At 35.4% G+C, this 72,089-nt stretch overlaps 2 protein-coding genes across 2 annotated transcripts; one reads left to right on the forward strand and one right to left on the reverse strand.

Moving 5' to 3' along the window:
- Positions 1 to 9,344: 9,344 nt before the first annotated feature.
- Positions 9,345 to 14,266, forward strand: LOC149575302 (uncharacterized). Its single transcript, XM_089816020.1, has 3 exons — positions 9,345 to 11,451; positions 11,767 to 13,413; positions 14,187 to 14,266. Exons 1-3 carry the CDS (start codon positions 9,345 to 9,347, stop codon positions 14,264 to 14,266), a joined length of 3,834 nt encoding a protein of 1,277 aa, XP_089672146.1.
- Positions 14,267 to 14,410: 144 nt separating this feature from the next.
- On the reverse strand, positions 14,411 to 60,561 carry LOC149575303 (Rhodanese/Cell cycle control phosphatase superfamily protein). Its single transcript, XM_089815079.1, has 5 exons — positions 60,109 to 60,561; positions 58,621 to 58,872; positions 58,429 to 58,527; positions 15,246 to 15,551; positions 14,411 to 15,021 (listed from the first exon to the last, which is right to left on the reverse strand). The coding sequence occupies exons 1-5, from the start codon at positions 60,433 to 60,435 to the stop codon at positions 14,686 to 14,688; spliced, it is 1,320 nt and encodes a 439-aa protein (XP_089671205.1). The 5' UTR covers positions 60,436 to 60,561; the 3' UTR covers positions 14,411 to 14,685.
- Positions 60,562 to 72,089: the final 11,528 nt, after the last annotated feature.

Consider the following 72,089-nt stretch of genomic DNA (forward strand, 5'->3'; position numbering starts at 1 on the left):
ACAATTTATGCCTTAAATCCATTACTTTCACTATTATATTAATTGAAATTGTAAATTGCAGCCCCTAAAGTAGGTTATTCAGACAAAACAATTAGATAATAATCAATATAATTAACTCCCGAATTAAATATATTGACACAATCAACTGACTACCTCAAGTTCACAAATTAATTAATAAAAAAAAAATGATAATAACTCATTGGTCAAATGAGTTAACTAACTAGTCATTTCCACCCATTTGGTAAATTCATTCTCACCTCTCCCATCACATCCACCAATCATGCATAAAGTCAGGGCTTAAAAGGAAAAATCGTTGCTCAATTACCTCTCAAAAATTCTCTACACTTAGCTTAATCCTCCATTTTCACCATCCCAAATCTAACAAATAGATGCTACAACACAAAGCAATAAACATCATAAATCATTCGAACACATCCACTCGATAACAGTTTGCATTGAATTTGCATTTGTAATTTCTTTCATTTTCATTTTATTTTGATGCACGTTTTTGTTGAGTTCAATTAGAGAGTAGAAATTGTGATTTCATTTGTAAGTCTAAATTATGTTGTTTCATGTTAGATTGGGCTCCATCCCTTGCTGACACTGTTACACATCTGACATAATTAACATGGTCTAACCCTATACTAGATATGTGTCAAATAAAAATTCAATAAAACCAAATTAAAACTAGTTGTCGCAAGCTTTTGTGCTTGCAACAATGAGTCGATAAGTGTTTACTTTAAGTAAAATAAAACTTAATTTTAAATAAATAATATTTATTTATTTAATTTATTATATACTATAAAAAAATATTCCCATAAAAATTTATGATGAAAAACTAATAAGAAAAAAATATGGAAAAAAATAACACATAAATGAAGCAAAAAATATAAATTGAAATAATTATAAAAACTAAAAACGAAACTAAGGGAAGTCCCCATGCTTCACTCTGTGAGCATCACCTAGATCTTATGACTGCTAATAGTTCTATTTATTATCATGAGAGATGGATTCAATCACTACTCATTAAACATGAGTCAATGAGCTTGACTCAAATACTACATAGTTAAACCCTGATAACAATATCACAATTTAACTTGCTTTTCCAAGTCTAGTAGCTTAAATATATGAATAAAAAAAAAATCAAAAATCAAAAACTAAACTTTTATATATATATATATATATATATAATCATTTAAAAACAATCTTTGTAAAAAGAAACTATTATAAAAAATTAATATGAGAAATATGAAAATATATATTAATAATAGCAACTCCTACAAATATCATATTGGCTAAACTAAAAATCAATATTTAAACGAAAAACTATACTAATTTTAAAAAAAAATTAAAACAATTTTAAAACTAAAACTTCAATCGTACAAATATCCTATTCGCTAAACTCAAAATCAATATTTAAAGTGAAAAAAAAAAAATTAATTTAAAAAATAAATTAAAAACTCAAAACTTTTAAAAATAATTATAAACACTAAAAACTTAACTAATTTAAAGTCTATTGGCTTAAATATATGAATAAAATATTTATTTTTAAAAATTTAGAAAAGAAGATAGATAGATAGAAAAAAAAAAAAATAGAAACTCCTCCACAAATATTGTATTCGCTAAACTAAAAATTAATATTTAAAGTAAAAAAACAAAACTAATTAAAATAAGTTAAAAACTAAAACTTAAATCGATTTTAAAAATCAAAATTATATAAAAAGAAAGAAAAACATGAGTTAAAAATAGAGATAACAACTAATTAATTTTCTAAATAAATTTTTAAAATGAGAATTAATACTATGGATAAATTAATTTATAAATTAATTATAAGAGTTAAAAATGGAGATAAATAAATAAATAAGAAAAAAAACAAGAGTTAGCAGTGTAGATAATAGCTAATTAAATTAAATAAATAGGGAAAAAAACAAGAGTTAAAGTTGGAGTGAGATAAAATTGGTCGGCAAATAATTTAACGGCAAGGCCCTGACAATTTTTTGTTCAAAAGCTGACAAGACCAAAAATATAATTTTATGGAAACAAAGTTCCCACATATAACCTATCGGCTGAAATATGCTACAAGATTCTAATTATTTGAGGCTTTTAGTTAGCCGATAGGCTTTATCCTTGAGGTTGCTTGCAACCGGATATTGTCTCACATCTTAAAACAACTATCTGAATACCATCTACCGACTCAAAACAACAGTCAAAAAACCATTTGCCGATTATATCAGCATTAACTCTTCTTACCAATAACATGCCATTAATCAAATTAAACAATTTGCTATTGTCCCAGCTAATTATTTACTGCGGTCAACATGCATACTTCCAGAGCCGTCCCAATCTCAATTTCGATTGTTCCTCCCACCTGACTCGATGCCACCTGCTGCCTCGTGAGAAATGGGATATGGGCGTGATGTTATATCGAACCGCCTATTTGTTTGTTGATGAAATGTTTGCCAAGGATTTGGTGCCAGGCGTCCTCCATTCTTACTGGCGTAATGAACCAAGAGCCGGCAGATCGGAAGGCATCCCTTATTGTGTGGGCTGTTACATGGCAATTTACCTTCTTTTGACAATGTCAAGTCTTTTAACCACTTTCGCGAATAGTTGGGCCCAAAAAAATTGATGTATTTCTGTAGTGGCTTACATTTAAGTCATTTGCCATTCTTATTTACAATAATGGACTGTACAAATATCATGGCATGAATAGTTAACTCAATTGAATGAATTGAGCATGCATTGCATAAATAAACATATAATGATATATTCTTTAAGATCTTGTTGTGGACGTAATGAAAGACATCAGTCGATGGGGATGATGTCCACATGAATTAGTTTCGCATTTTAATTTCAGTCTAATTTAGACAAGGACCAATATGAAGACATGAGACTGTACATGGGTATTATATAGCCAGAATGCCCTGTACCCATTGGATTAGAGATGATGGTCAGGGTAAAACCAATTGCCGAAAATCTATAAAATAATTATTGTCCCTATTTTATGTCCCAAATTTATTTGAGATGATGAATCCATTAATTTAGTAACTATGATGCATGTTGGGTTCAACTATAACTCTGTTATCTGAGGTGTACATTTACACTACAGATGTCATGACAATGGTAGTCTGCATTCAAATATCATGGGATGTATGACATGTTCACAGTGGAAGTCTGCAAAGCTGCAGAATAAAAAACCCTCTCTTACTGTGGTATAGACGCAGCATTTTGTTGATCACACTATCTAGATCAGAAGTTATTCATTGTATTTCCAAGTCATCTACATCCCAAGGTTCAATTAATTCTATTTTAACTTATTTTTCCTGTAACTTCTACTTTCAGATAAATATTTTCTCCTGGCTTCACACTTTATTTGTTTCAGGCTTTACGTATGTCTTACGGATGTTTGTTCTGTGCAATATGTATCAAACTCGTGGGGAGGAGATACGTGTGAGCAAGTGGCAATTTCTGAAGTAAGTCGAGGGAGATTTCAAGGGTTGAGCAAAGCAAAAAGGTATGTTGCCCCTATATGCATCTTTTTTTTAACTTAGTCAAGCACACATGTTTATCAATTCCAGGTTGGTACTTGAATTGTTAGGGCGAGTCGTTAGTTTTTAGGGATTGCTATTTTTGGCTCAATGTACTAGAAGTTGTGATATATATGTAACTTATATGGGAATGGATTTTGATGACCCTGCTGAAATGCATGATTAATTTTCTGGTTGATCATAGTACTGAATAAAACTGATGTTAACGAAATTATAGTTTGCATTGTGTATGATTTTCTGATTAAATGAATCTGCATCATGATGACTTTGTCAAGTAGGCCAAAATTACTTATTTCCCGAATCCCATCTAAATAGGAAATAGAAATAAAAATCTTTTAGATTTTGTTTTATATCTGAAGTGTTAGCATTTTTGGAATTTTGGTTTATTTATAGTTTAATGGATTGCTCTGCTTGGTTTACAGAGTTCTCTATATGGATTTAAATATTATTAATTCTTCAATTTAATATTTTTTTTAATTCCTTTTTCAATATTGTTAAATTTATAATTATAATAATAAAAATTGTATTTACTAAAAAAGTTAACTATATTTATGATCATTCATAAACAAATATTTAAACTTTTTTTTCTTTATAAGTTTAATTTTGTAAGTAGAAGAAATTTTTTTCCTTTATAACTTTAATTTTGTAAGTATAAGAAAGATTAGGGTCTATATGATGGTTAGTATCATGATAGAGTTACGATTTTGATTGGGGTTACATTTTGGGTTAGGAGTAGGAGGATGATTAATTTTACGAGTACAGTTGTGTTGAAGTTTCCATAGTTGTTCTCATGGTTAGAGTTCAAGTTATTTGAGAGTTTTGGAATATGATATTGTTTAGAATTTTCAGATTTAGGCTTCATATTGTGATTATAATTATGGTTATGGTTAGGTTTGTGATTAATATTAATATTTAGGGTTAACGTTTGTAAAGGATTAACATTTTTTGTGACTTATTTATTCAAATCATTTCACCTAATTATGTTATTTTATCAACTTACATGTGTTATCTACTTATTCAAATGATATTACCCACTTATGTGTACATTTGTTTTTATTTGCAAAGTTTGAGCTTCAATTTACATTCACTTTTATTGACAAACACAAATGAAAATAATATCTAAACAAATATAACAATATCATTATGTTAATTTCTATATTTTTTTATGCTTCTTGAATTACACAAACTCTAACTTTTAAACTATCCAATTCTGAATACTTCTTCTTATATATTATCATCATTTACATTTTACGTATAAGTGTTTGTTGGTTAGGTGCACCAAAAATAGCATTCGAATTTTTATTTTAGTAATTATACATTTCAATCCAACATTTTTTTTTTATTGGCATTCATGCATTTAAACTTATCTTTCTTTATAAAAAATAAAAAATCATGCAATTTAGTTATAACATATGGATCAAATTATTGACCATTTAATAATTTAATCAAGTTGCTATTGATTATCTTTTTCAGCTATACCATTTGTTTCGGTTTTCACGATCATGGAAAATCCTCTCCAACCTCACCATGTAATAGACATATCGAGCAGCACATCAAATGTCAATAGTCCACAATCATCTACGGGATCTAATGCATCTATCAATTGGAATGGATATCCCCAAACTGAAATACAAAATCTTGCAAATTGTGCTTCTATAAATTGTGCTGAACTATATGCACAAATGAAAGTGGAAAGCATGCATACATGTGATGTTCAAGATTATGAGATCATTAGAGTTGAGGAAGTTTTGCCAAGAAATCTATCGACAACAAGTCAACTTTTATAGTTATAGCACTCATCTGAGGGAGATTTATGCCGACGAGTATTACCAACAAGGGAATGCACCCATTATTCGTCATGCATTTCAGCGCTATCTTAATTGTCCATAGAAAAAACTTCACTTGTGTTGTCATCTATTTGTGTTTATTAGTGTTCCTCTAACATAACTCTTTTAAAATGAGGGTTTTGAAATTTATTCTATTACTGGTTTTTACGTTTCCACCTTATGTTCCTCCTTTATTACATCATATGTTGATTGAAGTTTAAGTTGGACAAACTTGGATATACTTTGAATACAACTATACCTTTCATATATCTCCAACCGTTATTCACTCTTCTTCTTCCTTTACCTTTTCATATTTTAGATTTATCAAAGAGAACCCAACTTGTTCAATTACATTAAGTAAGCTATAATGTCTAATAGACAACTCATATATATTTAACTACAATGGTTTTTTTCCATGGTACAATGTTGTACACCAAATTATGTTTACCATATCTTTCTCCATCTTTCTACAATCTTTACTATTATTTTATGTTTGTCGTCATTATTTTTTGCAAAAACATCAAATTTTACCCTAACTCTGAAAGGATATTATTCGTCGTTGCATTCAACACATAGATGACACCTCCCTTAATACAATGATGTATATATATCTAAGTTTCTCCAACTATGCTTCCTTTTAGTATGAAGTCATACTAATGTTACCTTCTTCTTCTTTTTTGTCTTATCTTTGTAGTAAGAGACCACTATAGGTACAATATACTTTCCCTCCTACACTTCACCATAGATGTGCTTATAACCATGTCAAATAGATGTACAACTACTCTTTTTATACTTTGACACTTCGGACCTCTACAAAGTGATACCATTGTGTATTACTTAGATCCACCCCTAATAATGTAATGTGGGCTATTAAGATATTGACAAACACATTATTGTAAATTTACCTTCTTATTATTTTGCTACGATGCTTGTAATTCTAAACAAGATAATGATATCCCTGTCTCAATTTATAGGGAAAATACTGTCACTCCAAGTTATGTCTCAAACACTAACGGAAGATGCAATCAGACTTATCAACAATGACAACCTACAAAATGCAACCACATCTCCAAATATTTGGCATTGCAACGTTTGGACAAGGAACTCAAGCAAAAAATAGGTACAAGTTAGAACTTTCTGATGGACTTCATCTACAAAAAGCAACCTTGCCAAGGAAGTTTAATGACTTGATAACTTCAGATAAGATCCAAAGAGGTTCTATAATACATGTTACGCACTATTCAATTCCAACCATTTCTTAGTCAAAGTAAGTGAACTTCTACTATGATTATTTTTAATGAAACTCTACCAATTTTATGATGCAATTATGGAACTTTATTAATATTATTTCTTTACCTACTTTTTTAGGTGGATTGTAATCTCCAACTTAGAGGTTCTATGCACAGAACATGATATCATTGGTGTTCCCACCTTCTTATTTAAGGAACCAGAGAAAAAAGTAAAACAGTCTTATGTTAGTCCATTGAAGATGGGGACAAATGTTGAACACTTTGGCACATCAACACACGACTCCTACTAAATTGATGTTTGGCCTTGATGCATCTCTACAAAAAAAACGTCACACTTTAACAAGCACTCCATTAAAAAGTCTAAACCCATATCAAACATTGTGGACTATTAAAGGTCGTGTGACTATGAAAAAGGAAAAATACCACTTCAAATCAAAGAATGGTAATGGTCATATGTTCAGTTTTGACATTATTGATACTGAAAAGACTGAAGTGCGGATAACTTGCTTCAATGTTGTTGCAGACCTACACTTCGAGAATGTCCAAGTTGGGAGTGTTTACAAATTGTCTGGTGGTACCATCAAATCTGCAAACAAATTCTACAATAAGTTGAACAGTGATTTTGAAATTACTTTAAATGAAGATTCCCAACTTTCTTTATGTGAAGATGACATCTTAATTCCAACACTTTGATACACTTTTACACCCATTTCACAGATTCTAACTACAAATATTAATTCTACACTTGATCTTATTGGAATTGTCATTTATGTGGATCCTGCCTCTACAATAAAAAGTCGTGATGGAACTGAGATTGTCAAAAGGAGTCTCAAGATGATTGACATTTCTGCATCCACTATCAATGTAACTTTGTGGGGAAATGCAGCAATGAAAGAAGGTGCCCAACTACAAGAAATGTATCATCTCCAAAAGTCAACTATTCTTGTTGTAAAAAATGGTCGTGTGGCAGAATACAATGGTAAGGTTGTAAGCACACTTGCCACTTCACAATTACTTATAAACCCCAATATTGAAGAAGCCAACCAACTACAGTCTTGGTTTTTCAACCATGGCCATAACTGTATTACACCAACGCCCACTCTCCTAGATCCACCTCAAATTTTAGAACGAAAAACTATTACTATGATTGAAGAGAAATGTCCAAGTTCCTCAAAACCTCTCCAATGCATTATCAAAGCAACCCTTGTTTTTGTCGTAAGTAAGAAATTTTGTTATTCAGCTTGTCCCCTTCTCATATTAGGGAAGCAGTGTAAGAAAAGGGTTGAACAAATTAGTGACAGCAAGTGGTCCTACCCAAAGTGTCTCACAACATTTTCAGAATGTGATTATAGATATGTACTTCAAATCAAAATCGAAGACCATATTGGATCATTGTGGGCAACTACTTTCGATGAAACTGCAACTAAACTCATTGGTATGCCTGCAAAAGAGCTCTATATGCTACAATTCAATGAAGATGAACCTAAGTTTGCAGAGTTTTTTATACGTATTGCTCAATACAATTAGTTCTTATTCACAGTTACAAGCAAAATGGAAACATATAATGGCGATTTGCATCTCAAATCAACAATTATAGAAGTTGCTAAGTTAGATTTCTTAAATGAAGCCAACTTACTCTTCAATGAAATTATTCCTTCCATGTCAGCATCCACTGAATAGATCATGCATTACACATGAAGACACATAAGTAACATTTTTAAAAAAAGTTCTACCCGTACATGCAAATGACTCTTTTGCAAAAGTATATTGTATTTGCATTACAATATTTTGTCGCTCTTTACTATACATTATCTATGCTTACCATCTTCTCTCTTTTTTATTGACTACTATCCCCATTCTATCTACACGTTGATAGGGTTTGAATTCCCCTTCAATACTTTCATTTTCCTCTTCTTGTAAATTGAAGATATAGTTGTTGTTTGTTGCTCATATCTATAATGTTATGGTTTTTCACTGACAACTTTTTGTTTCCATAAAAAAATTTTATGTGAAATCTTATACATGTTCTCTATGCTTGATTTATGGTTGCACACTAATATTATTATCTAATATATATTATGATTTATAATACCAAATACATTACAAAACAATAATCAACACTTTAGTCTTCGAAATTATAGGAATGACAAAAATAATCAAACAAACTACTACTAATACTTTTCACTCTACTTAAATTTTTCATGCATACAACTTGCTAGGAAGGATTGACTCTTCTTTTAATATTGTTTTTTATTTATATTTCCTTGCTTTTTATTTGGATAGTGGTAATAGAATTACATTGTTCTTATTATTATACAATTCAGGAAATGGCTCCTACTGCTCCTGATTCGGAAGAACAACCTATCCATACTCATAGTGTTGCTATGCATTCACAAAAGAGAAGTCGCTTGTATTATGCACGACATAGAGAAGAAATTAGAGCACGTTGTTGCATTCAACGCTACCAACTTTTACAATCAACATCAACCCAATCATTCCCCCACTACTGCCAAAGTTCACCAACTTCAATTACTCCACAACCTTTTATTAATATAGCACCAAATCTTGTTGAGCATAATGCCCATTGTCAACAAACAACAACCCACATGGATTTCCACTTATCATCTACATATATAGATGCATTACATAGATTTAGAACTAGGATAGATGCCCTCTCAAAACTGCAAACATGTACAATATGTAAGGAGTGCTACCCTGGTATGAATGTATGTACATCGAATGGACTTGTAACTTGTAAGAGATGTTTTTCTGAGAGGGGTATACATCGCTTCTCAGAAGCCAACAACATGGACCCCTTTGAGCAGCCAATTGTGTTGAAGGTTCTCACCCAAGTAGAAGAGATGCTTATTGCACGTGTTACTCCCATCTTGCAAGTAACACATGCTCATGGTGGGCAATACAAATATAGTGGCCACACAATTAGTTTCCCCCAGGATATACAAACAATTACAAAATATTTACCACGTACAATTGACCAACTAGATGCGTTAGTTGTTCGAAGATTTAATTCAATTGGCAAGCATTATGATTGCTATGTTAGTAGAAGTCATGTTCACAATGCACTCTTGTATAAGATCAAATTTGACCCTTATTACAAAGATGTACAAATTGACAATTTGGCATTATCATTGCTCCCTAATTTCAACACAGATATTTCACCAATGCTACGTACGATTGATGATTCTCGTGAACCTTTATATTCTACAGATGCACTAGTAGAAAATGTACAATGTGATATGGAAGGTGACTCCCAAAATTCAACATCATTTATGATGAGCCTACCAAACAAACGTCATCAACTCCAAATCATTAAAGATTCTTTACAAATAGAACAAGATACAGATGACATGGCAGTTTGGCCACCCATAAATTCAACCCCTATTAATGAGTACAATACAGAGGGGTTGTTTGACATGGCCTTTCCCATGCTTTTCCCAAATGGTACTGCACTACCCATGCAACCTCAAGCTAGAGAAGTGGAAATGCATGAATATGCAGTGCATCTTATCCATTACCATGATAATAGGTTTGGCCAACATCCACGCTTTACATACTTCCTATTGAATCTTATGATGCGTCATCGTAGTCAGTCTACTGCATCTATTTTTATTAAACGTAAAGTTGAAGACAATACACCAACCACAATTGAAGACCTTCACTCTCACTTGACTAATCTGCCTAACAATCAATTGGCAGAAGAACTAATGCACTTTGGTTCTACCTTACGAGGGACAAGAGCATTTTGGAATGCACGTCGCACAGAGTTGACAAGTTTAATTACCCAAATAGGCTCCCCAACATTTTTCTTTACGTTGAGTTCAGCAGACACTAAATGGCTTGATTTGCATAGTGTTATTTCCCCAAATATTCCATCTTCATTGCTTACCAACAAACAACGCATTGATAATGTGATTAATAACCCTCATACAACATCATTATATCTACACCAACGCTTCACAATTTTTCATGAAGAGATAATCGAGAAGCTCATGGACGCAACTAATTATTGGTATCGCTCAGAATGGCAGGGTAGAGGGTCTGCGCATGTACACAGTGTCATTTGGGTAAAAAATGCTCCAAATATGGACACACTTGATTGGGAAGATCCTGATGCAGTAGAACAAGTCAAAAACTTTTTCGAAAAATATGTCACTACTATTAACCCTCGCTCAAAATATGAAATAGACAACATGCAAAATAGAGCTCCAACAGATGATCCATGCCTTCTAACTACAACTCAATTAACTTCTGTTGATCAATTCATTGATTACGAAGAACTAGTTAATCGTGTTCAAAGGCACACTCGATGTACTGAGAGAACGTGTTTACGTAAGAAAGGTAAAGACATGCAATGTAGATATAAAGCTCCATGGAAAGAATGTGAACAATCATCATTATACCTTAATGAATCAGGACACGTATGCTTTGAACCAGCTAGAAATGATGAGAGGTTGAACATTCATAGCCCAGAAATGTTATCAATATGGAGAGGGAATATAGATTGTCAACCTATTACATCCCGAGCATTAGTTCTAAGATACATTGCAAAGTATGCATCAAAAGCCGAAAAAAAATCTGAAAACTGTGTTCAGATGTTGGGCAGAATTTGTTTAGATTCAAATCTTAGCGACAATGCTGGCAAAGCATATCAGAAGTTTGTGGTTGAAATTGTTGCTGAAAGAGATATTAGTGCACAAGAAACATGTCACATGCTTCAAAAATTACCTCTTGTAAATTGCAATCGCAAATTTATGACTTTGAATGTGGGGAGAAAAGTGTTGCACCGCCTAAAACAAACAAATGATGGTAGCAAAATAGAATCTAGCTACATACAAGCCTACATGGAACGTTCAATTGACCTTGAACAACTTACACTAATTGAATCAGCCAGATCATATTCATATGCACCTTCTCGAAAAGGAACCAAATGGAGAATAAGAAAGGAAAAAGCAATAGTGCAAGTTTTTCCTTAATTTTTTTCAATTCCAAAAGAAGACTTTGAACATTTTGAAACATTTTATTGGAGTGAATTGCTTTTGTACAAACACTTTCGTGAGATACACCTAGATATAGGTTTGGACAAAGATGACATTATTGGAAATTGGAATCTATTACACATAGAAACGTATAAAGTTTGGCATGTCGATTGTACTGGTCCGGTTGAAGATGTCATGAAAGAGGATAATGAATCAGATTGCGATGTAGATATACATGCTTCATTACAAATGAATGAGTGGGAATTTTTGTCCCAATTGGGCCTTGCCAATAGTTCTACCTTAAATGACCTGGACATGTTGGGAAAACGTGACTTTGACAACAACCATCCATGGGAAAACCATAATGTTCCCAACTCATCCACCTCTACCACTACCAACAATTACGATTTATCACGTCAACAACAACTTGCACTTTCAATCATTATAGACCACTCCACATCAAATCTCTCCATGCAACCTTTATACATGGTCATACAAGGAACTGCTGGAACTGGAAAATCATACCTTATTAGTTGCATAAGAAGTGCACTACACAATTCAATGTTCAATGCAATAAACCCACTCCTTGTTCTTGCACCAACAGGTATTGCAGCCTTCAATATCCATGCATCAACCATACATGCAACCCTCAAAATTCCAATTCGAGAAATGAAATCACTGCAAGGACAAGCATTGACAAAATACCAAGAAGAGATGAAAAACATTCGTTACATTTTAATAGATGAGATGAGCTTCATAGGCCCCAAACTACTACTAAAAATTGATTCCAGACTACGTGAAGTTGTACCCCAAAAACAACACCTTTGCTTCGGTGGCATGTCCATGATTCTTGTAGGAGACCTAGCCCAACTTCCACCTGTTATGGACAAACCAATCTATGCATCTCACACTAATGCAAAACACTTGTGGCACAATTTTAATACAATTGTAACATTGAAAACGATATTTAGACAGCAAGGTGATGATCCACTTCAAATACGATTTCATCAAGCACTACAAAATATGCGCAATGCAGAACCAAATTTACGTGATTGGGAGTTGTTAATGACTCGCACAAATAAAAACCTCACTCCAACTGAACGAATTGACTTTGACCAAGCAACACATTTGTTTGCTACCAATGAACAAGTTTTGCTCCACAACAAAAAGATGTTAAAAGAACTAAATGTCCCTATTGCACTTTGCACTGCAATAAATGCACATCATAGGCTTGAGGAATTTGCAAATGATGACCAACTACCTAGAGAAGTTTTACTATGTAAATTTCAACGTGTTATGCTTACAAGCAATCTTTGGATCGATGTTGGTCTTGTTAATGGATCTCTTGGAGAGGTCAAGGATATAGTGTATCCAATAGGCTCTAAACCCCCTCTGTTGCCTTCTTATGTTACTGTAGAGTTCAATAGCTATACTGGTCCACCTTGGGATCCTAGAAACCCAAAAATTATTCCAATACAACCAATTTCTCGAGGCAATCGTACCCAAATACCGCTCACCACAGCTTGGTCTATAACTATACATAAATCACAAGGTCTTAACTTAGGTATGGCTACAATTGACATAGGTAAAACTGAAAGACAAGGCCTCACCTTCATAGCAATCTCTAGAGTCAAATCCATCCATGGCCTTCGTGTAGAGCCTTCCTTCTCTTTTGAGCGCTTTTGTAAGATGCAAAAAAACCCATACAATATCATTAGAAAGAAAGAAGAAGCGCGTTTGCACACAATGTCGCATAGAAATCACTTCTATGAAGCAACTTCTACATTGAATGGTAATGTTTGGCATTCTAAATCTTTTTGTTTTAATTTTATTAGTTTCTTTTTCTAACTTCCTAAGAAATCCATAACACTTTGTACAGGTTGACATTTGTTGGATTCTAACAAGGAGTTCACACATATCAAATACTCAAGAAAATTTCAAGTTTGTCAACTTACTTTTGAATGATTTCAATTTTTTAATAATTCTGAATTTTTGATAATTTACTCATATGTACTTTTCTTATTTATTAATTCCATTTTCCTTTTATGTACAAGTCTTTCCCGCCTCGTCAAAAATAGGACTCCATTTTCTTCATATTTAGAATTGAGAAGATATTTCAACAAATGTACATTACAATTGTATATTCTATGTGAACCCTTTAAAGATGTTACTCATGTATATATGCCTGTGTTGTATATAAATTTACTCATATGTACTTTTCTTGTTTATTAATTCCATTTTCCTTTTATGTACAGGTCTTTCTTGCCCCGTCACAAATAGGACTCCAGTTTCTTCTATATTTAGAATTGAAAAGATATTTCAACAAATGTACATTACAATTTTATATTCTATGTGAACCCTCTAAAGATGTTACTCATGTATATATGCCTTTGTTCTATATAAAATGTATATACTTTGCCTTCAGTTTGAAATCTCTTCTTAATTAGAAATTTGTTCAATTTTTCTTTTCTACTAAAACCTATCGGCGTACCCCTTGCACCTCTTTTGGTGCAAGTGCTAGTTATTGAATTTGTGATCTTAAAAAAGTCTGAACTGTTACATCAGTATCATGTGGAGACAAAATAGACGAAATCATGTTTTGCATGCATGCTTCTAATAAACAGAACTGGCGTGGAGAGGCATGATGTTCAAAAATATGGACCATTTAACACGATGATATAGCTACACTCGAAGAAAACGTATAACCATTTTCTTAGAAAACTTGCTGGCATGCTAAATGACCTAATACTTGAATATTTTAGAATAATTTAATAAAAACAACAAAGAAATTGTAGAGGAGCTCTTACTCTCTTTTTAAATGGAAAATTAAATAGTCTATAGCCCGCATAAATCCAGGCTGAGTTAAACCTCGTAAAATTTCATTTTTAGCATGTCAAATAGCGTAAGGTTGGAATAAATTCAAATTGAATACGTAACCATCCAACGCATGTTTTCTGCATCCCATGATGAAAGAGCTTGCAGATAACCGAAAGCATTTTGAAAGCCAACTCCAATCACGCTTCCTCGCTGAACTTAAAGCAACTTTGAAAAGGAAATAGGCATCCTATTTGTTGTTACTAGGAGGCACAACCCTATCAAGTCCTCCAATAACACCCCACATCTCAAATTGTTTTTGCCTAGCTCTTGCCCTTGCCTTTTCTTCTTCTGATTTTGTATTGTAGCAATGCGGACAAGAAACTCCATACTCCCACTCAGCTGACTGCATATCCATATCACTTACTGGTTCCTTGCAGGCATAGCAAAGTTTATATGTTCCTTGCTTCAGCCCATGTTCAACTGAAACTCGTTTGTCAAAGACAAAGCATTCACCCTCCCAAAGGCTCTCAGATGATGGGACTTCTTCCAAATACTTGAGAATTCCTCCCTCCAGATGGTACACCTTAGGATGACAGAAAATGAAAAACTCAATAGAAATAAACAGCTGAAGGCTGCATAATTATTCATCGATTAAATATCTTCATTTTTAACGTAAACTCATAAAAATAACACGAGGAGAATGATAAACATGACAGTACAGAAGAAAATTACCGATGCAATCAAATGCAATTGGCTTAAAGAAGAAAATAAAACAATGCAAAGTAAGAAACAAATTAGATAGTTAACCTCTTCAAATCCTTTACTCATAACAAAACTTGTAGCTTTCTCACATCTGATACCCCCTGTACAGTACATTGCGAGTCGTTGTGGGCTTTTTCCAGATAACAATTGTCGACTTGCCTGTTCATCTAAATCACAGTTATCTGGAATTAAGATGTCTTCAGATTGTGAAATACCACTATCAGACTGATGCATGAAAAGACGTTTCTCAATCCAGGATGGAAATTCCCTGAATGCAGAGGTATGAGGATTAACTGCCCCTTTAAACTTCCCTATTCGAATCTCATAAGAATTCCTTACATCAACTACCATCTGCACATCAGAAAACAGTGTATCAAACCACCAATGAACACAACGTATAGTATAATAATAACAAATCTATTCCTAACCAAGTCCAATGATGATTATGATCATCGATTATCTTTGATTTGAACCACATCATCCGTAAGACAGAACCTGGTAGAGGTTTCAGGTTCGGAATATATTTTGCACTTCGATAAGCTTCAGCTGGTGAATATAAGGGTGAATGGTTCATTTAAAGATAGAATTGTAACATGAAATAATCATTCTCTAATGGTTCATTACATATAAGCATGAGTCAGTCAAACAAATGCAAAGACATGAACCAGTTCGACCTCTTCTGTTTACTCCTTCAATATGTATTCAAATGTTACACATCAAGCATAAATAGAAACTTGCATCTTTAATCTTATTCAATCGAGTATATTTGCAGTGTAAAGTGTTTTAATCATAGTAACAATAGTCACCCAATTATTTGGGAAGGAATGGTAGTGCAAATGCCATAAGCCTCAAGATTAATCCTTTGCCAGGACACAGCTTGGTGTATCCAAGCTAGCTGGCTTTGGTAGAATGACTAGAAATAAGGATCAGTTACTTTTTGGTGCTTCTAAATTTCTAACACTTGGAAGTGTCCACGAATAATATGACAGCCGTGGTTATGAGTGATATCGTGTACTGTAGATGATTCAGTCAAACATCTCAGGAAAAATTGAGTAGGAACAGCAAGGTTACTTGAGAGCAAAGTAAATCCTGGAACATCTACAAATCCTAGACTCTAGAGTGGGTTATCATCATCATCTAATTATGTACATCATTGAAATAAGAAAGGTGAATATTTAAGGTGGATTAGCCTGGCCATAAATTTCAACCTCCAATCGAGATGAAGACTGTGGTTAACGTGAGTATTTTTTCTCAATGGATGAAAGACAAGGATCTGATTTTATTGTATCCTAATTAAAGCTAATGGTACATGTGGGTTGTTAGGACCTCTATACCTATTATTGGTTCTGTTGGTAGATGTGTCGATGTCCCTTCCATATCTATCTTAGCCTTCAGCAAATAGCTTTTAAACTATCAAACTTTACAATTTGTTGAATTGTCTCTTTGATAAGTAGATTTGACAAACTAGATTTCTACTCTATTCATTTTTGTTCTCATTTAAGGAATCTTTTGTAGTGAGATTGTCCCTTGGGATCTCAGTTTTCAGCTTTCCTTAAGCTTTCAGGAATCCCACCTCAAATCATCACTAAATATTTTGATGGAGAATTGTCTGCAAATTTATAGCTAAGAAGCTCCCACTTGACAATGAACCTAAATTTTCTTGTTATGTCTTCTCAAAAGACCACATGCTTGGTTATAAAACATGATAAAATTTAAATTGATGATGTTAATGCTGGATATTGTAGAGCAAAAGAATGCTGCTATTCTGGGAGAGCTCTTCTAAACAGGGGAATAGAAAACAAAAAGCACCTGCAAACAATTCAAGCCTTTATATTATAGAAAATCAGACATCCCCTGAATATTCTAGTAAATAAATCCGAATGAAGAATTTCTATATCAATTCTTGGTATATAAATTTCAGAACTAAGATATAGTCATGGGTTTTGAGAAAGCTGCAATGGGCAAGATTTTGCCATTAAATCATTCAACCCAGACGAGTTATAACTTATTTGTAGACACAGTGATGCATCTTGGACTGTTGACCAGTGGACCAACCTTCCCATCCACCCACTCAGTCGCCAGTGTTGAGGAGAAGTGTCTAGAGAACACTGAAGAGCATGTTATCTCACAACACCCATGAGATATTTTGGTCCACCAGCTCAGAATTGTAACTCAGGGGAAGGATAGCCATATTGACTGCAAGATTGTCACCAGTAGTTTCTGTAGTTTCCCAGGAGACCAATTCCAAGAGATGTTTTACATGAGAGTTGATCATTTCATAGGTGGAATGGACAAGGATAATACCTGGCAATATTTCTTGGTCACAGATGACTTTGATAGTCTTACTGTTCTTTACCAGTTACGTAAATAAGGTTTTATGGGTGTTCTCACACCCCAGGCTTCTAAGCATGGCATTCAAAACTGTTAAACTTTCTCAAGCTTTCTTAGTAAGTGATGTATAATTCATGACATAATCCAAAGATCTCTGGAGAAAAATCATGCTCCAGGAGTGGTTTGGCTTCAGTGCTTTAACAAAATTTTAATTATGTTGAGTTTTTTGTTTTCATTCTTTTATGTTTTAATTTTATTACTGTTGTTAATTATTACACTTTATTTCCCTGCCAAAAATTGATTGTCCTCAAGAAAACTTGAGTTTTATCTTGTCAATTGGATTCTCCGCTAATATGAAGGCCAAACCTAATTGAATGGCAGTTAAAGTACGTTCATCTCACAGGCTGGCAGGATAAAAGAAGAAATCTGTATTTGGATGTGGAGAAGGCAAGTTGATTGTAAAGTTTCTTGGGGGCTAGAAAAGGGGCCTAACCCTGCCTTGCTATTTAATAAGCCACTGAGACCAAAATGGGCACCTGACCCTGCCTTGTTGCTCATAAGCCACTTAGAGCAAAAAAGAGGGCCTAACCCTACCTTTCTGGTCCAATGAGCCAGGAAGGGGCCTAACATTGCCTTGCTGCTCATGAGCGACTAGAGACAGAAAGAGCGCTTGACCTTGCATTTTTGCTCCCAGGAAACAAGAAGAAGGTCTAACTCCACCTTGTTGCTCATAAGCCACTTGAAGCGACAAAAAGGGTCTAAAGCAGCCTTTGGGCCCAACCTTGCCTTGTTGTTCATAAGCCACTTGAGCAACAAAGAGGACCCAACCCCACCATTCTGCTTCCATTAGCTAGGAAGCCCCAACCCCACCTTTCTGCTCCCATGAGCTAGGAAGCCCCAACCCCACCTTTCTGCTCCCATGAGCGGGAAGGGGGCAAACCCCACCTTACTGCTCATAAATGCTGATTAATTCGCTCCAATATGCTTCAAAACAAACTTGAAATACTCTTAATATTTATCTACTCTAGGGCTGCTCTAGTATGCTTCAAGGATTGCTTATGAAGTGCCTTTAAACTTTCTCATGATCCTCTTTTCCATCTGCTCTTCTGCTATAAATAGGAATGATATTCGTTAGTTGCTTCAACAACCATTTGGCCCTCACGCCAACAGGAACAATGCTCCAAGTGCAATTGTAATCTCGCCTCTTTGGGATTGCCCTAAATCTTGCTCAAAGTTCAATAATCTATATATATATATATGGTTGCTGTGTCTAATGATAAACTGATTGTGACACTGATTGATTGATTGATTCCTGGATTGATGTTTGAAAGATTAATATACACTAATTGAATCGATGGAAGAATTGACTACTGATCTGTTTGGTTGACTCCCCGATGATGTTTGAAGGATGATTGAATGATTTCCTTTGAATTGATGACTTGATATATTAGTGCACGGGGGTTGAATGAATGTGGAATGCACAAAGTGATGAGTGATGATGGAGTGGTGTTTATAATTGGTGACCAATGATAGATTATTGATCTTGGAATGCTTCGAAAGATTTCTCCTTTAAAGTATATTGGTGGAGGGGTCACCACTTTTCATTGTTGCCTTTTAGAATAATATCTTATTCCCAAAAAATTAATCTCCTTTGGATATCCACCTTAAATGAAACCTTCTCCCCTTTATTTCATACAATGTGATTCATGTTCCCTTTGCCCTGATCACCACCTTTCACAATTACCACCCTCGAAAGAGTCATAATCTTTCATCATTTCTACCCTTTGAGGAGCACAACCTCTCATAAACACTACCCTTGGAAAGAGCCACACCCCTTCATAATTAGCACCTTTTTCAAGTCATAATCCTTCATAATTACCACCCTCTGAAAAAGAGAATACCTTTCATCCTTCTTGTTCATTGAGTTAGAACCTTATTTCATCGCTTTCCTCTTCCATTCATCCTTCCTCAATACCTATGCTCCCTTTTCTCTCACTTCCTCCATATGAATCACAACCTTTCATCATTTCTATCCTTTGACAATCACAGCCTTATTCCATACATCCTTTCTACACTCTCTCTTACTTCCTTCATATCCCCTTCTCAAACAAAGTTCTCTTCTCCCTTTTATATCTCATGTTTGAGAGCCACAAATTTTCATTTCATGCTTTTGACCATCCATTAAAGTTTAAACTTAACAAATGTTTAAATATGTGTTAATGCAATTAAACTTATGATCAGACTGTATAACTGATGTATATGACAAATCTGATGAACAGAATACTGACTTCTATTTAATTGTTTTGCAAATTATCACAGGTCCTTGAAGCAATATTACAATACTGTAAATTGAATATGATTACCAAAGTTATAATGGATATTTCTGCTATTGCCCATCAGGAGAGAAGAGAACATTTATTGATTTTGATGTGTATTCTCTCATGATCAGTCAATATAAGTATATCCCCCAAGAGTCATAATAAGGATGGCCGTGACTATTGTGATAAGTCAGGTTTGACAAGGCATGAACACTTTATTTAATTAATCCAAGAGACCTGATCAGGATCAGGTATGATTAGTAACTAAGTAGTTGTGCCCTAAGATTATCAGGCAAGTATTATGCATTTATAGTAATCCTTTTCATAACCTCCGATCAGCATATTGGATCATACACACGATCCATAGAGGTTTGTACAAGATCGTCAGGGATATGCAACCTGATCTGAGAGAAACATAATCGGATATGCAGACTTGTTTGATCAGATTTATTCAAGGAGGATCTGCATAATCACAGAGTAGATTATATTCATGTGCATGTGTGTGAATGTGTATCAGTTCACATGGTGTACTGGTATACATGCACACATATGCATATATTATCTCTGTCGATCTGACCGACGCTATCTTTTCTTAACACTCCCTCTTAGCTAGGGAAGATAACAAGTATGAATAGGTATTGATATTACCTAGCACGTGATATCAAGAGTATGCAAAATATTGAGTCAGCATGATATTTGTATATCCAAGTTATGGTATGCGCACTAACACCATGTTGCATGATGTCTACCATAACATGTCATGGCATGCCCACCATGATTATCTAATTAAGACCATATTGATCCACAACAGATATCAAGTCAGCATGATATCGATCACCGAGAGATATTAACTATGAAGACATTTCCATGAATATGAAGTCAGCATGATATTTGTCATGATAGTAAACATCGTAAAGTTGTCACTTTACAATGTTGAATGCAAGTGTTCATTATCAGAAAAATCATTACCTTTCAGTAATATACACATGAAGGTGATAAAGGCATAGAGTTGCACATATGACAAAAGAGTTTACACATTGAACATCTTTTATATATATATATATATATATATATATATATATATTAGTACAAATAAAACAATTTTGAGACAATCTCAATAAATTACATTTCAACCATACCAAGTTTCTTTCTAAAGTGTTCCACTTTAACTCTAGAGAGAGGTTTAGTGAGAATGTATGTTGTTTGATCGCTTGTACTAATATACTCCAACTAGATTGCATTCCTTTTAACTATATCCCTCACATAATGATAAGGAATCTCTATATGCTTGGACCAGTCATGGAATACAAGATTCACAGAAAGCTTGATAAAGCTTTGAGTAGATAGTGGTAGGCTTTAGGGGTTCACCAAATACTCCCACAATCAACTTTCTAAGCCATACTACTTCTCTAGCCCCCATAGAGGCTGCAATGTATTATGCTTCTCTAGAACTCTGTGCTACTAAAGACTTTTTCTTGCTAATCCAAGAAATCATGGCTGACCCCAAACTGAAACAACATCCAAATGTGCTCTTTCGATTAGTCATACTACCAGCCCAATCTGAGTCTCAGTATCCATGTAGGTCTAGATTAACTTTCTTCTATTTGGGTCCATATCTAATCATACCTTGTAGGTATCGCAATATGTGTTTAGCAACAACAAGGTGTATTTCGTGTGGTTCACACATAAACTGACTTAAGGCATTAACTACATAGAAAATGTCAGGTCATGTATTAACCAAATACATCAAAGATCCAATAACCTGTCTATAGAGGGTAGGATCTATAGATCTGGATTTCTTTGTTGCCTCTTTTAACTTATGCAAGTTTGTTCCCATGGGTGTGCACATAAGCCTACAATTTAGCATTCCAAATCTTTTTAGAATATCAATAGCATATTTTCCTTGGTTTAGAAGAATACCATCAAATTTTTGCCAGACCTCCAATCCTAGAAAGTAGTGTAAAATACCCAAGTCCTTCATATCAAATTTTGAAGCCAAATCTTTCTTGCATTGAAAAATGAGGCGATCTTCTCCTGTAGTTAGTAGGTCATCAACATATAGGATCAAAATTAGCATATCACCTTTAATAATTTTAAAGTAGAGATTTGGATCTGCATTATTCTTTGAGAAAACTAGTCCCATAAGGTAGCTGTCAATTCTCTCATACTAGGCTCAGGGAGCTTGTTTGAGTCCATCTAAGGCTTTCTTTAGTTTGAATGCATGGGATGTTGCATTGTGAATAACAAAACCTTCAATTTGTTCTAGATAATCTGGTGTATATTCTAGCGCTTAGCTACAACAATGGCTATAACTACTCTAACGGAAGTATATCTAGCAATAGGTGTGAACATCTCCTCATAGTCAATTCCTTTTGTGAAAATCCTCTTACAACAAGATGTGCCTTATGTTTTTCCATATGGCCGTCTGCAGCATGTTTAATTTTGAATAGTCACTTAGAGGAGACAATAGATTTCCCTTCATGTCTAGGTACTATATCCTATACATTATTTTTCAGAATGGATTGATATTCTTTTTTCATGGCATCTTTCCATAATCGGTGTTTAAGGGCTTTTGTTACACTGGCACGTTCTGAGTTTATAACCTTGTTCATTAGAGCCACATAGTTTGATAAAATGTTAGGCCTCTTACTCTCTCTAAAAGTACCTTTGGGTGCCGCAAAGTTTTCAGCTTCCTCAACAATCTTCCTAGGCTATAGTGGAACCTCCCTAGCCCATACTGGAACCTTCCTTTTGTTAATATTTTGGTTTTCCTTTTGATGCTCCCTTTGAATCTCAAGATCAGGTTGCTCCCTTTGAGGCTCAGAGGTAGGTTCTTCCTCCATGTTTTTAAGTGAATATTGAGTTTCTAACTCATTTGAGCTTTTCAACCTTTTGAAGGCAATGTCTTCCTCAAAGACAACATCTCTGCTCAACTCTACTTGGCCTTGTTCAAGTAGATATATTATGTAGACTTTAGAAGTTTCACTATAACCTACAAAGATCCCTTTTCTCCTGGAAGGTTCTAATTTTGTCCTTTCCGCTTTAGGTGTATGTATGTATATTGGGCACCCAAATATCCTTAGATGACTTATATCAGGTTTTATTCCAGTGAAAAGCCTCTTCTGGTGTTTTATTATCAAGATGTGAATGAGGACATCTATTTTGTGTGTAGATGGTTGTTCTTGAAGCTTCTACCCAAAATGAAGTATCAAGGTTTTGGTCATACATCATTGACTTTGTAGCCTCCACAATAGTTCTTTTTTTCCTCCCAACCACCCCATTTTGTTGAGGATTATAGGGTACAACAAAATCACTCTTAATCCCGGCATTAATACAAAATTCTTTATAAATTTCTGAAGTGAATTCTTTCCCATTGTCAATTCTCAGGGTTTTAGTTTTCTTTCCAGATGAGTTCTCTGTTAGGGCTTTCAATTCTTTGAATTTCTTAAGAATCTCTTCTGACTCTTTACATCTCAGGATGTAGATTCAAGTCTTTCTGGAGAAATCATCCACAAAAATTACATAATATAGGGAACCTCCAATGGAGGGGGTAGAGGGGGTAGGCATAGGTCCACATAAATCTAGTTCCAATACATTTTTGGTTCTGCTCAAACTATTTTGAAATGATTCCTTAGAGATTTCCCTAAAGCACACCCCTTACATGTCCCATATGGATTGGGTTTAGTTTGGGAAGTCTCGTCACTAATTTTTCCATAAATGTTACGGCTCGAAAGTGTATATGCCCTAATCTTCTATGCTAAATTTCATCAGTCATAGGTTTCATGAATAAGTGTTTGTTTTGACTTAGTGCAGAGTTTGTATAGGTATCCATGTCTTATACCTATGGTTTTAGCTTTTCTTAAATGTAGCATTCATTGGCCATGCCAAGACTTTCCATCATGAAAGAGACTCTAGATCCATTGTCTTCTAGGGCATATATTGATACTACATTTCTTTTAATTCCTGGTACAAATGGTACATCTTGTAGTTGAATAGTGATGCCTAAATCTAATCTAATGTTATAGGTTCCCACTACTTTTACAAGATGTGCGTAGTCATCTTCAATAGTTACCTCTTCCTCAATTTCTTCAACCATAGTATCTAGATGTTCTCAGAATATAGTGATATGTCTAGATGACCATCGATCACCCAAGCATTGAATTTATTGGCACATGATTTGATAGTTTTGAATAGAATAGGAACTTCTCATAATCCTCAATTGTATTTGTTTTTCTAACTTTAGCATAGGATGCTTGTTTCTTAAGTCTGTCGGGGCATTTGGTGGCATAGTGACCATATTCATCACATTTGAAACACTGAACTTGCGAAGCATCTTCTCTTGTCTGAATGAACCTTTTCTATTATCATTTTTCTTCCCTTTGAAGTTCTTCTTCTTTACTTTCTTATGATGGTTGGTATTCAGAAAATCAATGTTTTCATTTATGGATTTTTCTTTGATTCCTTTTGGTAATTGTCTAACTTCTTCTTGTAGGTAGTTGGATCTTAGGTGGTCTAACTTCAGAAGCTTTGACCTTGCACTTATGCCTTGTTTGAATGATTACCATGAGTTGGGTAGGCTGCTTAGAGTTGTTACGATAATTCTTTGCTTTCTATTTCATACCCAATGTTTGATAGTTGACGTCTTAATTCTATTATTCTCATGAAGAAGGCATTCACAAATTCGCCTTTGTTCATACTTATTTGATTCAATTGTGTTTTGAGTGCAAGGGCTCTGCCTGTATTGTTTATCTCAAATGAACTATTTAGAGATTTAAATATAAGGTATACAGTTGCTTGTTTCGCTAGAATAGGTACTATGTGGTCCTTTACAGAATCCACTATCATTGTCATAGCTTTCTTATTATTTTCAATCCATTGGGATTTTTCTATTTCATCCTCAGGTTTTGTCCTTTTGTCTTTTATCTATGAGTCTAATTTACACTCTTCTAATATCATCATGATCCTTAGCATCCATGCTATTAAGTTATTGGCCCCTTCAAGGCGATCCTCAAATCTTATTGGATTTGTCATTTTGAGGGACGGAAGAGTGATTGTATTCATCAAGGGTGGTCTGATTTCTCAAGTTTACCTTTGATCTTACTAATCTACCTCTGATACCATGTTAATGCAATTAAACTTATGATCGGACTGTATAACTGATATGTATATGACAAATCTGACGGACACAACACTGACTTCTATTTAATTGTTTTGCAAATTATAGCAGGTCCTTGAAGCAATATTACAATACTGCGAATCGAATATGATTACCAAAGTTGTGATGGATATTTCTACTACTGCCCATCAGGAGGGAAGAGAAAATTATTGATTTCAATGTGTATTCTCTCATGGTCGGTCAACATAAGTATATCCACCAAGAGGCATAAAACGGATGGTCATGACTGTTGGTGATAAGTCGCGTTTGAAAAGGCATGAACATTCAACTTAATTAATCCGAGAGACCTGATCAGGATAGGGTATGATTAGTAACTAAGTGTGCCCTAAGATTATTGGGCAAGTGTTATGCATTTCGAGTAATCCTTTTCATAACCTCCAATCAGTACATTGGATCATACACACGATCCATAGAGGTTTATACAAGATTGTCACAGATATGCAACCTTATCAAAGAGAAACATAATCAGATATTCACACTTGTTTGATCAGATTTATCCAAGGAGGATCTGTATAATGACAGAGTAGATTATGTTCATGTGTATGTGTGTGAATGTGTATCAATTCACATAGTGAACTGGTATACATGCACACACATATACACATATTATCTCTATTGATCTGACTGACGCTATCTTGTCTTAATGATATGTTTTTTTAATTTTTGGCCTGTTGTAATTTAATGTTATTCTTAATAAAATTACTAAGTCTTATTTCAGAAAGGCAAATTTAAAAAGACCAGCGAAGGAGGTATGATATTGATAAAGTCACTGCAAAACAATTGTTTGGAGATTTTACATTGGTATGTTGGTGAAGTTGAAATGTCTTTGTTTAAGGTGACATCCATTCATAATCTAAGAAGCCGGATTCGTCCCTGGTTGCCCAGGATTCAGGGCCGGGTCTGCACGGGTCCAGATTCTCCCCCGGGTTCACTGCGGATCTAGGCAAGGTCCTTAGTTTGGACTGTGGGTTTGTCTAGGTCCTTGCTGGAGCAAACTCGGACGAACCCACAGCAAACCCAGGGCTAAAACAAATTTAAAGAGTGTTTTTTTAATTTTTTTCTTATGTAACTGTAAAAAGAACTTAATAAAAAACATTTCACTCATCCAATCTCTTATGTTGAGGAGGAGGATGATGATATAGCAGCATATGAACCAGTTTGGGTTCCAATGATGAGGATCTAGATATAGTTGCAGTTGGGGATGAAGCCATCAATCCCTCATTTTATGATGATCCATTTGACCCTTGAAGGACATTTGATACTATGATTATTTATAAACTACTAAACACTATGATTATTTATAAACTACTAAACACTTGTCATCTATCATCATGTTCCAAACTTTATTATTTGATGAACTAGTCTTTGTTTTGCAATTTAGTAGTTCAATGTATTATTTGATGAACTAGTCTATGATTTGCAATTTTGTAATTCAATGTATAATTTTCTTTACAATCATGAAGATAGATTAATGGGCGAGTATTTAATGTTTATCGTTGACATTTGGCATTGATCAATGATCAAGCAACAATTGTTCATATTGTGAAATGACTTTGTTTTGCAACTATGCATGTTTCTCTTGTGTGTGTGTTTGTGTACTCACAAACCCACCCACGAACCCAAATGGGAAAAAAAATTGCCCAAACCCACGAACCCGAACCTAGAGCTCAAATCTGTCCTGAAACCCAAATCGACAACTTAGTTCATAATTATTTGTGTAGTCATTGACAATAATAGATCATAATTCTGATTGCACAAACATGTTTTTTGAGAGAAGGCTCTTTCTTTAAGAAATAAGTGATTCTTCAAACTCTTCTACAATTGGGAGTCAAATTTGGAGAAATAAGTAGAATTTTGGGAATAATGGAAAAATCATTTGTTCTAGCCAAAGTCTAAGGGGCCACGATTTTCATACCTGGCAAGTTAAAGTGGAATTAATTTTAATAGAAAAAGATATGTGGGATATTGTTAATTAAACTACAATGTTTTGTGGCATTTCAAGGATAGTGGTGGGGGCAAATAAGGGTGCGGATGGTGAAAATATTTTAATATATAATGATCAAATAAATAGTCCTGCATAATGTAAGATAAATAATCAAAATCCAAGTTATTGTTCTAATTATGACTAGATAAATCTTCCAAATGAGGACTAAGGATAACTCAAAAAATAAGAATTAAATAATTTAACGTCTATAGTATTAGTAAATCCACTTAACATTGTATTGGAATTTTGGAATAATTATTAATAGACTTTAGATGCCTTTTAGAATATATATATATATATATATCATACTGATCATGTAGAGAAGATTGAAAGAAACAATTAATAGGAAGATTGGATTCAAGTAATCCGGTACCATTTGGTTTAAACTTAGAATTTTATTATCTTCAGTGCAGAAATTCAAAGATTTTATTTATTAATTTTATCACTAACTAAACTAATGTGTTCATTAAGTGTTATTTCGGATCAGCAGGTTAATAAGAGGAAATCATTTCTTTAGAAGTGGATCCTACCTAAGATACTAGATCCGGTCGAATTTTTTAATTCTCATTTTGATCAAAGAAGTTTGATTGATCAATTTTATATTATGTATCTTCTTGTACTCAAAATAAAAGATTGAAATAGTCAGCTGGGGTATGCCCTTTCTAATTACATAATAATATAGGACTATGGTCCCGGGCAAGACTGGAGGTTTTCTTCTCCATTCTTTCCTACCAGTGCCTGTTTGAACGGAGTTACTTTATTGGATTTTTATTATTATTAATATAATCAAGGCCTCGGCCGTTTACTAATCAAAATAAAAAGAGGACAATGGTGGGGGAATGGCAAGGGATGTGTTTCCAACTTTCCGGAATGTTTTCTAGAGGGCCAGTTTTAGGGAACAGCAGGGACGACGGTATAAAAGTTCATATATATATCGAATTTTCAAATATATTAATATATTGTAAAGGAGGGAAAGAGAGAAAGATATGTCAATAACCACTAATAACAATATCAATATGTAAATAAATAATGAGAACAATAGTATAACAGCATTGTAAATTTCCATATAGTATTGTAACACTAGTCTTAAAAATAAAAAAAAATCCATGGTCTATTCATATCCAAAAGTCTCAAACATGTATCCAAAAGTCTTAAGCATCAAAGTCTAAGAAACTAAGCCCAAAATATTAAAATCCAAGGGCTCAAAAACAATCTGAATCACTATTCCCCCTTCGGAGTAGATCCTCAAATGGTAGCCACTATGGTCAGTGCCAAATAATTAACATTTTCAAAGAAAATAAAGTACAACCATATAAAGAAACTTCGGAGTAGATCCTCAAATGGTAGCCACTATGGTTAGTACCAAATAATTACAATTTTCAAAAAAAATAAAGTACAATCATATAAAGAAATAAAATAATGCATCTTTGTATTTTTTATTTTCCAAACTCAAAAATGAAAGTTTTCAAGCATAGTATTAAGACTCGGACTTGGCATGACTTGGAAAATTCAGTAGATGTCACTGTGTATTAGTGTATTACATTGGCTATATTCGATTCTCATATATTTGAATTTATAATTGTTGTTTTGTTTCTCATAGATTTGAAATTTGAATATATCGTTTTGATTCTCATACAGAGGTATAGAAGCAAACAAAATTAAAGAAAAAAGATTATTTTTTGCTTTTTTATGCCAATAAACATCCCTTGTCATTTCAAGACAGCTAGTCGTCCCTTGGGCATCCCCTAGTGGTTTTGGGGATGGCTAGCCATCCCCAAAATGAAGAGGAACATTTCTTAGCATTTTGAGCAGTTGAACAGCTATTGGGGATGCAAGGGGACATCCCCTCAGCATCCCCCTAACCCAGAAACAGCAAGGACAGAGGGACACCGGGTTTTAGGGCAAGGAACATGTACTTGTGTATCCTTGTTAAACTATTAAGAAACCACAAGATGAAGATGAAGTAGTTAAATGGGTAGCAAACAATTGTAAAGCCACAACATTGACTAATTTTGGATTGCCTAAAGCCTATTTCCATATACTGATTTGACAAAACTATAAAGCAAATATGGGAGAATCTAAATTATTTATTTGGGTCACAGGATGCAAGTGCCAGGAAATCCATTATGCAAAAGCTTTTTGGTTTAACGATGAAAGAAGGTGATAGTATTGTGAGCAGTAACATTTAAAGCAGTATGCCTTCAAGTTTTTATCATATGTTTTACATTAAACCAAAACTAATCCCAAGTTGGAAACAATAACTTCCTCTTTGATTGATGAAGAAAGTACAGTTGGTACAAAACAATCAATAATTGAGGAAACTGCTTGTCTTGTTACAAAGTCAACTATTTCAACAACGAAAGAAATGATATGCTATTAGCATATTACTGTCAAAAAAGTGGACATGTTCAAATAAATTGTATTCAATGGGCCAAAGATCTTACTGATGGGAAGCTGAAGAAAAATTAGCTCTTGCTACGACTGAAAGTGAAACACAATATTGTACTTTTGTAGTGCATAAGGAAGACTCATCCCACCATGATAATAAGAAAGAATGTGCTTTAGAATGTAAAGATGACATCAGAGGTTCGAGGAAATGGAAGCAAGTGAGCACCTATCATCCTAAGATAGCTTCTCACTCGTGGATGATTCATTGTGGATTTAAGTTACTAGATTCTTGTATTTTGGATTGATCCCAATACTGATTCCATTGCTCTGGGGTCCTTCCTAGGCTGCTGGATTCCAAGCAGGATTTGGCAGAACTAAAGGGGACCCCCTGAAGTGGGTCTTCGTTAAAACCACAAATAAAACCCTAATTTTGACATTTAAAGCGAGCCTTTGTCCATTTTATGCTATTTCATTCTTCTATCAAGTATTTTTCACCACTTTTTCCTTTTTTTATAGTTCTAGCATTTTTCTTCAAAGGTAAATGCTATGGAGGACTGAGATACGCATCAAAGGCCTAGGAATCATTGGATATAAATATGATATATAATGTATTTTATGTATAGTTTTATTGGCAATCATGGATTTTCATTTAATCATTTAGATTTTATGAGTATCACTCTTCTAACTTGTTATTAATATTATATGTTTGGAGATTTTAAACCAATGATGAATGAACATGTATAAATATATGATGTATATATAAAATTATAATACGTGACTGTGAGTGTGTGTGTGTGGAACCTAAGCCCAAGCAAAACAAAATTTTGTCATATCCCCATACCCAAATCTGAATCTAAACCAGAATCAGTAACTTAGATTGTGGGAGAAGCACCTTTTCTATTTGTGTGCCTTCAAAGAGCAATGTGGGGGAGGGTGGGGCTAAGATTTTTTTGGTGGGTGCACTTGATGAATCTACAATGGTTGAGGTTTTGTATAGCAGAGGTGGGAATGTTTCCACAACATCGGAGGAGAGTTGTTCTCTCATATGCAGCACCAATAATAGATTTTGACATTGTCCAGGACATGTGGACTTCTGAAAAGAAGTTGTTCTCTCACTGTGTAGGAGGATAGGGACACTTTATGTGCTCTCATGTTGTGCAAAGGTTTACAGATTCTGTTACATCCCAATGTTTTGCTTGATTTAAATGTCATTGCAGCCGTTGGGACTTCAAATGAAATTGAGTTGGTTGATTACATTGTTGTTTATTTTTTACTTCGTGTGAAAATGAAGTGTTAGTTGTTCGTTACGGTTTCATGAGAAATTGAAGAGTGGGTTAATCGTTATGTTTCATGAGTAATTGAAATTATGGTTTTCGTTCTAATGTTATATGAATGGCAAGTGGTTTAGCTAATAAGATTATTTAATTTTGATTAAACAACTTGGATATATGTTATTGCCTTGATAAACTTATTTTGCAAGAACACGACAAAGGGGGAAAGCATTGCCAGAAAATGAAAGGGCATGTGGGCACCTCCTACCATTGTGCTAATAGGTATGGAACCTAAACCACCTTGGTCAAGGGAAAATTGGACTAGACAAACAATGGTATACCATGTGATCATCATGCGTAAGTTGGTCTACACATTTAATAAGATAATAAAATAATTGATCTAAAACAAATGGCTACCTTTATATTTGTTGGGATAATCTCAGAGCTTCCTATTATAACAATCATGTCTTAATACAAGGACACCATGATACCTACATGTACACGTACATGTATATACATATATACACATACATATACGCAAATTCAATACTGACGTACACAGACATATACACTTACTTAAATATGATGTATACACAAGGTATGTATAATTAGAATTTTATGTATGTGTCTGTGTCTGTGTCTGTGTATGTATGTGTATGATTAAAATTTACGTGTGTGTGTGTGTGTCTGTGTCTGTGTATGTGTATGTGTACATGCATATATAGGTATAGAAAGATACAAGATGATGTTCTTATATAAACACATTGAGAACAAAATTAATAATTCCACCTTTTGGCAATGCTTTAATATTATTGTTATTTTGAGTCATCGGCCTTTATTTTTTTCCAGCAGCCTATTTTGAAATTGTTAAATTAGCCATTTGTATTATCGATGGCTCCAAGAGGTAACTCTCATTTCCGCTACCTTCCTCATCTTGTTTGTAACTCCAATCAGGAATGCATATCTTGGAACCGAGCATGCATTTGAAGGAGGAAAAAGCCATTCTTTATTTATGCGATTTACATTATTATTTAGCAGAACACATTCACTCCCTATCTTGGCAATTGTTTTTACCATCCACGCTTTACATTCATAGTGCTACATATCTGAGATTTCATTTATGCTAGCCATCGTTCTTACCTGCAATTTCATTTCATAAGCCGTTGAATTATATCTAAAAACAAGCATTCGTACTAGCCATTGTTATTATCTGCAATTACATTCCATGAGCCGTTGATTTATTTCTGAGATAACATTCATATTAGCTAATTATTTCTCGTCTGTGATCTGCACATTTAGTGTTGTTGATTCACCTACGAGTTGAATCCATTGTGAGCCAAGGAGTTGTGCTGAGCATACTAGTTCTTAGCAGCGTTAAGGGTGACCAGACCTTCGTTTGCAAGCCAGGTCATGCTTCCTTCCTGCCCATCTTTTTCCATTTCTTTTTAAGAGAATGGGTTCTGAGTTAGGTATGTAGCATGAGTAAATACTAATATGAGAAGAGCCCAAATGACTAGAATCCATGTTGATGAATTGCTCATTTTTTGTTCAGCCATTGCCATGAACTGCTCTTATGAATACAGTTTGAACTGTCTGCTGTATATTTACATGTTTCATATCAGAACTTAAATAGCTTGGAAGATTACATTACTGTGCAATCCCTATACATTGGCATTGCTCGTATGTCTTTGGGATAGGGAAGGTCACCATCATAGATGTTATTATCAAAGAACCCTCTGTTACAAATCTGCTATACGCCCAGGCTGTGTTGGGAAATCATGTGTCTATAATAAACTGAGTTAATCAAGAATGAAGGGACAGCCACACCAAGAGTCATCAAGGATGACCAGCAATGTTGAGATGAAGGGTGTGGTTTTATGATTGAAGATTATGTGAAATAACGTCCAAGACAAAAAGAATAATCAGCACTAAACAAATCAGTATTGAACATAAGCAAGTAATTTAGACTGAGTCAGCTCATGGTGATCAATGGGTATAATCTTCTTGTCAAGTCAAGCAGTGAATGATCGGACACATCGTGTCCATGTAAACCCCTGGCCAAAGTAGGTTTAGTGGCATGCTTGTCTCCTTGAACACTAGAGGTTGGGGTTGCTAGCAGTTGGAAAGATGGGCTAATGGGACTCCATAGCCAGGCCGATTGTATAGCCGACACTCTAACACTAGGATGCTTAATAGCTAAGTAGCCGAATCACTCACTCCAAGGCATCGATTCCAGGTACGAATCGATTCGGAATCCAAAACTGGGTCGAATCGCCTGTGGGCACACACAGGGTACTTTCTTCATGATCGTTTCGTTTCCCTTCATTTTGCTTGATGACGTGGGGATTCCACATCGACTCCGGTAAACCTAATTTGACTTTGACCATCGAAGTAAAGTGTAAACCTAATTTTCCGTATAACTTTATGCGGCGGCGAGTTTTCCTTTATCGTTTTTTGTTTGCGTTTGGGATTTTTTTTTTTTTTGTGTGTTAGCAATGGTGTTGTGTGTGCTTGCAGCAGCGGCGTTTGTATCTGCAACTACCTACGTTTGTAGACAACCTCCTTCAACCTCCTACGTTTGCTGACAACCTCCTTCAACCTCCTGTAACTACCTATGTTTGCAGACGTTTAAAGTTCCTCCTACCTGCGTTTGTGGTTACCTTCGAACCTCCTCTTGCCTGCGGTTGCAACTAGCGGCAACTTTGAAGTTGCAGGTTTTTAGATTTTTCCATTTCCTGCGAATGTTTTTTAAATTTTTTTGGTTATTTTTAACAAGTTATAGTTATACACTATAGTCTAGAGTTAGTATACAGATTTTATTTAAAAGGTTTTATAATAAAATATTACTATAGTTTAACTTTATTAATTTTACTTAGATTTTATAATTTTATTTTATTTATTAAGGTTGTATTACAAAAATAAAATCTAATTAATATTAAGATTATATTATAAGATATTAATATAGTCCATGTAATATTAAGGTTAAATGATGAAATATTATTATATTAATATAATTATGTAAACTTACATTTGAATGTTCATATTTATTTGTTATATATTCAAATTATTTAGATTTTATTTATGTTTTAAATTTTTCAATGTAAAGTTTAAACTTTAAAGTTTAAAGTTTATTTATTTAGCTATTCTAATTACTATTAGTAGATTTAAAATAGTAAATACTAAATACAATTATTAGCTATTTTTTATTTCAATTTATTATTTTACTAGTGATATTATAATTTATTTGTTTTAATTTTTAGAAGCTATTTTTGTATGAATTGCATGTGTTAGCAGCTATAACAATTCATCATGGCAGACACGACTCCTCTCTTTACTATTGACCCAGCTTCACCATTATGGAGGCATGTGCAAATATTAGAGCATAGGGACATGTATTTGGATATGTCCCGGTTGTGAAGTAAAGTATACAAGTTCCTACAGCCGAGTGAAAAGCCATTTGTGTGCAATTCCTGGAAAGGGAATCAAATCTTGTCCAGGAAAAGATCATGTGCCTATACCAATTTCTAAAGTAGCAGCATACATTAAGGAACAAGAGGACGCAGATGCAAGGGTTCAAAGTAGGTCGAGACATCCATTGCTTAAAGGAAGGGGCTCACGAAAGTTACATGCTTCATCATCTCACAGTCATACACCTAGTGCTGCTCCTGATATTGTGGTAGAAAGCCATCCATTTATGAGGAGAAATGAAGATGAGGCTATAAATCCGAAGAGAGCAAGAGGACCATTGGAGATGGCATTTAATAATGATTATAGAGATATTGCTGATGAAGCGATTGCTAGGTGCCTCTATGCAAACGGTTTATCATTCAATGTTGTCAGATCACCCTATTGGCAAGACATGATAAGAAAAATAAATGAAGCTCCAAAGGGGTACACAGGCCCAGGTTATGAGAAGGTTCGTACCACTTTATTGGCAAAGGAGGTCAAGCACATAAAAACTTCATTGGCTTCTATTAAAGCCTCATGGAAAGAAACAGGGGTGTCCATTATTTCTGATGGGTGGAAGGATGCAAAAAATAGACCCTTAATTAATGTGATTGCAATGTCCCCTAAAGGGGCAATGTTTCTAAAAGCTGTTGATTGTGAGGGTGAAGTAAAGGATGCACAATTCAGTGCTAACATTCTCATAGAATGCATTAATGAAGTAGGCCCTCAAAATGTTGTCCAAGTTGTAACAGACAATGCAAAGAACTGTAGAGCAGCTGGTATGTTAGTTGAGAAACAATTCCCACATATATTTTGGACACCTTGTGCCGTGAATTCACTCAAACTCATGCTACAGAAGTTGGGTACTAAAATAGTGTGGATCAAACAAGTTTATGATGAAGCTCAAGATATCCAAATGTTCATAACGAACCACCACTTCTCCCAAGCCATTTTTAGATCATTCTCACGGCTGGAGCTATTGAAGGTAATCCAAAATTCAAATACTACAATTTTATATTTTACGTTAGTTATAACTTATTATCTTATTTATTTCAGCAAAACTATATATGTACATATTCTTTGTTTTTAATTACTTGTTTTTTAAATTTTCAAATAGGTTGCTGAGACTAGATTTGCATCAAATACAATTTGTCTTGAGACGGCTTGTGAAGGTTCGTGAGGCACTTTCTAGTATGGTGATCAGCCACCAATGGAACACATGGAGGCAATCCAATAATGAGAGGGCAATTGATATCAAGAGAAGGATTTTGGATGAAACTTCGTGGAGTCGTGCAGAATACCTTCTTAGTTTCACAGAGCCCATCCTAGGTATGATACGCTTTACTGACATGGATAAGCCATGCTTGGGGGAGGTTTATGATGGAATAGACTGAATGATTGAGAATATGAGATCTATCATAAATGCAAAAGAGCAAGACCCTGAAGAAACCTTCTTCAAGGAGGTGCAATTAATATGTGTTGAGCGATGGAACAAAATGACCACCCCACTCCATCTTCTTGCCTTCTCATTGAGTCCCAAATATTATAGTGAAGAGATTCTTGCTTTGCCAACAAAGGTGCCACCATATCATGATGCAAAAGTAGGTGAGGGGCTAGGAAAGCTATTTCTAAACTCTTCCCTAATATTGAAATGGAGGATGCAGTTACAAGTGAATTTGCTGATTTTGTATCATCCACTGGTCATACTCTTGCTGCTATTTGTGACGAGTATAGGAAGGATGCTCGCTCTTGGCAGTACCTCAATGGCCACAAATCGCCAAACCTCCAAATTCTGGCATCAAAGTTCTATCAAAGGTAAGTTTATATATACTATAAACTCTAAATCTGGTTGTCATTTTGAAATTAACAAACTCATTTGATTTACTTAAATTTTAGAGACTCCAATGAGATCTTCCTTTGCTTCATTAGGTTGCTAGTTCATCTTCAGCTGAACAAAATTGGAGTACATACTCCTTCATCCATTCAGTGAAGCACAATCGGTTGGCATCAAGCAAAGCTGAGGATTTAGTCTATGTGCAATCAAACTTGCGCTTTCTTACTCACAAATCTGATGAGTACAAGGAAGGGGCAGAAAAATTATGGGATGTAGAACCAGAGTCTACTGACTTTGATCTTCCTATTGGTGCACCAGCTTTACCAATGGAGGATTTAAGTAGCCAGCATATTTTTAGTGCAAATACCAATGGGATTCAATCATCTAATGTCAATGTTAATGACAATCTTTATATTGATGATGACCCATATGGTTCTAATTAGTGAGCTGACCAGTGATACTGATTTCTAGTATTATTTCTATTGCAAAGAATAACTATATTTCATGACACTAGCTCGATCTTTTTTGATATCGAAAACTGAATTTCAGATTAATTACTTATGCTAATTAGTACTTATGTTTCAAAGTTTGAAATTTATAATGGTTTTGTTTAGCTGCTAGCATATGTGTTGGTATTTAAATTCTAAATTTAATTTGTTTTTGATATTGGTATGTTTTCTAGCAGCACACATACATACATATATATATATATATATATAGATTTTTTGTATATATATGTGGACGTACCCGTACCCGTACCCAACACCTGAAAAAAATTATGCTGTACCAGCGTTTCGTACCCACGTACCCGTACCCGTACCCGATTCGGCTACTTAGCTTAATAGCAAGACAAGGCAGGGAGGGCCTTTCTCAATTGAGATTGTGTGGGGGTACTTAAGGCTCTGTGGTTGGGAGGTTAAGCCCCTAACAATGCTTCTCCTCTCCACTAGATGCCAAGACTTGCACAAGACACGAATATGATCTACATTCTAGTTATCTTCTTTTAACGGGTACTTTACTTCTATGTACTTGCATTTTCAGTTAAAGATATGTTTAGATGGTTAATATTGTTAAATTGGTTACTCTCTTTCAATGGACTAGGATTTAGTTAATCTGTTATAACTATTGATCTTTTTTATTTGAATATGTTAAGTAGTTGTTATAATTGTTTTCATGTGAATATGAAAAGTATTGTATATTTTGTTTATATTTAATTGTTTAATTAGGAATGGGAAAATTAGCTTGTTATAGATTCTACAATCAAGAGACTAGCTAATAGAGTCAATCTGGGGTTTCTTGGGTGAGGAAGGAGGATCGTTAAAGGTGCTTCATCAAAATATCCGCAAGGGTTGCTATGATGAACTCTCCTAATGTGTCATCCTTTGTTGATATTAATAAAGTTGATTACATAAAATAAAAGTTAGTTTATAGTTAGATGGATAGTGAATAGATTAAATAGGGAGTAGTTCACGTAAAGCTTAGTTAACCTGGTATGCCCATACCCCCTCCAGATCATGCTTGATTATGAGTTGGTACCTGGTCTAGGTACAATTTGGTCAGGGTTCAAATTCTTGGACCAATGTTCGAACTTGTTGCAATGATGGACGGACCTAGACAAATTAGTCTAGTCCAGATCAAACCAAGGTCGAACTTGAGCGAATTGGTCCTCGCGAACTTGTTATAAAGTTCTCACATCCTTAGCCCTAAAAAGTGTAAGTGAAAGGCTTATGTTGGCATCTAATTCTCATTTGTGGTGTGCATGTGTAGGTTATTTTGAATTGAATGAAACCAAATGCAATGGAAAATTAATTCAATGTTCTAACATCCTCAAACACGTGCAAAACATTACCTAAAGATACTATCTGTACAAAAGCACAAAATCATATAGCAATGTGTGAAAAACGAAGTGATAAGAGGCCTAACCAACTATTTCTTCCTTCTCTAACCTGTGCATTCGAATTTGGACTACATATTTATGCATTTACAAGCATTTCCAACTGCTCAAATTACTACCAACTTCCCATAACAAAAAAACTAAAAATGCAACATTAACATGCCAACATTAACAACGTTGCAATTTTTAATCCATAACTTAAACTTGAAACAATCATTACTTGAACTTGCTGCTATGATTTAATTTTAATGTTTTGAAGCTTTAATGTTGAACTTGAAATATATGATGGTACGATCAAGATTCATGATGCTATGATTACAAGTTTTAAAGTTTATGGTGTTTTTGTTGTTTAAATCATATGATTTTATGACACCATGTGACATTCTAATTTTTTTTTAAACTCGTGCTTCTAGGCTTCATAAATATGTATAAATATATTTTTTTGAATTTTTATGATGTTGAACTTAACATATATGATGGTACAATCACGACTCACGATGCAATGATTATAAGTTTTAAAGTTCATGGTGTTTTTGCTGTTTAAATCATACAATTTCATGATACCATGTGATATTCTAATGTTAACTCATGCTTATACACTTCATAAATATGTATAAATACGTTTTTTTTTTTAACATATTTTTGTACAAATGAACCCAAACCCCTTTCCAAAATTTTGCCATACCGGTGATTCGGCTCTTCGAACTTGGAACTTCGAAACGAACTCGAACCAGTAACTTACCCATAAAGGAGTGGGGTTGGTTTTGTACAGGAATCAATGGCTTTATAAGCCTATTGTGCATCATTATGAAATCAACCAGAAGCAATCAAAAAAATTTATGGTTTGCTTTTTTGTGCAATGGTTTGATCTTTAAATTGCAATATGCTCACCATTTTAATACAGGATACCTTCAAACCAAAAAAATGCCTTTCTCAAATCACTTCATGCAATTTTCACCGCATCCTAGTCAGCAAATCTGCTCTAATACCACTTGATGTAGATGAGAAATCAAGTACACCTACTGAAAGGTTGTTGATCACCCAGCAACATGCTCATTCAGTCAATTGATGACAGTAGCAACGAATTCATGAGATAATAGCATTTGAAAATAAAAAGAAATAAAACATCAAACATTACAATTTCTTCACTCAGATATCAGTTCACTACTTGCTACAAACATGGACCCAACAGCAAGACACTAAACTCTAAATTATTTTCAGTGTGAACCCCCTGACAACTATTAAGATAACATGGTAATGTTTCTAATGGTCATTTTTTGTGACTTTAGTTTTATTGATTAGTTTATATTATCGTATTCAATTAATAATTGTTTCATTTACAAATATCATCTTGTACTTTTTTATTTAAGGAGAATTTGTCTCCAATATCATGGTATCAGAGTGGGGGTTGAGAGGGTCTTTTCTCTTGACCAAAAAAAAATGGTGACTAAACCTGAATTTTTCTTCCAGAATTTTTTTATCGTTTTTTAATGAAAAAATGTTGTTTGATTCATGGTCTCTCTTTGACAAATTTGTGGGTACCATTTTTACCCAGATAAACAAATCTCTGTGTTTTCTCCGCCCATGTGTAGGGTTTTCTAACCCATGCAAAGTTCGAGTATTTTTTCCAAAAACATGTAATCTTCATCCAGTTGTTTCTCTTGTGCATTGCACATGATGGGACTTCAGAGCTTTCAATGCTCGTGATCTGCTAGAAGGCTGATTCTAAGACCCATGAGGATGGAGAAGTTGTTTTAGCATGTGAGGGTTCTTTTCGTGACTCTCACAATACGACTTTTTATTCCTCACCCTAAAATTTTGAGTTTGATCATGCCTTCTGAAATGAAGGATATTCTGGGATTATAATTTTGTCCGTTAGAAAAAATTATTGTGCATTTTCTAAATTTTGCCTTTAAAAATAGTGAATGGGTTTTAAAAAATATTCTATTGGATTTTAATAATTTTGTCCTCAAAAATCATATTGTGAGTTTTTCATTATTTTTTCCTTTAAAAATTCTAAGGAGGATTTTATAATTTTTGTCCATAAAAAGTTATTGTGGGTTTAGTGCAATTTTTTCACTCAAAAATCATTTTCTACAAGGATTTTACCATTTTTTCTTAGAAACAAAGTTTTGTATTATAATTCATGTCTTGGATATTGTCTATGGTTTTGATCAATTATTTTTCCTCATTAATCATGTTTGGTTTTTTCAATTGTATCCTCAAAAATCATTTCTAGGCTTTCTATTTTTAACTTAAAAAATCACAATTGGTATTGTTGATCTCAAGGTTTTCCATTTTTTTTCCAAATAAAAAACCCATTGGAAGGTTTTGGTATTTTTCCATAAAAATCGTGGTTTCTTGTAGTTGTTATCGATCGAACCTAGAATTGTTCGGACAATGATCTGTACAAGGGTTTGTGTTACATCCCAATTTTTGACCTAATTTAAAATATAGCCGTTGAGGTTCACATGAAGTTAGTTGACAATTAAATTTGTTATAATCCTGCGAAATGGTACAATGGTTAGTCGTTATAATTATTTATCACAAATTCATGAAATTGAATAGACGGTTAGCTGTTATGATTATTTATAACTTGTTATGACAATATGATTTAACTGCGGCGAATTTCCTTGTAGGAAGCACATCGAAGTGATGGAAGCATTGTCAGAAAAGAATTAGACAGGAGCATCACTATCACTGGGCAAATGGGTTGAGGACCTAACGACTTGAAAACAAGATACACCTGTGGAACCTGCATGAGCTATTTAAATAAATAATTTGAGAAACATAAAATGATTGAGTTAAAACATAATACGTACCTCAAGGATTTTAATTGATCTTTCATCATATTATTATAATAAATATTTATATACATGCATACAAATATAAAAATGAAATGGCACCATTATATTATAATAACTTAATATAATGATGTCACACCGATATACTTACATGAACATATGCAAGTATATATTATATTAATAATATTTAAGATATAATAACATTCGAAATTATAATAATACTTGAATTATAATCTTCCAACTCTATTCTTTCCATTTTAATATTCTTTGCTTTTAACCGATTAACACTTGGAAATTCAATTGGCATGTAATCTTTCTTTTAACCAATGGGAGCCAAGAAATCTCGGCTCATTCCTTTATATGGAAGCCGAGAGAGGAGCCGGACGCATTACCATTCCATATGTTTTCCATAGTTCTGAATTCCTTCTACATTTTTATCTCCAATTTTTCTTTAACTTGACTTCATAGCAGTTTATAGTAATTTACCCCTGCAAATATCGACTAATAACTTGAACAAACAGAGCAGTATCTATTCCTTTGTCGTGTGAGTAATTTCGGCTAAGAATCAGAGGCTATGATTATTAAAGGTGACATCTCAAGCAGCTGAAGAGAATCGAATAGAGTTCAATATCATCAAAGTATTTCCAAATCCTTAAGAGGTCATGGGATTACCATTCCAATATGTTTAATTTTTCTATAACACCCGATTTCCTGTCTGCAACGATTTACATCCTTTCCAATAGATATTACTACCCTCACTACACCGATTTCATAATTCTATTTGTGACGATTCCTTGCATATCATTTGTAAAGCTTTGTTCAAGCAACCTGTCGTACAGGTATTCTTGCTGAGGATAAAAGTTCAAATTCACTGTAGTGACGTCTTCAAGCAACTGGAGGAAAACTTATTCAAATCAATTTACAAGTTCCCATACAACTCTGAATTCCTATCAGGTCATGAGTTAACATTTTAGATTCTGATTTACCAATGTTTATTTAATTTTCTACAGCAGCGGTTAAGCTCTAAAACTTCCTTCTGATCCATGATCACTGTATAAATCCATGTCATTGATAATGATTTCCTTCTTAACTCTCTCAAAGTTCCAAAATCATCATAAAAGGAGTCGAATACTATCTCTTAAGGAAGAGTTTCTAAGTGCAATTAAACCTAGATGTACGTTACTGATCTCAAGAACATAATTTATTTTGTCACAGTTCCTGATAAGATATTCGATTTGATGAATCTTTTTTAGAAACTATGCCAAGGGCAGCTTGCTCGTTTTCCAGGAAACACCTGGGATTTACCAACAGTGTAGGCATGATTGGTGAAAAAGTGAAAAGTGTAGATTGCTCATAATATTCCAAAACACCTGGGACTCACCAACTATATAGCCATGAATGGTGAAGAGGTGAAATAAATCTGCAAGAATGCAAAAGAGAAATCAGACATGAATAACTTAAATGAAACAGTATTAGTTATGACATAACAATTTTTATCATTTTTAAAAGGAAACAATTAATAGCTCCTGCATGATCCTGTTTAATGTATTCTCCTGCTATCAAGTCGAGTGGTGTGCTCAGTGGATGACAAGATGTTCCCTGTCTATTCTGGGTAGGGAGGGCCTTTCTCGTTAGAGATTGCATGGGGATAAGTTGTGGTCCGAAGTTGGGTGGTTAAGCCCCTGACAACGTTTCACCTCTCCCCAAGTTGTCGGATGTACAACAAACAAAGATAAGTTATTCATTCAATTGTTTGTCAAAAACAGGTATTTTTTTTATGTATATGCAAGACTAAGGTAAGAATAATTGAGTTATATCGTCGTTACAGTTAATTTATATTTAGATGCGAGAGATAGATTTATCTAATGGATTGTTATATCAATCTTTCATGTATGTGAATAATAGATATGAGCATATCATCTAATCTTATGTTATTGCCACAGTTAAGCAATCGGAAGGAAAGGAATGATATAGTGGTATCTGAAGCCCTAATTGATACAGTGGTATCTGGAGCCCTAAATGATATAGTGGTATCTAAAGCCCTAATTGATACAGTGGTATCTGATGCCCTCAATGATCCAATGGTAAATAAAGTCGTAAGTGATACAGTGGTATCTGATGCCCTCGATGATCCAATGGTAATCGATGCCCTAATTGATACAGTGGTATGTGATGCCCTAATTTTATATAGTGGTATTTAATGGTAATCGTCATTTGATTTTTGATATAGTTGTATTGGATGGAAGTCGTTATATGATATTGTTATAGTGGTATTTATGGACTAATCTGGGTGATTGCAGAAGCATCCCCTACAAAGATTTCTCGATTCAAATTCCATGGTATGTAGTTTTTAATTTCATAGTAAATTCATTGACGGTGTTTTCAATTTTTAGTTAAGAAATTGTCTAATTGATTTTAACGATAAATCTCATTCACATGAACATAACTGATATAATTGTCTTCCTATGAAATTGAGGTAATAACTATATTTCTTGAGTATGTTAGTTGTTAATTAAGACCTGGAAAAACAGGATGTTACGATTCGCCAATTTTTCCTGACATTGTGTTACATCCCAAATTTTGACCTAATTTAAAATTTATTTATAGCTGTTGGAATATATGGATTTTCTTTCATAATCATGTGAAGAGAGTGATTAAATATATCTGTTGTATTCATTATGTTAATTGTTTAATGATGATGGTCATTATCCATTGTTTGTCATGTGATGATTAGCAGTTGCTTGATTTCGGAATTATGGTTAATGATTAAATTCCTTATCTACATTAAATGTTATTATGGATTTATCGTGGAACTTGTTATTATCGTGGAAATATTGCATGGGTGATTGCAGGAGAAGATGAAGGGAAGAAGCATTGCTAAACGAGATCAATGGAATGGGATACTAACTTAGTCAAATTATCGAGTTAACAAGCATGACCTTTAATTGTATTGGTAAGGACCTAATGACTTGAACATCAAGGTATAATCGATTGACCCGCATGAGCTATTAAATAAACATTTAAAACATTAATTATTTTAATTAAAAATAATGCATACCTCAAATGGTTTTTGATTGACTTTTCCACTACATCATTATAATGTATATTTATGTACATGCACAAAGATATAGGAATAAAGGTGACACCACAACATTATTTTTATAAAATAAATAATATGATGCCACCTCATAAATACATCTACGTGCAAATAGATAAATATATTATAATTATCCCTGATTTATAACCTTCAAATCTTTTTCCATATCTATTCAATTTCTTGCTAGAAACTGAAATGCACATTTGGCATATTTTATTGGAGATCAAGAAGCCAAGTCTCTTCTTTATGAGTTACGGCTTCTTGGATGCCAAGAAGATATCGAATACTTCTTTATATTATGAAGCCGTGAGAGACCATGGGCATTATTACTCCCGACATATCTCTACATTACTACACCCAATATTACTCTGCATATTTCCTTGCCGCAATTTACCATTTCATTATATTTTTCCTTGCTGAAGCATTTGATTAGTAACCGCACTAGTCTGCAACCAGAGCTCTTAAGTGAAGAGGGCTGATTGATAGTGTCCAGCCAAGACTCAACTATATTTCTAGATTTTACCAGGTTATGTGGTTTCTCCCATATCCCAATGATTGTAATATGTTTTATTTTCAGATACTACTGCATTTTGAAATTACAGTAGTAAGATATAGTTTCAAAATATGTTGTAATTTGTAAATCATCTTTGTTTAAATATCATTAGTGAGTCCTTTAGGACAGAACTGCTTATGATGCATTGAAACCAAGCATCATGACATGAAATCATATCTGTATTATCTCACTGAATGTCAGAATCAAATGGTATTTATTCTGCAAGTCTTAAAGTTACATTTCTCAAGTCACAAAAATATGATAAGCTAGAAACATTTAATATTCTTATATCAGTTGAGGATCAACAAAAAGAGCTGGTTTCTCTGAGTTGCAAACACCTGGGACTCACTCGGCTATATAGCCAAAGAAGAGGTGAAGAGGTGAGATAGAAATCTGCAATAACATGGAAATAAGAATCAAATATGACATAATGATTCTAAATTATTTTTAAATGGAAAATCATTTAATAGCTCATGCATGTTCATACTTATTGTTCCCCTACTGTCAAGTTGAGCGGTGGTGATTGAGTCATTGAAACCATCTGAAAACCTTGGCCAAAGTCATTAAAGGCATGTTTTCCATCTATGATCACTTGATGTCAGTAGTGCCAGTTATTCAGACATGTTCATCCATAACTGTGCGGACATTCTAAACACCAGAGTGCTCGGTCTGGACTAATAGTATCCCAAGCTTGATCCCAGGGTAGGGAGGGCCTTTCAATTCAATAGATTGTGTGGGGATGAATATGGTCCGAGGTTGGGAGGTTAAGCCTAAGTCAATGCTTCTCCTCTTACCGAAAGTCGAGGCTTGCACAACCAATTAAAGACTCACCAATTACTTCTCGTATGTTCTTCTTTCTATTTCATGTTATGCATTTACTTGTATGCAAAGAAAGATAGTAAATTGTTATTACTGTTATTTCAGTTGATCGTTGTTACAGTTATTTCAATTGATCGTTATTACAGTTATTTCAGTTGATCATTATTATAGTTATTACAGTTATTTCAATTAATCATTGGGTTTTGTTATCTCCTTAGTAGTTAAAATCAGTGAATGTCTCATGAAAAGGAATTCAAGGTATTTTGTTTCAATAATTAGTTGTGGAAAACTCTTTCTAGATCACCTTTATTTTGTTATGAATATCCGTTTGCTACATCGTGGTCTCAATTTGTTAATGTGTTAGTTCAATCAAGATAAAATATTATTGAAAATATAAATATATTTGTGTAATATATGATCATAACTTTTCAATATATTATACTATTATTATGTGTTTAATATATTAGAATGTAGTATGTATGTGTGTGTGTGTGTGTGTGTATATATAAAACTAATATATTATATTCAAAATATTATACCATAATAATAAGAAATATTGATTGTCTAATTACATGTTTTGACTGGCTGAAGAAGCATGCAATTGACTAAATACATATTTTGGTCAATCTGTTTGTTTTGGTTATGAATAGAAGTTAATCCTAGGAGTCATGTTCCCAATGGGATGTGACTCCACAGTGGAGTCACTTCCCATCGGGGACTTGACTCCCCGTTGGTGTATATTATCAAGCTAAAACCCTGTGAATAATCATATACGAACACATATGTTAGATCAGTCTTCAAATTGTTTATTTCAGGGCATGAACGATATCTGTATTCTAATGTTCAACGTTCTGATTTTATTACAAGGAATTGCAGCCTGAATTAATTCAGTCTCTCTGTTATATAAAGGATAGCTATGAAATATAGTTTACTGTCATTTATATTCAAGTTCTGATATAAGAGTAGACCAGAAGTTTCATAATTTCATTTCTATAAGTAAGTCCGAGCATCAACACAATTTCATATGGTCTCTGATTACAACGAGTGATACCTTTGTTTCCCAACATCACATTGGATGGTTTGTGGTTATCTTGGTCATTTCCAAAAGTTGTGCCAATTCAGGCAGGATCTCAGTAGTAGGCTCCTGTTGCAGTGTGTTTTGATCAGGAGGAAATGACCTTCTATGCATCTGCGATCAAAAGACCTACAGATTGTCTTTTATAGGGTGGTTAGTATGATGACCATTAAGGGAAGGTATTAAGATATAATGTAATGTTTTTAATGGTAATCTTTAGTGAGTTTAGTTTTACTAGTTAGTTTCTATTTTGTATTTAGTTAAGGATTATTTTGTTTAGTAACATCACCTTGTACTTTTCTATTTAAGGAGACTTCGTCTCCATTGTTTAATATTGTACTGTCAAGTTTTATAGCAAAAATCAGCAGTTTCATCTTTCGCCTTCCATATCTTCTTCACACAATTCTTCCTAATATTTTTCCTTTGTTACTGCCAAAACAAGAGAGAGACTGCCAGCCTATAAAGATAACCCAAGAAATAATAACCTAGAAACACACACCAAAAATGTAGTGAGAAAACCAAAGTTGTAGCCTTATTTGACTAAAACTGTTTCAAATCTGCATTGTACCTCCTAGAAATCCAAGCTTTGTGCCTTGAATCCAATGCAGTGAACTGTGTGTTTTCCTAGCACAAAAATAATTGATTGTTTTGTCCAACATAAGCATATTTACTTTTGATCATAACATATAAAACCCTTCTAGATAAAGTGGCAATGTCCATTTTTCACCAAGAGACTACCTGCAAGAGATACTCAAAAACCAATGTAAACCCTAATGACCTTGTTAGAAAGCTTCTTGTCAGTTCCAGGAAAGAAATGCTAATCCTAGCTAATTTCATGCTTTTAAGATTTGGACAAAATGGTGAGCTCAAAATGACTCCACCATTCACCAAATAAGCATGCAACTAAGACCATAATGCCTTCAATATAAACAATAAAGTTATAATATATTACTGCTCTCGTACAATTTAGATTTGTAAAGCAAAATAAATTGAAAACCAGAACTAAGTTAAACAATATGATGAAAGACTCAATTAAATGCTCAAAGGCTAATCTATATCGATTAACATTATTTAAAGAAAAGTATAACTATATATAACCTCTTGAATAGAGAACACAAGGTGACAAATGTGTAAGAGGTTATGAGTTGACTTCAATCAAGACGGGAATTAATCCCTTAGAAACAATGGTGGCCTTTAACTAGGCAGAGCTAGAACCTAATTGCCGTCAATAAAAAATTGATGGGGAAGAGATGGAATCTACTTACCTCCAATCCAGGATGATACAGGTCCTTAATAGCTACATTGGAGAGAAAAATGTATACTTAAACTAAATAAAAATAAGAGCAAAAGACTATTACACCAACACATAAATAGGTGAAATATAATATTGCATCAGCACCATATGTACTGTGTCAAAAAGTCACATATCAATTTTCAAGGCATTTTGATGTTGTATGAGGAAATCCTATCCTCAGTAATGAATCTACCTACTTTGGGGTGGATATTGATGTCATTCCCTGACATTCCTCCTCTCAGTGGTATGAAGCCCTGAAAGAATTACTCAAATATAAACAAAACTGTAGGAAGCAATCATTTGAGATACTATATACACACATACCAAATTTCTAGTCCTCATATTCTTTTGGTGTAGAACCATCAAAGAATGATGATTACCCACTATAAATCTACTAGTTTGTCACCATTGTTACTTGTCATCCCTTATTCAAACATTCCTTAAACAAACCTTTGCAGAATAATACGTAGCCATCATAACTGACTAAGTTGATCATGCATTTTCCTCTTAACCATGAAGAGCATTCCAAGATGATGTTCTTTGACTCTGCAAATAACAATTGACAACTCTCAACTATGGAAAGGTATTCTTAATCTTCTTGACCATGAAAATTGTGACAGGCAATTGACCAACTTACCAAGGGGATTTCGCATTAGAACTGGTGGACAAGTAGAATGAAATTGTAAAACTGCCCTATGTCAAATTTCAGGTCAGTCAACATTGTTAAAACTGTAACTTCGATTATCATGCTGATCTGATTGTATAGATCACACAGATCTGATCTAGCATTATATATATATATATATATATATATATATATCTTCCTTTATAGGCATTATTGGCGTCTCTTTAGGGATAGTGGTTATTGAGGATAACCTTAACTAAAGTTAGTTAATGTCTTTACAAATCATATTCTTCATTCAGCGCCAATTATGGGAGTTATATTATAGGGCCAACCTAGATATGGTCATGTCCCTTCAAGGGACATGCCCTTTGGTTACCTTATATATATGAGATAGAAATGTGGATAATGAACACACAAGTACAAAGAAATCTGTTCATTAGCATTCTCTGCCTCATTCGAATTAGTAGCAGAATATACTCTATTGCAGAATTATCATATTGAAATTAAGGATTAATATTCATCTGCAATTGATCAAGACCATCTCCAACACTATATAAGTTATACATCAGTTTGATTTGAAAGCAGAAACTGCAGAAGCTTTGCAAACATCATATGACAAAATAACTTTGGCCCAGAACTAAGTAAGAAGCCCATTATCAATTCTCAGGTCATACCGATGTTGTCTGAAGCGGTTATAGCTTCTGCACTACCTGTTTTGAGCAGACATTTGTATCATACCTCCTGTTCTTTACCCTTGATAAGCCAAAACCCTATTAGATGTCCTCAAATGTTCCCAAAACTGTAGGAGTTCATTCTTGAGGATACTGTACACTGGCATATTAGGTTTTAAAAGTTTCATGTCATATGGATGTAAAAACACCGAAAAATGTCACTGGCCACTCACAAACAATTAGTTGTTCAGTCATTTTCTATGATCCCTTTCTCAAACCTATGTGGAAAGATGCACTGACATCAAGAATCGCTGCAATTAGTATTCTAAATCACACTTTGTCCTATCAATGATAGACAGGTTTACAGGTTTCTAATCATTCTTCTCAATCATGAAGAAGAGCAGTTGCTAGCTCTGAACAATGAAAAGAAATGCTTGATCCCCTCAATTATGGAAAGATGCCTCACTTTGGGAATGATCTATTTGACTTTAAGGATGTTGTTTCCACTTCTTTTAATCTCCAATCTATTAGAGATTTCTTTGGTTACTTCAATTTCCAGATGTCTATTCATTTGCTGAATATATTGAAAATGTGAAGCAAAAGACTCAACTGGGTAGGGATAATATTTCATTAGTTGCAGGTTAGCTTCATCTAGTTTAGCAGGCAGAAATTGTTCTGAAGGCCATTTGACCCACTCCTAAAGGATTCTTGGGCTGAAAAACAGTATACAGACAAAATGAGGTGTCTAATTGCTCTACATCAAGTTTCAAGTCCTTATTGAGATCATCTGATTAAGTTATTTTCAGAGCCAACAAATCCCCATGAATTTTGAGGGATTTAATAGATTATTTTATGTCTAATACCAAGTGGGTGCCTTAGAGATTGTGCGCAGAACAAGAAAATAGATATGCAAGTAACTTTGATGTCCTTTGAGGGAGTTATAACTTCCTCAATTTAATGGACTAGTTTACATCTAAAACCAGGTGGGTAGACATTGTGTGAGACTGAAAACAATGGATATGCAGGTAACTTTGATGTCTTTTGAAGAAGTTATAACTTGTTCACTAAGAGTGGGGCAAATGTGTTGTTATGTTCAATCCACAGTATTTGACCAAATATGCAAACCATCCGTTCAACCTAAAGCAATGCCAAGATCCATAACATAGGTTATCTTATATGCCATAAAATTGATCTCACCCAGTCCACAATTTTTGATGGCTCAAAATTTTCAATAACCTCTCTCAACTACATTAATACTTTCCCCAAACTGTGGGACCTGACCAACAGACTTTCTATACAGCACCTTTGACAGAAAGGTTGCTGATTTCAAAATCAAGTTGGCAGCATACATCTCTACATTGCCTATGTAGACTCCTTTTTTCCTCTGAATAGGCGAATCAAGTAAAAGAATTTTTTGTTTACTGTATAAGGTGCATAATGCAATAGAAGGTTGTTGGAGCATTTGCAGTGGCTAGGACCAACCTGGTTGTATCCACAAAACATATCACCATGGTAAAATTCAACTTCAACTTGTCTTGACAATGTTAATTTGATTGTACAGCTGGAATGGTGGATGGCACTGCCTTTGATTTCTTCTCTTATAAAGTCTGCCAAAAGATTTCTTCTATTTTGATTGCATCTAAAACCCTACAATCAACATAATCTTTGGGATGAAGACAACTGGTATAATGTCCTATTTCTGAAATAGGATTTAATAATAGTAATTAAATTAAAATATAAATAATAACATAATATAATTGCAAGTTAATTAAGTTTAATGGGAGATATGCAATGAAGAGTTGTACTCCCTCAACATAAGATATAAAAGGGAGGAGAGTTCATTTAAAAAAAGTTAACGAGGATGGAAAAAAGATGGGAGCATAGAATTTAAAGAAGAATTAATGTAAGAAGAAAGGAATGGTAAGGAAATAAGGAACTGACTCTTTCAAAGGGCAGAAACAACGAAGGGTTGCAACTTTTTTAAAGGGTGGAAATAATGAAAGGTTATGACTCTATGAAAAAATGGTAATTATGGAAGGTTGTGACTGTTGCAAAAGGGAATGGTATTTATGTAAGGAAAGTTGGAGATGAGTAAAAGAAGTTGAAAAAGGAGAAGCAGCACTAAAAGAATATTGTTCCGGTTTTAAGAACAGACTGTGAAGATGAATAAGATAAGGCAATAAGGAAATATAAAAGAAAAACTACAGTTGATGAAGGAGACAGATATAAGAGATTGATTTGAGAAATGAGACTTCAGATACATATACAGCTGTCAACATTGCATCCATGAATCAGTATAAACTTAAGTATTTTACACATTCGACCTGCCTGTGTGCAATAATAGATAATTGAGCGCCCACATTCCATTTTGGATAATGAATTATTTGACCTGCCTATATACAATCAATTCCATTATATGCACTAGTTAATAAGTGCAAGAGGGTTAACTTAGCTATGTGTTTAATTATATGAATGTATTTATTTTGTAACCAATCATATATGAGTTGGAGGAAATAAGAAAGGGAGATGTTGCTTACCAGTTCCACTGAACTAAGTACACCACCCCAAGAGGGACAATTTGGTCACAGTTGACATTCCAGCCTCTTGTGGACTGAGAGAGGATTTGGATAATCCAAGAGGGGCATTGGTCATTGTTGACATTCCTGCCATCTGTGGGATACCCCAAGACGGTATTACAATAATAGATAAGACGTCTATTATTAGTTAATGGTTATCTTGTAAATATCTTTAGCTTTAGTTTGCTTTCGTTTTTTGCTTTCTCTAGAATAGAATGTTTCTATTCTTTACGATCGTTTCCTGAGGAAACATCGTCTCTTCCTTTTGTATAAATTGACCTTTCGGTCTCTGTTATTGATAAGCAAGTATTTACCAATTACCTCGTAATATGGTATCAGAGCTAAATACTTAAATTTTTTTGGAAAAATTTATAATTTCTTCTTGAAATTATTTGTTTAAATTTTTCCAAAATTATTTCAGCTAATTTCTCCAAAACCCACCTAGGGTTTTTCTGCTTGGAGAAATTCCCGAGTTACAGGTCTGCAAATCGCATGGAAATCGTGGCCATTTTTTGGAGACTCGCGTTTTTGGGGTGAAAATCTGCATGTTTCTGTATCAAATCTTCATGCTCTTAGCCGTCTCAGTCTGTCATCGTGCTATGGGAAGCAGATTCGACCATTTTTCATCAAGAAATTTGAAGTTTTTTCAAGCTTTTTTCAGCTAGGGCCTTTTTTTTCGAAACCCTAATTTTTGGGGTCCAAAAAAAATTCCGTTTGCAAATTCTTGGTGGGTTTTTTGAGAGCTCAACTGGGTTGTCGTCCATTTTTTCTGGGTGTCTCGATTTTTGTGCCTCAATTTTCGAGCCAGCGGATTCAGAAAACAACAGCAAATTCCTTCTGCGTTTTTCGAGCTCTATTTTGGGTCATTCTCTAATTCTTCTGGGTCTTCCGTATTTTTTCCTCGAAAAGCGTGCCTTCACAGATTTTCACAATTTTTCATTGAAAAATGTGCCATGGCATCTCTGACAAATATTCTGCTCGAGCATAATTCCAAATTCAATGGTCGCAATTATGGAACCTGGAAGCAGCGCATCATCGCAATCTTCGAATATCGAAACACCGATCAACTTGTTCTGGGTGTTAAGCAGCGTCCAACTTCTCCGGGTCCTGATCAAGATACATGGGATCTGAACAATCGAGAGGCAGTAATGCTTCTCAAATTATCCGTAGCTGATGACCAACTTTCTCAGATTCCATCCGGCAAGACAGCGGCCGAAATCTGGACACATCTAAAAGGTCTTCATGAGACTTCCGACAAGAGCAGAGCCTTCTTTCTGAAAAACACTCTGTTTTCTATTGTCATGGATGAGTGCACCTCGCTCCAGGCACACCTGAATCGGATTCAGGAAATCCGTGATCAGTTACTTGCCATCGGTCGCAAGATGGAGGAAGAGGATATTGTGGTAATCACTCTTTGGAGTTTACCAAATTCCTATGAGCATTTTATCGAGACTCTCAACATCACATCTACTGGTGTTGATCTAAAGTTCACTGATCTCTGCACCCTGCTACTTCAGCAAGATCGGTGGAAAAAACAATTCGGTAGCAGCTCCAGTTCCACCTCCACTGAGCAAGCCTTTGCTGCGAAATCCTTTCAGAAGGATAAGGGCAAGTTTCAGCAACCATCTCAGCAGAAGTCTTCTGCTCCAGCATCCGATGGTACCAAAAAGAAGAACATTCAATGCAACTATTGCCACAAGTATGGTCACATGAAGGTTGCATGTCGGAAACGCTTAGCCGCCCAGTCTAAGCAATCAGGTTCGCAACTCAAAGCGAACAGTGCAGAGCACACTGAGCAGGCGAAATCTGCCTTTTACGCCTTCATGGCTAAAAGACCCGCAGATCATGTACAGTCATTTGCCTGGTACATTGATTTAGGTGCCTCTCGACATTTCACTCACCGCAGAGATTGGTTTATTGACTACCAGCCTTATTCAGATTCTGTTATCTTTGGTGGTGGAGAAGAGTACACGGTTGTTGGTAAAGGCAACATTCAAATTCAGTCTGTTGGGAGGAAGCTCATATTCCTTGATGTGTACTACGTTCCAGGGATGGAACTAAATCTACTCTCGGTTAGTCAGTTGCTGCGACATTCTCCACACTTGGCAATCACCTTCAGTTCACATCAGTGCACCATCACTGATCGGGCGACTAAGTCTACTGTTGCAGTTGGTCTTGAGGATCATGATCTTTTCAGACTTACTGATTCTGGTGATTCTCAGGACTTAGCTATGGCTGCTCGGCGATCTTCCATCAGCACACTTTGGCATCAGCGATATGGGCACTTAAATGTGCATTATCTCTCACAACTTGCTCGGGATGAGCTTGTTCTTGGTTTGCCAGAGATTCAAACCCAACACCTTGGAGTTTGTGACGCATGTCAAGCTGGGAAGCAACATCGCACACCTTTCCCCAGTGGCAATTCTTGGCGAGCTTCTCAAGTACTTCAGCTTGTTCATGCTGATATCTGCGGCCCTATGGCCACTCCTGTTCTTGGGTACAGGTATTTTCTGTTGTTTGTAGATGATTTTAGTAGAAAAATGTGGGTGTATTTCCTTAAAAAGAAATCCGATGCATTTATTGTATTTCAGAAGTTTAAACCCTTAGTTGAAAAAGAGTCTGGGAAATCTATTATTACTCTTAGATCAGACAATGGGGGGGAATTTTGTTCTAATGTTTTCTCCAGCTTCTTGGATACACATGGCATCCAACGCCAGTTCACCACACCCCACACGCCACAACAGAACAGTGTAGTTGAACGTCGAAACAGGACAATCACCGAGATGGCTCGTTCCATGCTCGAACACAGACATGTTCCGAAGCGTTTTTGGGCAGAAGCAGTTAACACTGCAGTTTATCTGTTGAACCGGTCACCCACAGTGGCGATCAAAGGTAAAACTCCGGAAGAGGCCTGGTCAGGTCGCAAGCCCAGAATCAGTCACCTGAAGGTTTTTGGCTCTCTTGCTTTTGTTTGGATCCCTGATGCTTCACGCACCAAGTTGGATGCCAAGAGTCAAAAACTGATGCTTGCTGGATATAGCAGTCTTCACAAAGCCTACCGCCTTATTGATGTTGAGACATCTCGTCTCATATACAGCCGCGATGTAGTCTTTGATGAGCAGCGAGGACCATTCATGCCTGTTTCTCCTGTTCCTAATCCAGCAGACCAGCCTATGCAGGTTCATGATTTGGGAGTTCGGCTTCCATTAGGTCCACCTGATGGGAGGGCTCCAGTAGCTCCTACAGCTCCAGTCCTGCCAGTGATACCTGTACAGCCACCTTCGGCTTCTCCTGCAGGATCACCTCGTTTTGAAGATGCTTCACCTGAGTTTGATCCAGATTCTTCTGATCAGGATCCTACTGATCAAGCATCTCCTAGTACTACTGTTGGTCATTCTCCTCTCCGGCCTAAGTGGTGGGCTAAGACACTTGCTGATCTTCATGATGATGAGCTCATTGATGGGAGAACTACTCAGAAAAAGAGCAAAACTATAGATTCTGTTAACTTTGCTCTTATGGGCAACATTCACAGTGTGTTTGAACCTCAAACATATTCCGAGGCTAAAGGAATTCCAGAGTGGGAACAGGCCATGCAATCTGAACACCAGAGCCTGCTGAAGAACAACACTTGGGTCCTTTCTGATCTTCCCCCAGGGAAGAAACCCATTAGCTGCAAATGGGTCTACAAAATCAAATACAAATCAGATGGTACTTTGGATAAGTACAAAGCTCGTTTAGTGGCAAAGGGCTTTTCTCAGCGTCAGGGCATTGATTATGAGGAGACCTTTGCTCCTACTGCAAAGATGAGCACCATCAGATTAGTCTTAGCCATGGCAGCACAGTTTGGCTGGAAGGTCCATCAGATGGACGTAAAGAGTGCTTTCCTGAATGGTGATCTCCATGAAGAGGTCTACATGACGCAGCCTCCTGGTTTCAAGGTTGCTGGTAAAGACCATCAGGTTCTCAGATTGGTAAAAGCTCTCTATGGTTTGAAGCAGGCCCCTCGGGCATGGTACATCAAGATTGATACGTACCTCAGTGATCAAGGCTTCAAGAGGAGTTCTTCAGACTCAAATCTGTACATCAAGACTACTGACAGTGACATCATCCTTCTGGTTATCTATGTGGATGATCTGATCATCACTAGCAGTTCGGCATCTTTGATTCAGGGAATCAAACAACACTTATGCCAGTCTTTTGATATGACTGACCTTGGGCTCATGCATTATTGCTTAGGTGTTGAAGCTTGGCCACAGTCTTCTGGTATATTCATCTCTCAGTCCAAATATGCCAAAGCCTTGTTAGACAAATTCCGAATGCAGGATTGCAAACCTGCATCTACACCTATGGAGAAAGGTCTCAAGTTATCAGCCAAGTCTGATTCTCCTTCCGTTGATGATACTACGTATAGGCAACTAGTAGGCAGCCTCATCTACCTATCTACTACTAGGCCTGATATCAGCTTCGCAGTCAGCTATATTTCACGCTTTATGACAGCTCCTAAGGCTGATCATTGGATGGTAGCAAAGCGTGTGCTTCGTTATGTGAAGGGCACTTCTGATTATGGACTTCTGTATTCTCAGAGTTCTCATCCTAAACTCAATGGGTTCACAGATTCAGATTGGTCAGGCTCTGTTGATGATAAAAAGTCAACATCTGGATATGTGTTCAGTTTGGGATCCGGTGCAGTCACATGGACCAGCAAGAAGCAGCAAGCAGTTTCTCTCTCTTCTACAGAGGCTGAATATAGAGGGACTGTTAAGGCAGGATGTGAAGTTGTCTGGCTTCGTCGGATGCTTGGGGATATGCAGATGTCACCAGCAAGACCGACTACTCTGTTTGTTGATAACGAAGGCGTTATCAAGTTAGCACAGAATCCAGTCTTCCATGAACGAACCAAGCATGTGGATGTTCATTGTCATTACATACGACAGCTGGTTGAAGACGGGACTATAGATCTGCAGTATGTTCCTACCTCAGATCAGACTGCAGACATTCTCACCAAGCCTCTTGGTCCTGATAAGTTTGTCAAATTCAGAGGACAGCTTGGTGTGTTAGATAGATTAACCATTAAGGGAGGGTATTACAATAATAGATAAGACGTCTATTATTAGTTAATGGTTATCTTGTAAATATCTTTAGCTTTAGTTTGCTTTCGTTTTTTGCTTTCTCTAGAATAGAATGTTTCTATTCTTTACGATCGTTTCCTAAGGAAACATCGTCTCTTCCTTTTGTATAAATTGACCTTTCGGTCTCTATTATTGATAAGCAAGTATTTACCAATTACCTCGTAATAGACGGGAATTGGTCAAAGTTGCCATTCTTGCCACTTGTGGGATACCCCTACTGAGGAACTAGTCCATTTTTTTATGCTCCAGCCGCCTGTGAGGTATGGGAAGGTTTTCCATAAAATGAGTGTGACATGCTCTCAGGCTTAGTTAGGCTGGGCAGATTATTGGTGTCCTCTCAAGGTTCCTGCCAAACTAAGTTATGATTGGTTATGAGATGGTAAACTCCATTTTGAGACATTATGAAAGATATCCATTAATGAGATTAGTTATATCATATGATTGAGCTAATGTTCCTACCCTAGTGGGGAAGATATGTTATATGGACTATGTTGGAATGTAATTTTAGGGCAAAAACCACGGCATTGGAAAAAGGGAAAATTTCAAGTGCCTGTCTTTACATTTGATATTAAGCATGTGGTCAGTATTTTCTTGAAATTATCTTGCACCTTACTTATCTATTAGTATTACGTATGATCTTCACTCAATTGAGATAGTTACTATATGACATTCAATATAAGAACAGCTCTTCAAAAACAGCTTTAAAATTCTGATAAATACAAACACTCTTTGACTTCATTAAAATATGCATTTCTTCCCAAGTTAGATGCTAATTCAATCCAAAGAAATCATTCATTGTGTCCTTGTATTTCCACAATTTACTAGCATTCTTGAGGGCCTTCACTTCTATGATGTCTTGCTCAAAAACTCATATTTATGCATCTCTGTCAACATCTGTATAATGGATTACACTTAGCGTGGTTTATATGTAGATTCTCAAAGGGTCAAATTAGGCATTGATATGATGAGACAACAATAAGCATTTATTTAGTCTCTATCCCAGATGCTAGCGGTAATGCTAGATTATCAAGGAAGCATAAGTGAAAGACCAATGGTAAATGTAAGTAAAGCGTAAAAATTAGTAGGTTGAAGTGTAGATCTCTCCTATATGATTGAATAGTTGAATTTACCATATGTCATAACTAGGAAGGATAATTTATTAATTAGTCGATGTTTAAGCCTATGAAAAAGATGAATGTTTCTCATTTCTATTCTTACCCCCATTAGAAAGGACTGAATTATCAAATGTCCATGTGTTAAATGATAGTGGCTAGGCTTGTGAAATGGGTGATGTTACTCCTCCTTACCTTCACAATTTCAGATTTAAAAAAGTTAATTTAGACCATCAAACACAAATTACAAATGGTACTGAATAGGATTAGTTAAATTATGAATAATCTTCCTATTTAATGTTACCTACTCACTATCCATCAAGGGTCTTAATCTCCTCCTTTCATCTAGGACGTATTGAAAGGGCTAAAGGACTAAAGATAACATTCCATCAACATGTTGTGTGCAATGGTGCCAACTCTCTGGCTTAGTAGCCTTTTCCCACATAAGGTACTGATTGGGATGTGTGTCAATTGTATCATCCCTGTGTTATCTTTGCCCGACCTACTTGAGAGCGTTTTGATACATTCTTCAAGGCTTTTTCAAGACTAGATGTCATTGGATGTAGCAATGACACCAATGTGCACATGTGATGCTGTTCAAAAAAATAAAACATGGTTCAAAGTGGGCATCTTATGATAGTCTGGTAAACAAACACGCATTTGCAATATTTCAAACTGCAATCGTGATCTAAAAACTACATGCTGATCATTATGTAACCACTATATCCTACCTGTTCCTGTGCATGGCAATAACTATAAACATGCTTACTTCTAATCAAAGCATTTTAGGTAAACATTCAGATTTTAAACTTGAAAATATAACCACTGACCGTATTTGGATCACTTATCAAAGTATTCCATTCCTTTGGATTCACATATTTTCCCACTTTTTTTGCAGGAGATATTCCTGGAACCCCCAAAGATACAACCTGCAAAAGTTAGTTAAATCAAACTTGGTGATATTTTAATCAAGGCTAGTTGAGAACACATTAACAATAGAAGTCCATATCAACTAGATTTACCTCTTTCTTAAGCTTTACTCGCACATGATCCCAACGAAAGGGAGCATCTTCACCTGCTCCAAGGGGAGATTTGCTAGTGTGTCCATGATGAATAGCTTCCTCCTCTGGACTGACGGAAGACTCAATCAGCCTTAAACCCTTGAAACGGTCATCAGCTTGAATAAACAACAAGACTTTCTCAACTGATTTTGGTGTCCCACATATGCTTCCGTTGATGCCTTCTGGAGCCAGAATTATGCCTCCTGAAACATGCTGAAGGGGATCAGATTGGTAAGCCAGAAGAAAAGGAAAATCCTGTCAAAAGAATTTAATATTTAAAAACTAAAAAATGATGCCTAGAGAGAAAAACCCCCAACTAAAACCTAAACTTCCCTTGAGCCACTTACTCCCTCTCCCTATAAGTACCAAACCATAGTGTGTGCTGAAATTCCACTGCAATGAAATGCTAGAGGCAGACTTGCCCAAAACAATGTTCTCTAGATCGTGAAGAACAACTAAATACCAAGGATCTCAAAATGATAAAGATGGAGAACGACTTTGAAAGTTTTCCAACATAAAGGGTGGTGCCATAATTGCAATAATTGGCAAGAATTGCAATTTACCGGTAACTTTAGTAAAAATAGCTCAAACAAAGACATGTCAATTCCAGATAGATGCTTGCTCCAAAATATAGTCAGAGAATAAATGTTCTTTCAAAAATTAATTTTTCAGTTGGTAAGGTTTAAAGATCAAATTCCAACCAACATCTGTCAGGATGCCCAAGTTCAAGCCTGAGAAGTGCACACGTGTTACCAGAGGCCTAAGAATTGCAATTTACCAGTAACTTTAGTAAAAGTAGCTCAAACAAAGACATGTCAATTCCAGAGAGATGCTTGCTCCAAAATATAGTCAGAGAATAAATGTTCTTTCAAAAATTAATTTTTCAGTTGGTAAGGTTTAAAGATCAAATTCCAACCAAAACCTGTCAGGATGGCCAAGTTCAAGCCTGAGAAGTTCACACGTGTTACCAGAGGCCAGGCGGTCCAAGTGACATGTATTACATGAGTCGTGAAGTTCCGACCACATCACAGAATCCTTCACGCGCCAAATCCTTTACACTTAACACTAGTGAAAACAACTGATTTATAAGAGGAAATACTCCGTGTGTGGTCAGCCCACAAAAGGTAACTGAAGACAATCCCTCCTGCAGCTGCAAATATATTATTGACCTACTGGGGAATAAAGAGAGACTTTTAGGAAATGGCGTGATTATGAGGTCTCCAACTCCAGTTGACATCGGTGGCAATACCAGATTACAAGTAGTGCAATAGGCATGTTAGCTTTACAATTACAAATCACTGGAACAGACATTTTCCTGACGATGAGCCAGAACAAAGCAATTTTAAACCGATGATTTCCAGGCCATAATAAAACCGAGGTCAAGACCAGCAATGGGACATTGAATTTCATGAATATCAAAAGAGAAAAAGAAGAAGAAGGAAAGCTTACTAATTCCTCGCAGAGCTCCCTGAGAGGAGAACGCATATCGGCGTGGTCTGGAAAATCTGCAAATTTGTAAAATGACACCACCACAAGAGAAGGACTCGAATCCTCCTGCTCTGGTGCGTACCCGTCAATGCCTACGGCTCTGTTGCACAGTGGCTGAGCATTGCTTGCATGGGCATAACCCAACTCCATTTGCTCCTGCTTGGGAAATCTAATGCCGACATTGTTTGAACTTGTGCATTTCATCTTCTCATTAGACATGTGAGTGCTCACCCACATGCTCCTGCTCTTCAGTTTGCTCGTATACCAAGCTATCGTTCCCAAACTCATCCCCGCGACTATTAAATTAATGCCTCTTACAGTTTAATATTGCAGCTATAAGCCCTGCCCTGCCTGAGGGCAATTACGGATGAGGGAGCCTTTCCCATTTGGGGGTTTCGATTGTGGGAATTTTTTTTTTCTTTTAATGGCATGCTTCTTTCATTTAAATTGTTTTAAATTTATGCTTCTTACGGTGCGTTTCCATGTGGCTATTTAAGTGGGTGTTGTGCTTAAACTTAAGCAATTAAGTATTCTTATGGACATTTTAAATTGTGTAAAAAGGATAATTTAGAATCTTTATCTATTTTGGTGGAGTAGCTATTCTTTAACAACTGAAATTAACTGTGAGCAAATGGGGTTGCAAGCTTTGGGTTTAACTGTGGAGGAAACTCTGTAGTTAAGCACGCTCAGGCTGGAGTAGTACTGGGATGGGTGACCTCCCGGGAAGTCCCAGTGCTTCACCCCTGTGAGCATCACCTAGATCCAATGAGTGCTAAGTGTTCCATTTATTCTCATGAGAGATGGATTCATGTTGAATCACTACTCATGAAACATGGGTCATCGAGTTTGACTCAAAAATCACACAGTTAAATTCTGATATTCACATCACAAACTGAAATTAAGTTAGAGAAAAAGAGGAGGGGCTGAAAATAAGAAGTGGTTGCTTATTGCCAAAAATGTCAAGTGGTGCCACAAACTCATTTCCCTCTTATTTTTTAAGATTTAATTTCTATTTTTTGTATGTTAAATTAGTATTCAATTAATTGATTTACATTTCAAATTTCTTGTTTATTTTTAAGCGGCAAAATATATATTCATGGAGCCACTAGCTCCACAATTATTTCCTAAAAAAGTTGAATAGTCGTTGCTAGCCAAAATAAGTTAAGTAGTAGCATGGGAACATGCTCTTACAATTTAGTATTGCAACTATACTCCCTGCCTGCCTCACAGTAATTACAGACGAGGGAGCCTTTCCCATTTGGGGGTTTCAATTGTGTGATTTCTTTTTTTAATAGTCTAATGTTTCTTTTTTGGCATGCTTGTGGGTCTCATGGGTTGTTTTGGCCTAATGTTATTAAAATAGTTTGTTCATTCATTTAATGAATAATCTTTTCTTTTCTCTTGGTTCATTATCGAGTGATATAGTTGCGAGAGTTGTTTTGGATTTTTTCACTCTACTAGGGTTTTATGTGTCACTTAAGTTTCCTTGCATACGACTCTCTATCTAAGTTTTCCTTTCGTGTTCTCCATCTATCATACCACATTTAGTGTGGGAATATTTTAGGGCTAGTTTATAATGGCTCCAGTCAACTACGACCCAATAGTTGATACTAGTGTTCACGTTGTTACTTCGGAAAGCCATGGCGCCTCCATTGAACAAATGTCCTCGCAAGTTTATCCTGAAGTTTTTTCACAAGGTAATCCTAATATTATCCTTCCTCTGCAAGAATTTGACTTCGCATGTGAATGGTTAGAACAACATACTTTGATAGGGTATTTTGTGGGTAGGACTCCTCCTGAAGCCATGCTTCGAAAATGGGTTAACAAGAGATGGACTCCTCATGGAGTCCGCCTTGACACTATGCAAAACCTTACCAAAGGTTTTCTTATTTCGTTTTGCTAACCTGTCCCAGGATGATGCAATTTTTAGCAATGGCCCTTGGTTGATTCACTCCTCCTTGATTGTGTTCCAACGATGGTCACAAGACTTTACAATCTCTGATGACAAAAAGCTTAAGGTGACTGTCTAGGTTGAGTTCTTTGGTCTACCCTTGCCTTGCTAGTTGTTTATTGAGTCCATTGCCAACACTCTTGGCAAATTTGTTACTAAGGAGCACGAGAAGTTTTTTAATGTTTGCCCTCAATGACGTGTTTGCGTTGAGGTTGATCTCTCCAAGGATCTCAAGGATTTTGTATAGATTCAAGTTGGTCCACATACCTTCTCTCAGAATGTGCTCTATTTGAACCTACCCAACACATGTTATAGGTGTCAGTTGGTTAAACACAAGTTTAGGGATTGCCCTTTGGTAGTGCCTAGAGTTAAACCCCTACCCAAGGATACTCCTACTAAACCAACAGATGGAAAATAAAAGGAGGAATGGACCACTATTGGCACAAAGGCAAGGCTTCTTCGGCTCCCAATAAGATGTATGTTGCTGCAAATTTTGTTCCTCCTATACAAATAGGAGCGCCAACCTCAACCATTACAGGGTTGACGGCAGTTTCACTAGAGTCAAATCTTGTTGATTCATAGGTTTCACCCCCTGTCATTTCACAGGGGATCAAGGTGGTTGCGAGGACTACCACTCCTATAGTGGTTCGCACCATGTCTTCCATTGCGACACAAAATGTGTAGCGTTCTCACAGTCCTCCCGACCATGCTGAGAAACCAGCAAAGAAGCGATAGGCTATCATTCCAGGAGAGTTTCCTTCTAGTTTCACCTCAGTTTCTACTTTTTCACAAAATAGTTACTCCTCTCTTAAGGACGAAGAAGATCTGGAAGAATTTTCATGATTTTTTTATCATGAAATGTATGAGGTCTCACAAACCTCTCCAGAAAGTACTACGTCAAGGATACCCATCATAGACTTGGAAATTTAGATTTTCTCTATATGCAAGAGGTTAACATCTCTAGTTTCTTGCTTTCTTTATGTCACGTCATTTGGTTGGACGACATTATGTTTTCGTCTCAACACGAAACTAGTAGAGGTGGTGTAGTTACTCTCCTGTCACCTTGTCTTCATTCTGTTATTATTTCACATGGTTCTGATCCCACACACATAATCATTTGGATTTTTCTTTCTCTCAATAATCATTCTTTTGGTATAGTTAATGTTTATGCTTCCAATGATGTTGTGGAAAGATCTCCACTATGGTGTTGGATGGTTGAGAACTTGCCTCCTGCAACTTGGGTGATGTGCGATGATTTTAATATGGTTGAGTTGGCTTTTGATAAAGAAGGATTTTTCCTTTTCGTTGGGTAGCTGGGGAAAGGGAAGCATGGTACTACATGCACAATAAATTGGGCCTGTTTGATCACAATACTAACCACCGCCAGCAGAGTGGGGTCTGGTACACTTGGTCTAATTTTTGGGTTGGCTATGAACGTATATTAAAAGGTCTCAATCATGTTATGATTATTGCACAATCTTTTTTTACCTTTTCTGAGGATTGAGAGCTACCTGTCATTCCTCTGTCAGATGTGACATTGTTAGACCACTATCCCATTTTAAAAATTTTTTGGCAAATAGTTGTCCAGCAAGCTATTAGAACGCAATTTTTCCTCAACACGTCGGTGCTAACTCATTCTTCCACCATTGCTCACATCCTATGTGTCTAGAATTTAGAGCCACATCCTCACTCTCAAACTGGTTGGATTCAATGGTGCAATGATGCTAAATTACTAAAACTGCTAGATTTCTTTGCATCTATGGGAGGTAGTTAGCGGTTTTCACAAAAAGGTCCTATGAAACCAATACCAAAGCCCTCGAGAAGGCTTTTGAAGCTCTTACCCTTAACCTATTTCATGCTGACTTACAAATTTAGCTTACCAAGCTTCACCATGATAAACAGATTGCAGATAATTGTGCTACTTGGGCGGGCCAAATTAAAGCTCGCCTCTATTGGTTGGAGGTTGGCAATAAAGCTTCTAAAGAGTTCTAGGCTCTCAGAGCTCGTCATACCAAAGTTGGGATTAAAAAGATTAAATAGGGAAATACTATTCTCTCCAACCTCCCTAACATCCTACAAGCTTTTGTGCATAATTATGAAAATGTTTTTACTTCGCAGGGAAATTTGGTTGCTCAAGAGGAATCTCTCAGAAAGTGTATTTTTGTTACTCCAAACCGCCTAGTGATCGAACAACGGGCTTTCTATGAACATTGCTCACCATTAGGGACCTCAAAGATATTGTATTTTCTATGACAGATGACAAGTCCCCTGGGTGTGATAGGTTCCTTTGTGAATTTTACAAACACCTACATGAGTTTATAGGTCCAAACCTGCACAAAGTCTATCTCAAAGATTAACATACTAAGAGCCTAGGAGCCATTATTAACAAAGGAAACATTAAATTCATACCTAAAGATGGTGACCCTGAGGATATCTATAACTGGTAGCCCATCACCTTGTTGAATGTGTCTTACAAGATCATTGATAAGGTGATATCTCGTAAGATTCGTTATCTCCTTCCTTCAATTGTGAGGCCAGAGAAAACTGGCTTTATTAAGTCCAAGCATATTCTTGACAACATCATTGTTGTTTGGGAAGGCATGGAATGGGCTCACAAATCCAATCATTAGACTTTGTTTTTGAAAAAATGATTTTGCCAAAGCTTATGATTACATTGAATGGCCCTTTACTTTGGTTATTCTTCAAGCATTCGGTTCAGCCCTAATTTTCTTCATTTCGTGGAGATGCTTCTTCTTGTATTACCATTAATATTTCTCAATCTAAAGCTTTGGAGCTCTTTCAATCCATCAAGCAGGGTTACCCTTTGGCTCTAGCTTTATATGTTCTTGTTGTTGAAAGGTTTGGCTACTTACTAGCCCACTCTATTTCCTCTGGTTTGGTTTGTGGCATTTCTTTATATGAATCTTCTTCCCATCTTGTCAATGGGCATTTTGTTGATGATTCTTTCCTCACTCTTTTGGAAGACGAGGAGAACATTGCTAATGCCTTGCAATGCTTAGACACCTTTTGTCAAGCTTTTGGTTTGGTTATTCAATGACACAAGATGCTCTATTATAGGCAATCTTTTCTTCTAGCTCCACCCTAGCTTGATCAATTCGAGTGGAAATGGGTCACTCATGGGGAGATTTTTCACTTTCTGGGCATTCCCTTTACTTTCCAAGCTTCACTAGTGGACTTATGGAATGTTGTGCTCATGAAGATTGAAAAGAAGCTCGACTCTTAGCTTACTAAACCCCTTTCTCTTGCAAGGAAATTCCAGATTTGTTCAAAGGTGCTGGCAGTTACTCATGTTTATTATTCCTCATGCTGGGCTCCTTCCAAAGCCTCTTACCTTAAGTTGGAACACTTACTTCATGACTTTCTTTGGCCGTTTGGTTCTGATCACCATGGTTTTCACCATGATGCCTTGAATTTTTCTTGTCTCCCCAAAGATTTTGGAGATCTTGGCCTTCTTTCCACTCAAAAATAAGGGCTTTCACTCTGTGCTAAGTGGATTATTTGTGCTATCACTGGTGATGAAGCTTGGAAAGTGTTGGTTCAACACTGCATCACTTCTAGATTTCCTATCAATAGACTTGCATGGAAGGGGATTGGCTTTCAAACCCTTTTTGTCATGTGGGAACCTATTCACATCTAGGGTTCTTTTGTTATCAAGAGCATGTGGAAGGCTTAGGAAGTTATCAAGCCTTGGCTTCTCTACGCTAGTGATGGGTTTCGTGATGGGTTTTCTCTAAATCAGTAGAACCTTTGGTGGTCTCTATTGTTTGCCATTCAGGGTGTTCCTCTAACCAAGACTCAAGGTGCTAGTGCTCTATATTTTTTCAAGCATAACATCAAGACTCTTAAAGACCTCTTTTCTAGGGTCTCTATGAGTCTCAAATCTTGGGATGATGTTCAAGTCCAGTTCTGTCTTGCTCGTCAAAATTGACAGACTTTTGATCTTTTGCTCTCTGCAATTTCAGATCATTTAATTCACAAGGTGGGAATTCAGTCTGTTCGACCTTAGTGGAAGGACTAGAAGTGGTATCTTGCAACACCATTCACCAGTTACAAGCCAAGCTTAGCATATTGATGGCTCTCTCCTCAACTTTCCATGGTGGATACACTTAACCGACGATGACATTGTAGTCTTCCCTTTATCAATGGAGGATGTGTTTTGATACAATTTGGAGTGCTATCTCTGAGCCCAAGATTTCCCATTTTGCTTGGTGCCTACTTTTTCAAAGGCTTCCCCTTGGGCCGCAGCTCAAGCATATTGGGGTTCCTAATCCTTGCTGTCTTTTTTCTGGGCAACCAAAATCATTTATGCATATCTTTTGGTTTTGTAGGCTTGCTCAAAATTACTAGTAGTGGAGACATTATTTCTTTAAGCCTTTTAGGTTGGAACCCTTTTCTTGGCATATGGTTGTGTTGGGTGATTCCCCAGGATTCCTAGGAAATTTACCTAAATTTGGCATATCTTCAAGATGGAGATTTTGTTTACTTTATGGAAGGATAGGAATGTTGTTCTTTTCACTCACAACTTTCTTGATATCAATGTTGCTATGTACACTAAAGCATGCATTTGTAATAATGTCATGATGTAGATTCAGGTCCAAGCTAACAAGGTAGCTTTGGAGATGGCACAACTTTAGGAGCTACTTAATCATTGGGGTAACATGCCTTGTACGATCGCTAGAGTGCCTCTCAATGCCTCAGCTGACCATACTCCGCTCAGCGGCCACCATTGGGGGAGCAACTCCTCTGTTGGAATTCTTTTAGAATAACTTGGGGGGGGTGAATCAGTTATTCAAGGTCCAAATGTACAAAATAAAACTTTTCCACAATTCAGTGAAACCATAAAACATTCATACCCATGCATGCATTCATTGTGTATTTACTATAACTTATATGTTGTTGTCAAATCAACTTGCAGAAATGTAAAGTATGAAACACAACACATTCATCTTCACACTTGACACACTATGATTTACATGGAAACCCAATTTGGGAAAAACCACCAGTAACATGCTACTCCTTTTCACTCTTCTGAAGTGATGCCTTGTAAAAGGCCAACCTTGTTAAAGGTTACAATACACATTGTTAAATGTGACCCAGTTAAGGGATTTCAATCACCCTGTTAAAAGTGAGCCTTGTTAGAGGATTTTAGGCCATTCACTTGGAATGCCACCTTGTTAAAGGATTTTCCAATGACTGTTAGGTTAACCTTAATCCAAAGGATTTACCCTAGACTAATACAATTGTTAGAGAGTAATAATAGAGATTTGATCTGATACAACTTACAACTTCATTTGTAGATTACATATCTCTTTTTAGTCCTCAATTTTGCTTGGCTTTCATACTTGCAACTTTGACAACTTGTTCACCCTTCAGGCATTCATCTTCCTAAGCCTTCTTGCTTGGTATGCCATTGTAGACTCTTCTCTTGGGTCACTTGATGAAGCAAAACCCTTAATTCCTTCTCCTCCTTAGGCTCTCGCACATGACACCAACCTCTCTTATTCTTTTGCTTCATGACTAGACATTCCTATATAAAGGAAATTAGAATATTTTTTTGCTCATTATCCATCATCTAAATTAGGGTTTTGGATGGATTAGGTAGGATACAATGTATCTACTCCATATCTTGTGTATTCTAGAAAATTCTCCTATAATCCATTTGAATTCGCCTAAAAATGATTTATATCAAATTTTGTAACACCAACTCATCAATTTTATCTTCCTTCTAGTTCACAAGTTTTAAGAAAAAAACTTGTCAGCTTATATTTGGCGAATCTTCAATCTTTATCATAATGTAGCAGCTCAGCATTATCAATCTTTTGATGCTCGACACATACTGTGTTACCCAACATTAACTATAAAATCACTCAACATCAACTAGATTTTACTGGTGCTTGACATCAACTAAAATTTATTCGACATTAACTGTCTAGCTCAACATCTACTAAAATTTGCTTTCACTCAGCTCCAACTGACTTTCTGCTTGGCTTGCACTAATTTTTCTTGGCACCTACTATCCACTCAATCAAGCTTGGTAGAAAAACTTCATTTAACTTATTCTTCTAAACTTTCTAAGTATAGCTAGCCATTTTGTAACCTTAAGTAGATCATTGACACATCATGTTATCATTGTCTTAACTGATCCTTGTACTTTATTACGTAATCATAACTCAACCTTTCCTCTAGGTGCTTTTGTTACATCTTATTGATCAAAACCTCGTCAACAATCAACTAAGTGATAGTAATTGAATCTTGTAAGCAAATGTCTTACCAGAAAATAGCAGGTTTGACATCAGTGACAAAATAATGATTGAAACACATAGTCTTCTTCAATAATCTCCTTCTTAACAATCTCTTTTTCAAATGATCTTTTCAATTAGATATCGACAATCTCCCTCTTTGGCATTGATGACAAACCAAACTGATCAATCTATATCATCAAATCATGAACATCTTGTTCAACCAAACTGACTAGGTTAAGACAGTAAAGCAATACCAAAGAAAGAACTTGTTTTCTTCTTTCAACAACTTCAATCTTCTGATTAGGTTACAAAATCTCTTCCTTAAAACTTCCTATGAGTTCCTTCTTGTATCTCCCTCTTACTAGGTAGATTAAGATTTCTCCCTCTTTCTTTCTGGCTCTTTGATCGATGTCTCCCTCTTTGTTCTAACTTGATTCTTGATATTTTTCTTCCTCTCTGATCATCGAATCAGTTTAGGACTTTCTTCCACTTTTGTCTTGATCTTCTGATGATGTACTTTCTCCACTTTTCTCTTGCACTTGATCGGTAAAACTCTTCTTGTGATGATGATCATTTTAATGTACTTTCTCCCTCTTTGACAACAATACCAAATACATACAAAAAAAAAATCATCCTTAAAATATGTAGATATAAGCTTTGCAGTTTCCTTGTTTTCTCCCTCTTTCACCTTGCTAGTGACAAATTTGAAGTTTCAACTTTGTGATTACTTTAGACAGTTCCTAAAGTAAGATCCACTGCATCAATTTATATTATATGAACATCAACTTGTTTGATGCAGGGCACAATTTATGTTTCTTACATAGCCTTTGATAGGGGTATCACCCCTAGTTTACCTCTCAAATACTCATGAGCATCCTTAGGTAATGGTTTTGTGAAGATATCAGCAATTTGCTCCTTTGAGTTGACATATTCCATCTTCACCTCTTTGTCTTAAACTAACTCTCTTACATAGTGATACTTGATTGCAATGTGCTTTGTCTTTGTGTACATTATTGGATTCTTTGATATATTGATAACACTTGTATTATCATAATAAAGTGTCACTGGTTTTGTGATTTCTTCCTTCATTCCTTTGAGTAGCTATTTAATCCATATAATGTTTGTGCAATTTACAATAGCAGCAACATATTCTGCTTCAATAGTAGATTGGGGAGTACAACTTTGTTTCATACTTGTCAATGTAACTAGTCTCTTGCTTGAGAAAAATGTTCATCCACCGGTGCTCTTTCTGTCATCAATGTGTCTAGCCTAGTCAGCATCAGTGTAGGCTCTCAGGTCAAACCTTTCATTCTTCTTGTAGTATAGACCAAACTCTTTTGTTCCTTTCAAGTATCTCATTATTCTTTTAACAACCATCAAGTGCTTCTCTCTAGGATTAGCAGAGAATCTTGCAACTATCCCCATAGCTAATGCAATATTAGGTCTGCTATGTACTACATATTTCAATTTGCCAATCATAGACTTGTACAGTGTTTGATTCACTCAGCTGAATCATTATTCTTTGACAACTTGTGTCCTGTCACCATAGGCGTATTTATTGGTTTGGAATCCTCTAATCCAAATGTCTTCAATATCTCTTTGACATACTTTGACTAAGTGATGTATATACCATACTTCATCTGATATACTTGTAATCCCACAAAAATTTTGTTTTCTCCAAACATAGACATTTCAAATTCTTGCTTCATCTAATTTGCGAAATCTTTACATAAAGCATCTTGTCCTTCAAAAATGATATCATTAACAAATATTTTAGATAGAAAAATACCTTTGTCTTTTTCTACCTTTATGTACATATTGTTGTTATCATTAGTCCTTTCAAATCCAATCTTCACAAGATAAGTATGAAGTCTCTTATACCATGCTCTTGGTGTTTGCTTTAATCCATATAGGGCTTTGTGCAGTCTACATACCATGTTCTTATTGTTTTCATCAAAAAAACCTTCTAGTTGTTCTATGTAGACTTCCTCTTCGAGTATGTCATTTAGAAATGTAGATTTGACATCCATCTTATAAACTTTGAAACCTTTGTATGCAACATAAGCAAGTAGAGTTCTTACTCCTTCCATTCTTGCAACAGGGGTAAATGCCTCACCATAGTCAATTCCTTCTTCTTGTGCATATCCTTTGCAAACTAATCTTGCTTTGTTTCTTGTCACTTCACCATTCTCATCTAGCTTGTTTCTGGATACCCACTTGGTGCCAATCACATTCTTGTCTTCTGGTCTAAGAACTAGACTCCATGTTTTGTTCTTCTCTATCTGTTGAATCTCTTCTTCCATGGCCTTGTACCAATCATCATCTTCTAATGCATCTTTCACTATTTTGGGCTCCTTCATACTTAAAAAACATGATTCACTTCTCAATCTATTTCTTGTCATTAGCCTTGCATCTTTGTTTCTAATGATTTGATCAGCAGGATGATACCTTTTGACATATTTAGACAATCTTGTTTCAGCTCTTGTTTCTGCATTTATCTTTCAGCTTCAGTGTCATTGTGTACATCTTTGTCAGGTACCTCAGTATCTCTTTCATGTGTACTAATCTCAGAATCAGAATGTGCATTTTCTTCATTCTACAACTCGACATCTAAATGCAGCTCGATTCCTAAATGCAACTCAACATTCACAGGATGTGACTCGGCAGTTACTGAGACTTGCTATTGGTTTGTAACTTGATTCTCAACATCTTCTTCATTAGGCATTCCTTCATAGAAGTATACAAATGATTTGTATTCTTCTAGTTCTTTCATAGGTTTAGTCTCATGTACTTTTGTGAATTCATAAAAATTCACATTTGCACTTTTCACAATTTTGTTAATATTAGTATTTAAACACTTATAGGCTTTGCTTCTTGTGGAGTATCCAAGGAATATACCTTCTTCACTTTTTGCATCAAACTTTCCATTCCTAACATCTTTAACAATACAACACTTACTTCCAAATACCTTAAAGTATTTCACATTTGGTGGATATCCATACCATAGTTCAAAAGGTGTTGAATGAGTACCTTTCTTAACTTGCACACGGTTCAAGGTATATACAACAGTACTTATAGCTTCTCTCCAGTATTTCAAAGCAACATTTTTTCTTCTTCATAGGTGTTCTGGCACAGTCCATTATAGATCTATTTCTTCTTTCAACAATTCCATTTTGTGGAGGGGTCCTAGGTGCAAATGTCTATCTTTTGATTCCTCTGTCATTAGAGAACATCTCAAACTCATTTGAAGTGAATTCTCCTCCTCTATCTGATCTCAAGCATTTCAGAATCTTACCTGTTTCTTTCTCAACTCTTGCCAAGTACCACTTAAACATTCGGAAAGCATTAGGTTTTTGTTTCAGAAACATGATTGTCATCATTTAAGAGTAATCATCAACAAATAGCATTATGTACTTATCTCCTCTATAGCTTTGCACTTCAATTGGTCCACACAAAGTCAATATGAACAATCTCTAGTATTTCTTTAGAGGTATAAGCTTTACTCTTAAAGCTTGACTTTGACATTTTGCCTAGCTAACATTGTTTGCACACTGTATTATCAAGTTTCTTCAACTTAGGTAATCCTTTAAGTCTTTTCGTGTTACTAATACTAACCAAATTATCAAAATTAACATGACATAATCTCTTGTGCCAAAGCCATACATCATCAAGTTTTGCAATAAGACAAGTAGCATCATCTGTATCTAGATAGAATAGATTACTTCTAG

Source organism: Cupressus sempervirens, chromosome 2 (genome assembly GCF_028749045.1).
Source record: "Cupressus sempervirens isolate cs-2001-9-10 chromosome 2, ASM2874904v1, whole genome shotgun sequence".
Lineage (NCBI taxonomy): Eukaryota > Viridiplantae > Streptophyta > Pinopsida > Cupressales > Cupressaceae > Cupressus > Cupressus sempervirens.

Coding starts and splice junctions, on each gene's coding strand:
- LOC149575302 (XM_089816020.1), top strand. CDS start 9,345: ATGAATGTATGTACATCGAATGGACTTGTAACTTGTAAGAGATGTTTT. Junction 11,452..11,766: donor CCTAAAACAAACAAATGATG/GTAGCAAAATAG, acceptor TATTACACATAG/AAACGTATAAAGTTTGGCAT. Junction 13,414..14,186: donor AGCAACTTCTACATTGAATG/GTAATGTTTGGC, acceptor CTGTTACATCAG/TATCATGTGGAGACAAAATA.
- LOC149575303 (XM_089815079.1), bottom strand. CDS start 60,435: ATGAGTTTGGGAACGATAGCTTGGTATACGAGCAAACTGAAGAGCAGG. Junction 58,873..60,108: donor GGGAGCTCTGCGAGGAATTA/GTAAGCTTTCCT, acceptor GATCCCCTTCAG/CATGTTTCAGGAGGCATAAT. Junction 58,528..58,620: donor GAGTAAAGCTTAAGAAAGAG/GTAAATCTAGTT, acceptor TAACTTTTGCAG/GTTGTATCTTTGGGGGTTCC.